At 46.6% G+C, this 70,235-nt stretch overlaps 5 protein-coding genes across 7 annotated transcripts in view; 1 reads left to right on the top strand and 4 right to left on the bottom strand.

The window, feature by feature from the left end:
* The window catches only part of LOC103822517 (interleukin-2 receptor subunit alpha-like), a 14,312-nt gene extending 3,689 nt beyond the window's left edge, over nt 1–10,623 (top strand). Inside the window, exons 2-7 of the mRNA XM_018922387.3 lie at nt 5,097–5,282; nt 5,492–5,605; nt 5,892–6,119; nt 7,842–7,895; nt 8,756–8,828; nt 10,102–10,623. Coding sequence (XP_018777932.2) covers nt 5,097–5,282; nt 5,492–5,605; nt 5,892–6,119; nt 7,842–7,895; nt 8,756–8,808 — 635 coding nt within the window. The 3' untranslated portion in view covers nt 8,809–8,828; nt 10,102–10,623. The remainder of the gene's footprint in view (nt 1–5,096; nt 5,283–5,491; nt 5,606–5,891; nt 6,120–7,841; nt 7,896–8,755; nt 8,829–10,101) is intronic.
* A 6,330-nt stretch (nt 10,624–16,953) lies between these two features.
* LOC103822478 (endonuclease domain-containing 1 protein-like) lies at nt 16,954–37,387 on the bottom strand. Its single transcript, XM_050987099.1, is given in 4 exon segments — nt 16,954–17,797; nt 17,799–18,205; nt 20,207–20,525; nt 37,277–37,387. Coding segments are annotated over 3 exon segments (825 nt in total). The 5' UTR covers nt 20,492–20,525; nt 37,277–37,387; the 3' UTR covers nt 16,954–17,664.
* LOC103822479 (uncharacterized) lies at nt 32,627–34,917 on the bottom strand. Its single transcript, XM_050987072.1, has one exon. It carries the CDS (start codon nt 34,689–34,691, stop codon nt 33,810–33,812), a length of 882 nt encoding a protein of 293 aa, XP_050843029.1. The 5' UTR covers nt 34,692–34,917; the 3' UTR covers nt 32,627–33,809.
* Nucleotides 37,388–40,981: 3,594 nt separating the features above from the next.
* Nucleotides 40,982–61,411, bottom strand: LOC103822480 (endonuclease domain-containing 1 protein-like). Of its 3 annotated transcripts, none has more exons than XM_018922391.3 (5): nt 61,239–61,411; nt 56,575–56,855; nt 47,112–47,253; nt 44,177–44,492; nt 40,982–43,046 (listed from the first exon to the last, which is right to left on the bottom strand). In XM_018922391.3, the coding sequence occupies exons 4-5, from the start codon at nt 44,456–44,458 to the stop codon at nt 42,501–42,503; spliced, it is 828 nt and encodes a 275-aa protein (XP_018777936.2). In that variant the 5' UTR covers nt 44,459–44,492; nt 47,112–47,253; nt 56,575–56,855; nt 61,239–61,411; the 3' UTR covers nt 40,982–42,500. The 3 variants fall into 3 exon arrangements, with proteins under 3 accessions (XP_018777936.2, XP_018777937.2, XP_030094377.2); XM_018922392.3 differs by having other exon boundaries at nt 47,112–47,228; XM_030238517.2 differs by lacking the exons at nt 56,575–56,855; nt 61,239–61,411 and adding an exon at nt 56,055–56,194.
* Nucleotides 48,521–56,812, bottom strand: LOC103822518 (endonuclease domain-containing 1 protein-like). The gene is made up of 2 exons (XM_050985413.1): nt 56,805–56,812; nt 48,521–50,093 (listed from the first exon to the last, which is right to left on the bottom strand). Exons 1-2 carry the CDS (start codon nt 56,810–56,812, stop codon nt 49,520–49,522), a joined length of 582 nt encoding a protein of 193 aa, XP_050841370.1. The 3' UTR covers nt 48,521–49,519.
* Nucleotides 61,412–70,235: the final 8,824 nt, after the last annotated feature.

Raw genomic sequence — 70,235 nt, 5'->3', positions numbered from 1 at the left:
TTATAAACACCCAGAATCAAAAACAAATGTTCCCCATTGTTTACTTAATGCAATTTCTATGCAGTACACTGTGCCCAGGCTAATTTTCCTTCTTCTTCCTTCTTTGCTAATGTTCCCTCTTCCAATTCCACATTTTGAGTTCAAGTCCCCAGCCCAGCCTCTCTGCTAGGGCAGGTGTAAGATCCATCAGTGCATCAGGTAAACCACTCTGATTGTCAATGTCAGCATGGAAGAATGTTCTTCCACCACAGCAGCTGATAAAAAGAAAGAAGCACCTTAAAGTTTTGCTTTGGAGAAGGTAAATTAGGTGTCTGCTGTGCTCTTGAGAGGTTTGCCCAGCTCCACTTCTCACAGAAGGAGCTAAGAAGGCACATTCCTGAGGATAAATTATGCTTAGCATGACAAAGCTTAATCCACTGTGCAACATGCTCTAGCTTTACTGTATATGGATATTTTTTGCATTAGATTCCAGTGCAATGCAAATATCTGGTCAGCAGGATTAAGCAAAGAGGTAAGAGAAGTGCATTTCTCCCAAACCCAGTTTTCTGTGGTCCTAGAGCTCCTGATAGTTCATATTCCACTTTACTTTACACTGTTTTTTGAACAGAGAAAGTGTGCTGGCACAGCAAACTCATCAGGGACTGTACTGCCAGATCCTTAGAACAGGACATTCTTGTTCTCCACTGCTAGGAATATTCAAACCCACCTCCATCCCCCCAAGGCTGGTCTCTCCTCCATTGCTGTTTGTATTAAAACTTGTGCCTGGTCATTTTATCTGCATTGTATTTCTGCCACTTACTGCAGACTCACTATTACTCAATTTTTTTTTTTAAATAATCTCTCAATAATCTAAGGAACAGTTAATTGTAATCTCACAGGCAAATTACAATAAAGTTGGGGTCTGTACCCCAACCCCACCTTTGGGATCTATTCCCATCTTACAAATACAATTAAGCAATAAATTACATTAATGGAAAAAAGAATCCTGCAGAGCTGAGGCTTGCTTTATAAAGGATCCTTTGAGGATAAGTTTTGAAGTAAGAAAAAGTTCATTACCCTTTCAGTCCTGTTGATGGTATCAATTCCTTCGCTTTGCCTGTATCAGTTTCATCTTCATGAGACTGCACCATTTAGAGAGCCCAGTTTCTCACAGCACATAAATCCCCAGGGCTGATTTAGCTTTTCAGGCACAGCTGGGGAAGTATCTTCATTTTTCACCTGGTTTGATTTGTTGTTGTCTCTGGGGAGAGGTGCTCTTCATCTCTGAACTGGGCAGGTGTGTGCAGTACCTGGTTTCTTCCACTGCTTCTGCCCAAAACTTCAGAGCATCCAGTTTCCTACCAATCCTATCCTACTGCCTTTGTAGTAAGGGGAAAATTGTCCTGTTTTTGCACCTTGCTGCTTTAAATTGAGATCAGAATAATGTCAGTGCTGGTGACACACAGCCACGTGACAGAGGAAATTCTGAGTGTAGGTTAGTGTGACGTGACTCACTGTCTGTGTTTTACCTAGCACTAAAAATACCTGTTACGAATTTTCCACACTCACTTCTTGTGGACTAAAGGTGTTGTTTTAAAGCCTCATCTCTCACTGCTCTGCCAGCTCAGACATGGAAGAGAAACAGGAGGGAGGGTTTCACAAAGACTGGTACTGCCAGCACACCCACCAAGAGCAGTTCTGTGGTTGGGTGAGTAACATAGATGAATGGGAAACGTGAGGGAAGAAATCTGAAAGAGCTGATGCTGATTTAGATGCTGGGTTTCTTTCCCTCCAGTATCTCCTGTGTGATATGTGACAGCTCATGTGGAAATCCTAGGTGCCCTGAGACATCTCAAATGGCAGCAGACACCCTAGCTCACACCTATCTGTTGGCTCAGATGACAAGGCTTGCAGATGTCAAAAAACTTTCCAAACTTAGTTTAGGGAACCCTCCAGCAGAACCAATAACTGCTTATTAACTTCTATGTTTCATGGCTGTCTATTGTCTCAATTCACAAGTCTCTTAATTCCAAGGTTTGTCTCCATCCACTCCATCATAATAATTGAAATCACCTCTAGAACTTCCACAAATGCTGTAGGCACCAAAAATCCATGAATATGGGGAGAATCAGAAATTCCCATCTGCCTTAGGAGAGCTAAGTGTTCTCATAATTCTGCAACTGACAGAAAGGCTAAATCCCTGTGAACACAATTACACCAGCCTATCTGTTTGGCCCATTTACTACATCTAAGTGCAGAGAAATGGAGTCCCAGGACACTTCTGGGGTGTGGGAAGTGAGGATAGTTGGTAGGGGCTGATGAATTTTGTGGATGAAGGAATGAGAGAACAGTGAACATCAGGACAGCAAGAGAAGTAAATAGTGGCAGACAACACCTTGTCATTGGGATGAAAAATTGGAATAAGTGCAAAGGGAAAATGAGGAGGCAAACAGAACAACAAGGCATCTCAAAGTATTGTGAGGGCAGTATTTCAAACCAGTAGTAGCAGGAGGGCAGCACTGGAACAGCTGTGGAGGGATGCAGAATCCAGGGAAAGCTGAGCTGTGCAGAACACCACAGACTGTGAGGCAGGTTATGCCCAGATGTGCTGGCCTTTTAAAAGATTAAGCCTTTTAAAAGATTGACATTTTCATATCATGCCAACTCAAACAAGTTGATTGGCTAATTACCAGCAAGGTGCAAAACAACAAAAAACCCCCCAAAATAAAGCTAATCTTCCCTAAAAATGAAAAAAGTCAGAAATCTGGTGAAGAAAAAAAATCTACCCTGCCATTTTCTACTCCCTGGATTTTTCCAATCCCTTGGCTATTTTCCCCACTCAGACAGCAAGGATGTTGATTTTAGGGGCAAACCATGTAGTTTCCTTGGGCACAAAGATGGAATGAAGTTTTAGGCACAATTCACTTGAGAGGTCAGTATGGTCCAGACCTCACTAGGTCTGCATCCTCTCTGCAGTTTTCCCAAACTATTCCAGGAGGTGCCACGACATGAAACAGAAGAAAGACATGGAGATGCTGGAACAGGTCCAGAGAAGGGCAGTGGAGCACAGGTGTGATGAGGAGAGGCTGAGGGATCTGGGAGAGCTCAGCCTGGAGAAAAGAAGGCTCAGGGAGGATCTTTTTACTCCCTAAAACTGCCTGGCAGGAGGGTGCATGGGTTACATGCCGAGTGCCTACTTTTTCTAGAAAGTGGAGTAAAAAACACATAAAGAGAAGCACTTCTGAAGATATATAAGATATTTAGAGACAATTAAGAGAGTCATGGTAAAGGATATTTTGCAATATCTGTATACATTCACAGCTCCTCCCAGTGTGAGGTACAACAATAAACCCAAAAGTTGACAACTTTGATCAAACACATTGGTGAGAAGTATGGGAGAAGCTAGTGTTTCAGAAGGTTATGATGGTTGCAAAGGAGAAGGTTCTTGAAAATGGGAGCAAAATATTTTATGTGACAATGAAGCAGTTAAAAGTCAAAGGGAAGCAGGCACAAGGTCACACCAAGACCTGGGAAATTCCTCTTCCAAAATTCGTTTTGGATCAGAGAAAGGAATATGGTTGTAAAGGTCAGAGAAGATACTGCAGTTATTTAGATGTGAGAAGACAAGAACTTGAGCAATGTGGATGAAATTAAAAGGCTGGATCCAAGGAAGATTGTGTATGATCCAGCTGCAATGTGGATGTTCACCTTCTCCCAGGTGCACCATTTCTGCACAATCCCTGTCTGATGTTTGCAAGTTCAGAAGAACCCAATATCTGATCATCAATTAAAAGAACGTTTGCCCTTTATGATGAGTCGGTTAAATGTTGTGGGTTTTCTTAAGAAGAGGCTAAGGACTTGTAGGTTGGAGTGCCTTATGCTGAGATTCAGATCTGCAATCTGCTTCAAAGAGGCTTTTGAAGTCTTGAGGGAAACAAGCTTTTAGCTTTCAGGGAAAGTGAGAGTACATGATCTCAACTTGCTGCTGATCTGATAACTCTTTAATTTTAATCACCCTGACAGTCTGTGGTAAACCATGTGGTTAACTATTTCGGGTGCAGTCGCTTCTCTCAAAGCCACAGTCTGATGTCGTTTACAAGGCAAAGCCTTTGATAACACAAAGGTACAAGGGGATTAAAACAACCCTTATGCAGATTAGCTGTTAAACTGCTCACATACCTTTCGTTCTTGCCTTCTTCAAACTTTGTGACTTACTAAACAGCAAGACAATGTAAAGTAAAAAGGGTAGAAAATATGAAAGTGAGGAAATGAAAGAAATGGGCATTGCAGGGCTGGGGCTGGGAGTCACAGGTTGAGTTGCTATTGGTCTTTCAAGGAGAAACCACTTTGGGAGTCAAGGGCAGACACCAAATGATGAACAGCTATCAGGGACTTGTGGGCCTTTGGCAGTCATACCTGCTGGTTGCTAAGGCTGCATTAATTATGGCTGCAGAAAGTGTGAGGATATGATGACTAAGAAATTTCAGTCCTGATAGCTGTTGCTGTTGTGCATAAGCATAAAGGACCACGGATCATGCACCCAAAGATCCAGAGTGCCAGGCCTGGTGCAACCAGACAATTTGATCTTTTAATTTCTCAGCCTTTAGGCCTTAAATAATCATTAAGTAGTGCCTTTATCAACCTCTGGGTCCCCAACTCAGCTTGAGCAGGCTTTTCAAGTGCACTGAAATGATCTAACTTAATTTTTCCAACTGATTGAGAAGTATATTTATATTTGATTTGCTGATGACACAACACTTCACGTCTTTGTTTTGGGATGAGTTATATTTAGGTTTGCAAACTTATTTCACAGTAAACTGCTCTTTGGTGTCCTCAGACAGAACTGAGAGTCTATGCCCATTCCCATTGTTTGCTTATAGACAATTGCAACTCTTAATTGCTTACTTTTGCCTATTGTGCCTCTCCCCATAGACTGAGGGCTGCACACTCTGGTGGTACAGCTTCATTAAGAAAGTGTTGATAATAATGATTCTTCATTAAGAAAATGTTTCATGTTGTCCATCTGCTGGACATGTCTGGTATTGAGAAACGGGGCAGTCCTTGATCCCTAAAGTAAAGTGCCAGGCTGTCCTGATTCTCAGGCTTTCTATTTGCAGGTGAATGCCCACTTCTTCCACCAACTGAATTTGCTGATGTTACTGCTGACATGTATCCACCACAGACCAAACTGTACTATGAGTGTGACCCTGGCTATGGCAGAAGAGCTAGTGCATACCTAGGAATTCAGTGTAAGATTGAACAGCAGGGTGCTGTTTGGAAATACCAACCATTTGAATGCTTTGGTGAGTGAGTGTTGTTTTTTTTCCTATACATAGAGGTGTTTCTCCTCCATGTGTAACTTGGCATAAAACATTAACAAAAGATCTTTTGTGCTTATTTTTCTAAGTTAGAACTTGAAACAGTTTTATCCAACCTCTAGAAGCTTGGGTGCTCTGGCCCTTTGTTCTGGTATTTGTCCTGCTGTAACTCAACAAATGTCACTTCTCCACAGATATGAAAAATTTGTCCTCAATGATGGAGTTAGAACTTACACAGAAGCCAGAAACAGAACAAATGAGCACTGCACCCCAGAAGCAAGAAGACCTTTCAGAGTCCAAACCAAAAGGTAAATAAGAGCTCATTCAGTATTTCTCCTGCTAATTTCCATGGAAGTAGTGTAAAAATGGTGAATAATATTTAATTATTTTGCAGGCAGAGGGAAAGAAACTATTTATGTAATATGTTAGCTAAATCAGGTGATACAATATAAGCAAATGAGTATTTGACATCCTAACCAAGAATTAGAAAGGCTTGCTATGTCCTGCCTGTCTATATTTTCTAAGATTTTCAAGAACAGAAGCAGCATGTAAAATCTGTCTGCTTTAACCATGTGCTGCCTTGTGCTCCCACAGATTTCTGTGGTCCTCCCAAGACTATTCCACATGCCTCCATAAGGCTGCCCCAAAAGCATTACGTGGGACAAGTCTTACATTTCAAATGCCAGACAGGTTATGATAAGAGACCCCCCACCTTTGGCAGCAGGACGTGCAAGGAAGGGAATGGCAAAACCTTCTGGACCCCCCTTGATATGAGATGCACCAATGACAGCAACCAGTGGCCACCACAGACCATTGGGCCAGGTAAGATGGTTGTGATTACACCACAGCAATGTGCTGACCTGCTCATGGGGGTTCAGACCCCCCAGCTGTCGTGGGGAGAGTGGAAGCTTCAAAAAACTTATTAAGGAAGCTCTGCCACTGAGGGGAAGAAAGAACTTCCTTGTGTGTTTAAACACCTTCACAGAAAGGGGTTGAAATGAAGGCAAATCCTTCCTTAGCCTCAGATTTTGTCAACAGTTTAAATTTAAGGAATCACTCTGTCCTGCAAGTTCTGTTGATGGTAAATCAGATGTATTTATATAAAAAGGAGTTGTTTATTAAGATAAATGAACAGGAGGTAACACAAAAGACTTTAATCAGAATTACTTCCTACCCAATATAAAATTAAAATAACTACTAGCAGATTATAGCATAATATAAAACTGTATCAAGATACCTATATTAAAACCAACAAAAGAAATATTATTGATTAGGAGTCAAATGTAACTTACCATTGAAATGATCATAATATACACAGACAGATTCCTTCACTCAATCCCTTGGGAAGAAACCATGAAATAGGTGTCCCTACTCACGGGAGAAACTCCACACATTTCCAGGAAAATGTACAGATTTCTGCTTTATGAAAGTTTGCTGTGGCTTTTATATCTGTAAAATGAATGGCTGTCAGTGAGAAATTCAGCCTATTTTGTCATTCCTGCCCTTGTGACCATACCAGACCACTGTACACATTATTTCAGCATCAGCCCAGCATCTTCTCCCCTATTTCATAGATCTATTCCCCTGTGGTGTCTGGTTCAGAGTGTTCCTGGTACAGAAGTCACAATATTGTGTCTGGTCTTTCCCATCATGACACCATTGAAAATTTCACTTGGTGATATCAAGATAAAATAATTTCTTGCTATGATAGATATAGCCCATCAACAAACCAGTCATAGAAAATAATACAGCCTATTGGAATTACATCTATTTAAAAATTACAAATATTTTAGAATTTTTAAATTGGGATTGTGAAAAATATGGGGCTGGATTACAAAAGACGCCCCTTTGGACTTAAATTTAATGAAACACTAATTTTAGTTTCCTGCAAAATGCTTCCAAACCTCAGGAAGGTCAGGTCCTTGCAAATAGAGCACCAAATGTTTATTCCCCTAAAGTGTTGCCTTTGTATTTATTATGATCTGATGTCTGTAATGAGGCTGGAACTTTCTCAGCTCTCCTTCAGCATTCAGCATAAAAAAATTATAAGGAAGCCACTATTACAGGACGTCTTGTTAAAAATCTTGCCCCATATAGGAGCAAGTTCAGAGCTTCCTTTTCAGGATAAGAGAGAAATTCAATTTATTTCTTGCACCAGGGAAAGGTTTAGCTTACATTTCTGGACAAAACCAGGTCCTGGTTGAAGCTATGTTTTCAAGCTTGAAAGTCATCCTTCCAGTCTTATATGAAGTAAAGATCTTAGATGGATCCCATTCTAGTTCACTTTATGCCCACCATTTACAGGTATGAGGTCAGCAGATATGTTGGTATCCAGGCTGGAAAGTTCTATTGATGGCCAAGAAACAAACATGGCAATTTTAAAGTGTTCTGTGCAGAGGGAGAACTGTCAGACTCCATCCTTGGAACTGCTTTGGTGCTGGAATGAGCTGATTCTTTGCCTGACTCTGTCCTCATCACAGCTCTGGTGCTCTTCATCAGAAGTGCAAATTGATACAAAAATCAATAATTTCTCTCTCTCCATAGGTTTGAGCCTTCTGTCCTCTTTCCCTTCCTCATCAGGGACACTGCCAGTGACAGGTATGCCATTTTATTAAACACTTCACCACCCAGAGCACTTAGCTGGTCTTTCAGTTTGTCATTCTATTCCAAAGAGATCCATTTCTGTTAGAAGAGCTACTAAATATGCTGCAAGACAAATCTATATCCATGTATTGTGTGAGCAGTTAGTAAAGACAGTATAAACAGATTGTCTAAGCACTTAAGCTTTTATAAAGAAGTTTTCAAATATTTGGAAGGAATGTAAAAGAAAACAGATCAACCAAAAGTCTGTTTTTTTAAATGGACCCATCTTCAGATTCTTCTCTGAGACTTTCTGTGAATCACTTCAACTGGAAAAAAAGCAGAAAAAAAAAGTAAATATTTAAATGCTGAGATTCTTTCACATTTTCAAAGGAATAAAAAAAGATGGGCAAATAGAACATTTCTTCACAGCTACACCGGTGCATTTAGATCAGTCTGAAGGGATTTTCTTCTTCCCCTTCCCCATCTTCTACTCAGCCATTAGCTGATGAAATAGAAATTATGTCCGACCGTGCACATGCTCAAGACTTTGCACAAGGGCTCTTGATTCCAGCTGGAGTCTGTTGAAAACCATAGTGCACATTATGGTGAGAAGGAATAATGGAGTGAGGTGAAGGAAGGGAAGGAGGAGTTTTGCAAACTCCTCCAGAGACCACAACATCAGCAGTCCCTGGTTATTTGACTGTGGTCAATCTCTAGTTGATTGGGTCCTGGGAGCAATGGGGAAACATGGAAGAATTCCTGCCTCTGGGCAGAGGGGCAAGATGAGACCCTATCCCTGATCTTGGCTGTTTCTCCCAGCTGGAGTAAATGTAATAATTAAGATAACTCCGGGTGCTAACCATACTGATTTTTAGGTTTTACAGCTATCTGGTTTGTTCTGCTTATCATTCCCATTGCCTTTGTGTGACTCACCAAGCAGCCAATAAGGTAAGTGGGACACAATGAGGAAAATGTGAAATCTGACCAAAAAATCCCTAGAGGTGGAAGAGTTATCAACTGGATCAGCCTCTCTGTATTGTACTGCTTAGGTTTCTGGACATCTTTGGTGTTAAATATGACCCTGGATTTTGGGATTGTCTGATTCAACTGTTAAATACTGGCACAAGAAAATGAGGAATCAGAGCTTTTGAAATAAAAAAATCTCAGAACAGAGATTTTGCCAGAGAGGTTGTGGACTCCTCATCCCTGGAAGTGTCCCAGGCCAGGCTGGATGGAGTTTGGAGCAACCTGGGATAGTGGAAGGTGTCCCTGCCCATGGCAGGGGGATGGAATGAGATGGGCTTTAAGATCCCTTCCAACCCAAATCATTCTGTGATTCTGTAATTCTAAAAAGCAGTCTTTGTCCCAACCATTGTGGAACTGAGAATGGCAGTTCATTTAATGGGTGAGATATTAACTTTGTGGGAAAATTAAGGTTACCCATGCAAATAGTTGTTTCAGATAGATTATGCAATCAGTTTTTTCTCTCTGGCCAAACTGTGGGAAGTGTGGGGGAGGATCTACTACCACAGCCACGTAATTTTGTTTCTTACATCCCCCTAATTTCACAGTTGTGTCATGACAACTTTGTACTTCAGATTTATTTCAGTCTGGCCTCCTCCCTGTTTCTGTTACTACACTGAGATACACCGAGGCTGTTCCTGTTCACAGGCTCCCCTTCCTAGTTAAGCCAAGATGCTCCTATTTAACATTTGGGAATTCTCCTCTTCTCCTCTCTCTTTGCTAATCCTCATCCTCATCCTGTTTCTCTTCATGTTCCTTACTAATCACTGCTGCTTCTTAGCTGAATGGGGATTTTTCTTGAAAAGTGGGAAGGGAGGACCTCATGAAACCACATTAGAAGTGGATTTTTGTCAATTCATGGCTGGATAAAGCCATCTAAAGCATAAACAATGCTTTGAAACATGCTTTAGTGAAGGTAGTCAACCACAGTGCAGATTGCCTGGGCCATTGTAGGATTTCTGAAAATGTGCTATGTGACAAAGTGTCAGGAATGATCTACATTTGTACTGGCTCTGAGGTGGAACAAAGGTGAAATAACCAATGCCAGATGAAATAGTAACTGACAAATGAAAGAGTAACTGAGACCCCAAATGGTGTCTTCTGCAAAAATACTCTGTTGTTTCTCATAGTAAATATAGAAGAAGCCATAGAAAACTTGCATTTTCCCATCTGTAGTAAAGTGTTTTTCATGTTGTAGGGAAGACTTCTCAGGGAATTGTGGCATTCAGATGCAAATTTGTGAAATTAATGACTTGCCACTGAAGAAACCAGATTGTACCAGCGACCCCAAGACCAGCAGTGGCAAATGAGGAGGAAGCCTGGACAAAAATCCAATGTGTGAAGGTGGCAGAAGATGTTACAGCTCAACTCTTATGGGGACAGCATGACTTTCCACCTACAGTGTGGGATTCACATTCTCTGAACCTGAGAGAAGCAGTGAGAGAAGCAGAGAAAAGAGTGATCAAAACAATTCTTATCACATTTGCTGCTCCTGTGTTGTGCCAAAGTAGAATGCAGTGTGGAGATTGCTTACCCAAAGTGATGGTGTTGTGTTTCCTTGGCCTGTCAGGGCCAGGTGTGTGTGCAGACTGTGGGTCAGCAGACAGTCACGAGATGCTGGGCAGTTGAGTTGAGTGCTTTGTGCAGATTCAGTTTAGATGTAGTGTAATATAATATAGAATAATATAGTATAATAAAGTAATTAATTAGCCTGTGATAAGATGGAGTTCTCCTCGTCATTCCTCCCAGACGTTGGGGCAAAAATACCACTGATACTACAGAGTGCTGGTAGGAGGACTGCACCCCATCACTGACTGCTGGGGAAAGAGCCCTGCCTGAAACTGCTTCCCAAACCCACTTCTCCTCCTCCTACCACACAGCAGATGTGTTTCTAATCTAACTGCAGCCCCTCCCAAGCCACCAGGAGTACATATGGACCATTCTCCCAAGCACACTGAATGGTGACACTGTCATTTCAGCCCACACACCATCCTCCCCACAAACAGAGCAGCTTTGCTGGACACCTGATGTCCCCCTGCCTCTTCCCCACCTCGATGGGTAAAGCACAGGCACACTTTTCTCCTCAAATTGTTCCCCTTGGAAATTAAACCCCTTCACCCCACTGCAGCTGAAAAATCTGACTGGATTCTTTTATGGTTTCCTATATAGATGCATTCCTCATCATCACTCCCCTCTTCCCAATTATTTTGGATTTGTGCCTTCCATGACAGTTCCTGTATCATTCCTCCAGCTCAGACAAGGATGATGCAGATCATGGCAGCCAATTAATTTGACAGCTCCTTTTGTAGCTGCAGAGAGTGAGAGAGCCCAGCACAAAGGCATCTTGAGGACAGGCTCAAGCACACATAATACTTGACATGTTCTTGTATTATTGGGAATTTGCAATATTCTGGATATTCTTCTGCCTCATTTTAGCCATGCTCAGCTGGGTAAGATGAGTTTCACCTAGATGAATGCACATATCTGTGCCTCAGGCAGGCAGTGGGGAGGAACAAGTCCCTTTGGAGAGCAGTTCTTCTCACCCTATTGCCTATATATATAATAATAATTACATATTATATATAATAATACATATATTATTATTCTGTAATATATGTATGTGAATATGTTTTTATTTATACACACACAGAGACATATAATTATTTATGTATATATACAGGTCAAATGACTCAGGATCTTGACCAGTTACTCTGCATTGACTTTAACAATGCCCAAATTGACCAGATTAACTACATATACTTATATGTCATATGACAAAAGCCAAATGGGATGGATCCCTTCCTTATAATTCAGAAGACATGAGGAGGTTTTGGTCTAGTTTTCTGTTTCAAGATAGAGTGTATGTGTCATTGCTTTACTGTTAGTATTCCTGTTGAGTTATTCACACTCTACAGACTTGATGTTTATATTTCCCATGGCGTTTTTTATTCCTGTTGGGATAGGATTTATTTGTACTATGTGTCTTATTGCATGAACCCTCAGTAAGCTCATAGATAATGTCAAGTATGCTGGGAATGTTGATCTGCTGGAAGGCAGGAAGGGTCTGCTGAAGGATCTGGATAGGCTGGATCAATGGTGGGAGGCCAGCGGAATGAGGTTCAACAAGACCAAGTGCTGTGTCCCACATTTCAGCCACAATAACCCCAGGCAGTGCTACAAGCTGGGGTAAAATGGCTGGAAAGTGTCCCAGTGGGAAAGGAACAGGGGTGGCTGGTGATAGCAGCTGTGCCCAGGTGATCAAGAAGACTGATGGCATCATGGCTTGTAAGAGCAATAGTGTGGCCAGTAGGACCAGGGCAATGATTGCACTGCTGTGCTTGGCACTGGGGAAGCCCCACCTTGAGTCCTGTGTCCAGTTCAGGGCCCCCCAGTTCAGTGAAGACATTGAGGTGTTGGTGAGTCCAGAGAAGGACAATGAAGCTAATGAAGGGCCTGGTGGGCAAGTCAATGAGGAGTGGCCAAGGGAGCTGAGATTGTTTATCCCAGAAAAAAACAGGCTCAGGAGAGACTTCCTTGCTCTCTGCAACTCTGGTGAGGGTCTGTCACTTCTCCCAGGGAACCAACGACAGGATGAGAGGACACAGCCTCAAGCTGCACCAGGGTAGGTACAAACTGGACCTCAGGAAGAACTTCTTCACTGAAAGAGTGGTTAAGCATTGCAATGGGCTGCCCATGGAGGGTGTGGAATCACCATCCCTGAAAGTGTTCAAGAAATTACTGAACATGGCACATGGTGCCACAAGGTGGTCAAAGATTGCAATCAGTCATTCTGGAGGTCTTTTCCAACCTAATTGATTCTGTGATTCTGTGACATGACCCTCCACTCTGAATGAGAAGGAGGGTTTGAAAAGTACAGGCAGCAAGAGTAAATAGGAAGCCATTTCCTCTTCCTCCTCCTTCCTCCTTTTCTTCTGAGAAGGTCCACAGGCTTGGATGGCAGTAAAGAAGACAAACCCTGAAGAGGTCCATGTTGGAAGTGAGGGGAGTAGCCATTCACACAGGCAGGGGGTATTAAGAGAGAAACTCTCCAGTTGACAGTGCTGTCTTCTAGATGACTTAGAAACATAAAAACACCAGCTGGTTTTAAAAGAGGGCTTTTAATTTATGTCAGATATGAAAGTACCTGCAAGTTTAATGTGTGCTCTGCAAACAGAGATGTGTTCTAAGACTAGTTCTCAGATTTCCATTTTATGAGTTTACCTGGCATATAATGCTTTCATACAGAAAATTCTGGCACCACCATTGTCACTGAGAAGTTTTTATCTACATTATATAGGAGTGCTCCTCTTGTGCCACATGAGCAGGAAAGTGTGTGTTACACACACTGGAGTTACATCACTGGAGTGATGTGTGTTACTGCACTTCATGGGGGAAAGATGGGCAGGTTTGGATTCTCTGCAGCCATATTACAGGGTGAGACAGCTGGGGGTGTTCAACCTGGAGAAGAAATGACTCCAGGGAGACCTTGGTGCCACATCCAGTGGTACTAAAGATCCTCCAGGAGAGCTGGAGAGGAAATTTGGACATAGGCATGAAGTGACAGGACAAGAGGGAGTGGCTTCCCACTGCCAGAGAGCAGGGTTAGATGGGATATTAGGGAATTATGGAAATTTATGGAAACTCTCCTACTGTGTAATTAGGTTGAATAGGTTTAATGGTTCTTGTGTACATGGAGTGTAACTTCACAGAATCCCATCCAGGTACACAACTGATAAGGAGTTCCTCAGAAATGAAAGGAGGTTTGATCTTATTACAACTTTCCTTATAGGAAAGTGTGGCCTTTGTATCCAGAGACTAAGATGGTTAAGCAAACATCTCATATTTACTTAGTGTCTCATGCTGACTTTGGATGTAAAAATAATGCATGAGAATAAACATTTGTGTTTTGATAAATTTAACTGTCCTCTCTTCTAAAAGCTCCCAGAAAGATAAAGCACTTAGATTACGGAAAGTACTCTTTTCTTTCCTTTTTCTAGATTAGCATTTAATTTAAGACAGGAAACTGCCAGCAGGACCTCCTGTGAGACTCAGAAATGACCTTCATGCCTTTGGTCATCAGTTCCCAGGACAAAGCCTCTCCCTGCAGGTGAGATGAAGAGCTGTGCATTTTCCCTGGAGGAGCAGCTGGAGATTGGCCTGGCAGTGCCACAAACAGAAACTGTTTCATGCAGAACCACACACAGTACATTTGCTGCCTACATGAGAGAGATCTGGGAGCTCCCATGTGTCTGACCCAGCAGATGGGGATGGCATCTCCTTTGCCCAGGGCATGGCAAAGCAGCAGGAAGCAGCTCCCAGGCTTCCTTCCCAATTAGCAGCCAAAGATAGTCCTGGGTGGACCAAAGGAGTTTTGCCCAGCAGAGGCCAAGTTATGCAAATGTCATCATTTTCTTGTTTCCTTCTCTTCCAGAACAGCACTTGACAAATGTTTCATTTAATGTAATCTGAACCCTTGGTAATAATGGTAAAGGGCTAAGCCAGCTGCATGATCCAACACTTTGCAGTGAAGTGCCTTGAGGTCACAGTGTCTCCTCACAGCTCCCAGCAAAAATCATTTTTCCATGCTGGCTAAAATCCCTGTGACACACTGGAGCCCAGAGCTCTCCCCAAAGATGGACAGACACAGAGCAAACTGCAAAATTACCCTGCCATGTCAGTGCAGCTGCATCTTCCAGGGAACACAGGGGATTCCCACCCCACCGTGGGCATGGAGCAGCTCTGGGCTCAGCAAAGGGCTCCATCCCTATTGCCCACTCACAGCAGGCTGAGCAGAAAACAGAGGCCATGTCAGATGAAAGGTTTCTGGCAGCATGGTTGTGGAGCTGGGGCAGCCCTCTGCTCAGCTCCAAGCTGGGTTCCTTGGAGAAGCACCTCTAATGCCTGTGGGAAGGCAGCAACCAGGCTGATCCTCTATTTTGTGCTTTCCAAGTATTTCACCTCCTGCTGAGGAAGGCAGGGAATTTCTGCCACAGTGGCAGAGTACTCTCTAATGCCTCTGCTGCAGTCTGACTATAGATATTTTTTAGGAACTCTTGGAAGGAAGATGTGTGGGATTTCCCAAACAGGGTTTGGATTGAGTTTGTCCAGGAGTTCTGCCAGTAATTGTGTTTGTCCAGAGGGATTTTGGACTGTCTGGGGAGGGGTTTTGGTATTCACAATGCTCCCATCCTGTTCAAAATAAAATATTTGATGTTAGTTCTCAAGGTTACTAGGATTGAGTATTTTCCCAAGAAATATATCAAGCAAATTCAGGGAAATGTAAACTCCTTTGTGATTGCTGCACTGGAGAAAGGGGATTTTGAAGTGACTCAGACGATTTCTTTCTCTGTTGGGCCTCCCAAGTGTTTCACAATCTTGCTGTGAATGGCTGGGCATTTCTGGGTAGTGCCATGAGGAAAGGTCCTGAAAAGAGCCTGGGAAGCTCATACAGGAGGGACTGATGGAGATGATCAAGCAGCCAGTGATTCCAGAGCCTGGAAAGCAGGGGCAGTGGGCAAGGCATGAGTAATGGTGAGGATGAGTGTGGTCTCAACCCCAGACAGTGTGCAGAGGTGGGTGAGCAAGACAGAGGGAGCCACAGCCTGAGGTACAGCAGAGGTGTCTGCAGAGGGGCCTCAGCATGAAATCACTCTGATGCTTTCATCCCATCAGGAGCTGTGTCAGCATTTGATCCCAGCAGAAAAAATCCATCCAGGCAGACCTAAAAGCAAAATCTTCTCCCAGGGGTCTGTGCAGCCCAGCTGGCACCAGGCAGGGCTCTTGCTGCTGTGCCCATGGCAGCTGGAGGCAACAGGAGCAGAACTCCATGGTGCTCCCATGCCATGCCCCGTGTCTGCCCTGGGATCTGGGGCCCTGGGCTCAGGTGTGCAGAGCCCCCAGAGCTGCCCCTGGGGAATGGGCCTGGCCTCTGGCTGCTGGCCCAGCTGGGGCTGCCTGTTGCCCAGGATCCTGCAGCACATCAGCCAGCCCCAGTGGGGCTCTCCAAAGCTCAGGGCAGCTGCAGGGGCCCAGGGTGCAGCTCTTTATGCAGCTGAGGCAGGCCTGCAGCTCTGCTGGCTGCGGTCACAGCTGCTGGGACACCAGCACACCTGGAGACACCTGCATGGGACTGCCTCACTCTGCACCTCCACCACAACCTCTGTCCTACTGCAGCTCCCGACCAGGTTCATCCTGACTGAGCAGTGAGATCCAGTAGGACAATGAACAACAGCTCCTGAGCTGAGATGTCCAGTTCCAAGCTGGCACCTCAGAAAGTGACACAGCTTGCATGAGCTGTTGGCACCCTGGCCCTCATTGTTCATGCCCATTGACAGGAGAATAACTGGTGTCTGATGCTGACACTTGTGAGGGTGTTATGGCATCCTCAGATTGCATTTGCACACCCAATGTCCTGCAAGGATGCCCTGGGCACTGTGACTTTACTGGTAGTTCTACAAATTTCAGTGAGAAGCAACTTGTGGTTTATAGAAGACATGACCCTGCAATCCAGCACTGCAGCAAATCACTTTTATTGTAAGCTCTTGCAAACTCCATGATGGGGCACACATTGATCTTTGACAACCATTGAATACAAAATTTCCCCACATCAGTTTCCCATCAATCTGCAGAAAAGCTTCAGCAGCAGAGCAGAGAATGAAGGTGTCCAAGGAGTGCATCCCAGGAATTCAGCACTGGCTGCTCAAAGCTCTCTATGGATCTGATGCCAAAGCCTGCCTGTCTGATCCAACAGCTGCTGCTCTCAAGGTGCAGTTCCAAAAGCAAGCAAACAAAAGCATGTGCCAGGATCACAGAATCACTGAATTGTTGTGTTTTGGAGGGACTTCTCAGGACCTTCTAGTCCAGACTCCAGGCTGCAGCAGGATCAGCTAGAGCAGGTTGTCCTTGTATTGTTGGGCTTTGGGTATCTACAGAGACGGAGATTTCCAGACAGGATCTCTGGGCAACCTGAGGCACCCTGATGCCACATCCTTGCTAAGGACATGAGGGACAAGTCAGCTGCACACTCTTGGGGACAGCTAAGGTGGAGAGCTCTCTCCTGAGATGGGCAGCAAAGCAAAGCAGCTGGAGGCTCTGCCCACATCTCTGTGCCTTTGAAGAGAGGAGGAGGTGCCCTGAGGGACAGAGCTGGAAACACAGCAGAGAAGGAAGGAAGCAGCACAGACTCTGCACAGGACATTTGTGCCCCTCTCCTCTGCTCTGCTCAGACCCCAGCTGCAGTGCTGCCTCCAGCTCTGGGGCCCACAGCACATGAAGGATACAAAGCTGTTGGAGTGGAGTCCAGTGGAGGCCATGAAGGTGCTCCGAGGGCTGGAGCGTGTCTGCTCTGGAGAGAGGGTGAGAGAGCTGGGGATGTTCAGCCTGGAGAAGACTGCTGAGAGTGCAGTAGCTCAAGGATCTCTAAGAGGGCTGGACAGAGTCTTTGGACCAGGGTATGGAGTAACAGGATAAGAGGGAATGGTTTCACACTGATGGAGGGCAGGGTTAGATGGGATATTCTAAAGACATAAATTACAGTGAGCAGGCTGTGGTATGAGTAAAATTTACCCAGAGCTGTTCTGACTGCTCCGTCCGTGGAAGGGTTCAAGGCCAGGCTTGGGAGGGCTTGGAACAAGCTGGTGGAGTGGAAGGTGTCCCTGCCCATGGCAGGCAGGTGAGAATGAGATGGTCTTTAAGGCTTTACGGTCCCATCAATAACAACCCATTCTGTGATTCTGTGACATGTGGGAAAAGCCACCAAGCCTTATTGCCGGGGACAGGCATTGTTGAACAGAGTAACTGTTCCACTGTAGAGCTCAGTCAACCTCTCCTCCAGCTCCCCGAGGCTGAGGTTCTCTACCTTGTTCTTGTCGTTCTCAGCAATAGCCCCCCAAGCCTTTGGGCTCTTCGTCACCCAGACAGCAGGCAGCTGACCAGATGTGGCTGGGTCTGTTCACCCTCCCTTGGGATACGTGGAGTTTCCCAGGCACAGCACCCGTGATCACGTAGGTGGTTTTACAGTCCTTGGTCATTTTGGGCATTGTTTTAGACTCATAGGTGTTCCACTGGCCCTTGTTGAGACTGCTGTCCAGGGGCACTATGTTGGTGAAGGTGAAGGTAGCTGTCTTGTTTTCTTTACTATCTTGATGGTCACAGGGACTCAAATGGCCATGGTTCAAACCCTTCAGTTGTGCGTAGTCGTCATAGACAGCCTGGCTCGCTTTGATTTGGTCTAAGGTGAACTTGTGTTGCTCTATGAGGACCGACTGTCTTTCCATCTCTTTAAGATTATTTTTACCTATGAGCTGGACAGGGAAAGAGAAAGAGGTGTTAGAATGGGGAATGGGAGCAATGGAGAAGATTTCCCGGGAGCAGAAGCCTCTGATGGTCAAGATCCCATTTTTGGTCATCTCAGTGCAGGAAAACGTATGAATCTGAGAGAAATCATATACATGCCCCTCCTGCATGCACGCAAGAGATTTCACAAGCAAGCAGCTCAGAATCTGACTGCTTTCAGTTTGACTTGTGACCTTTGTGTTCCAGCCTGCAGCCTGTGCTGGGAGCATGGATGCATGCATGAGAGAAGGAGCATTTCCCACTCCTAGGACTGATAGGCGACTTTGGTGAGACACCTTCCCTGCCAAATATGCTTCCCTTCCCTCCTGTCTCCACAGCCCAAATCTGTCCAGGGCTCTCCCGGGATCTCCTCATGCCAGGCTATGATTCGGAGATTGTATGTGTAAAATGAGTATTATGTGTTTTCCAGGACTGGTGTACCCCAGTCCTGGAACACCAGAGGTTGCCTCCTGTAACACCATACACATGGAGATTTGTCAGGAAATCACTCCTGGAGCTGAGGTTTCCCTGGGAGAGCTGCAGTTTCTTCAAGGATTTGCTCAGTAAGCAAAATGATCTCAGTGTAAATGGAATCTGTCACAGCAGTGTTGAGAATGTGTCTCAGAGCTAATGGGGGCCAGGGAGCATTTTCTGCAGCATCACTGAAAAGAAGTTACAAAAGCTTAGCCTCTGAGAGGGGCCTGTAACATCAAAAGAGTCCTGGGTAAACTGAATACTCCAAAAATGCCTCAGGAGAAAGTGTTTAAAATCAAAGATTTTTAGGTGTCCTGTGTCCAGGGTCTAGGAACATAAGGCCAGTGATGGGTTTGGAGCATGTTGGTCTAGTGGCTGGCCTATCTCATGCAAGGGGTTTGAGATGATATTTAAGATTCCTTCCAACATAAACCACTCTATGATTGTATGATCCTATAAAAATCCAGACAGTTTTATCCCTCCCTCATATGTAGGCTTCAGTGGTGCAAGGCCAGAATAGTGCCTCATGCTCATGAGAGTAACAAGTGCAAATGGTTATTTCTTTCACAACTTCAATACCTTGTTGTTCATCTTTAGGGAAGCATATTAGGCCTTCCCCTGGAACTGGAGAGAGGATCTTGCACATTTTCACCAAACACTCTCCTCCTACTCTGCTCATAGAAAGGGCTTGAATTTGCTGTTCTGCTGTGCTTTAATTGGCCAGGCCTGTCTTACTGAAGTTTCTCTGAAGGACATTGATGAGGGCTCCAGAGCTTTTGGAGTTCTGTCTAACTGCTGGATCCTTCTGGACCAAGCCTGAGCCAAAGGTGCTCAGGGGTCACTGTCCATGGATGGAGATCACAACCTTCTGAATGGACCAACACTGATGCTCCTCACTTTTTACTGCCTGAAATGTCACTCCAGAAATCCCTCCACTTAACCAGACTACCTCATCTCCAGTGCCTTTTCCTCAAAGCTTTGTTCCTGGGCTACTTCAACCCCTTCTGAGTTTCTCCTCACTTCTCTCACACCACTCACCAAAGCCTATTTGACTCTTCACTGGGAGCAGATTAGCTCTGCCAGGGATGCAGAACAGCTCAGGGCAAAGTGAGGATCAGATCCCAGCAGACTATTGGTCCCTCAAGTTTAGCCTCTCCTGGAGGCCTTTTCCCCATCACTTGGTCGCCAAGCACAGCAGGGCACAAGGAGGAGAAGCATTTGACTTTGTCATGTTGTGCAAAGAAATGTGATTTGCTGTTCCTATCAGGTGAAGGCAGAGAGCTGGGCACCTTTGGGATGTGATTCATCTCATGCTCCTGCTGATGTCTCAGATGCATGAGAGGAACCATGTGGTGCAGGGGTTTGAAGTAAAATGAGGAGAACTCTATCCAGTGTATCCACGTGCATTTGTGCACTGGGCTGGGACAAAATGGAAATGGTTATTTTAATATTGCTTTGAATGCAGACACATGATGTGCTGTGAGGAAGACACTCACCTGGGGCTCAACAAACCATGGGGCATCCGGTGTCTTGGCATTTCCAGGCTGGTATTTGTAAGCAGAGTACACTGGAATTCTCCTGTCTTTGTCGTACAGGGTGGCATAGTGATACGAGTGGCTGAAGTGCTGACAGATCCAGGCTGGGTTCTTTGGATTCAGGGCATCATTTGGAGGGGTCCCCTCATAGAAAAACTGTTTACAACTTCTGAAAGACTTCACCACCTCACTGTGTCCCAGCCAGAGGCAACTGGCCAACACCTGCAGCAGCAGCAGCCCCAGCATGGTGGCAGGATTTCAGTGAAGGGCTCTTGCTCCCCTGGAAGGCAAATGCAGAGGGACACTGAGCTTGGAGACAGCAGGTCATGGCCTGGAGCCTTTTTGTGCAGGGGGAAAGAGCTGGCAGAATAGGAGATTATGAGAGACCAGGAAAGGAGTAATTTCTGTCCTCCTGCATATGGAAAAACCACAAGGGCAATAAGGGTGAAAGCTAAAAGAGGGTTTAGGTGCCCAGAGAGACAGAAGTGGGAGAAGTCATCCTGTAGGAGGAAGGAGCCAAACCCACCAGGACTGCAATCAGCTTTCACAGCAAAGTGATCTTGCAAGTGAGGCACAGCCCTGAGACAAGGTCACCTTTTCCCAACTCCCTCCTGCTCCCAGCACCTTCCCACAGCAGACACCTGCAGCTGGGCACAGACTCTTCTTAGCCCCCTGCAATGCTCAGCTGGGCTTTAATCTCATGGGGCATTGGGCAGGCAAAGAACAGCAATGCTGCACTTCCTACAGCTCTCTGGCACCATCCAGGTTCACACAGACACTCAGCTCTTCCAGTCAGACCCAACACCGAACCCCAAATGATCCACCTGGGGTCCAGCCTCTCAGCTGACATTGGGCCATAGGTGTCCTGGTCTTGCCCTGGTTGCTTGGGGTTCCTGCTGATGCCCATCTTCAGCTTTGCTGATTGATTTCCCTGTACTGGCAAAGGCACCATTGCAGGAATTTCTTGGACAGCCACCTGACCTGTTTTGTCTTAGTGCTGCTGTAATTTTCAGCAGTCAGTAAGATCATTCCTTTTTGAGAAAACTGCTGAAAATCTCTCTGGGATGGTGGCAACCCCACAAGGGGCTTGGTCTCCTTTCAGAGGCAGCACAGGTTTGGGAGAGCAGGAATGCTTCCATTTGCATTGCCAGACACTCACTGGAGAGATTTAATATCATCAGCATTTGGAATAAGGCAGCTGGGACAGGCAGTTCAAAGGGTTCCTGGCAGACAAAGCTGCCACAGCCTCTAAAGCACAAAGCCCACCTTGGGCTGGCAAGGGGCTGAGCTCAGGACTGCAGAGGGCTTGACAAGTCACCCGGCACATTTGCCCTTATCTTGTTCTTCCCACTGCCCCTAATATCTCCCTTTCCACTGGATTCAGGATGTTGAGCTACACACAGTTCTGCTCTGACCCCAGATATCTGCTCCTTTTTCTCTTGTTCCTCCCTGGATCAGGAATGTGGTGACCAAGGAGCTCGAACCTGACAACTGCAACTACAAGTTGGGACTTTTTACAGTACTCTGCAGAGCATGCCCAAAGCTGCTGAAATCAAGCAGAGAAGAGTGTGAGAAGTCCTTCAGCATGACACACTCCATGAGATTAAAATACATCCAACTAAGGTAATATCTAAATTAGCAGATACATAGAAAACAGCCTACCTTGAGAAGGAGTGGCACAGGATTCTGCTTGCAGCCCCAAAGTGGCAGAGGAGTCTCAAATGCCTCTGCTGCAGTCTCAGACTCTCTGGGTTTATATACTCTCCAGGAACAGACAGTGTTAGATTTCCCAAGAAGGCTTTTGAGTAAATTTTCCCACGTGTTTAGACCACACCTGTTTAAGTCCAGAGTTTTTTTTCAAGGTCATTTGTGGAGTTTTAGTAGTCAATAATCTCCCCCTTTATAATTTTTCTTCAGTTTGATGTTAATTTTCAGATGATCTGGCTTGAGTTTCTTTCCCAAATCATTCCTGCTTTCATTGCCGTCCTGACTGATGGAAAATACTGAAGTCCTGTAAAATTCAGTGCCTGAATTAGCTCTGATTGCTCCTTGGAGCTCAGCAGCTCCAGCCTTGGCTTTGCCCATATATATTTACTTGACAAGTCAGGAAAGGCTTTGAATATTGGAGTCAATGGTAATGAAGGAGCAAGAGCTTCCCTTTCTGCAGAGTCTCAGAAAAGGCAGCTGAAGCATTCCTTCTGTCTTCTCCCTGGAGAAAGGAATGTTTGAATCCTCAGGAGTGCCACTGCAATAGATACCCATGAATAGTTTGTCCTTCATTTTAAACAAGGAATTCCACAGAAAATAGGAGTTTTCTATTTTTATTTGGCAAGTATGTGCATACCCAACCCTGAAATGGGTTGGCAGTTGTTTGTTATAGTTTCCCCAGAATTTCTCCCAAATTTGCTGATTTGCAGCATGACATGTTAGAAGCGGCTTAACAGGGTCTGGTGGCTTCCTTGATCATTTCATCAATCCCACCAGCTGCACCTGCTGCTGCTCCAGCACCTACACGTGCTTCTGCTCCCAACAGAACATCTCTGGTGACATTGCATGGACTGGCCTGACTCTGAGTACACTCAGATGTTCACAGTCTGCTCTTCTGCAGCCTCCCAGAACATCATTCCTATGGCCAGACTACAGATATTCTCTCGCCCAGTTGCCATGGCTGTGTGACAGCTCCATCCCAGCAGCCTGGGAAGGAGAAGGCTCTGGGGATACCTCAGAGCACCTGCCAGTACTTTAGGAGTCTACAGGAGAGCTGGAGACAGACATTGAATAAGGGCATGGAGCTGATAGGTGTGCTGGGTTCAGAGTTAATGTTTTTGACAGTGGCAGGAGTGGGGCTGTGTTTTGGAGTTCTGCTGAACACAGAGATGTTTCTGTTATTGTTGGGCAGAGCTTTCACAGACGCAAGGTCTTTTCTTCTTTTTGTACTGCCAGGCTGGCAAGGAGGCTGGGGGTACTTGGGGGGTTGGGAGGAGACACAGCCAGGACAGGTGAGCCCAAGAGACCAGAGAGATATTCCAGAGCATGTGACATCATGGTGAGGATATAATGTGAGGGGAAGGAGGAGGAAGGAGATGTCATTTGGAGTGGTGGGTTTTGTCTTCCCTGGTAGCTATTAGGTGGACCCAGACCTCCTGGAGGTGGCTGAACACTTTCTGTCCATGGGAAATGGTGAAGGAAATTCCTTGATGTGCTTTGCTTGTGTGCACAGCCTTTGTTTTCCCTGTTAAACTGTCTCTGTCTCCACCCAGAAGTTTTCCAGATTTTTCCCTTCCAGTTCTCTCCCTGATCCCGGTGGTCGGGGAGAGAGGGAGCAGCTGGGTGGGGCGTGGCTGCTGGCTGGGGTTAAACCACATCATTGGGACAAGGTGAAAGGGCTTGAAACAGAAGGAGTGTAGGTTTAGAGTGGATATTAGGAAGATATTTGTTACTGTGGGGTGGAGAAGCCCCAGCTATAGTAGCCCACATAAGCTGTGACTGCTCCGTCCCTGCAAGTGTCCATGGCCAGGCTGGCTGGGGCTTGGAGCAACCTGGAACAGTGGAAGGTGTCCCTGCCCATGGGAGGGCATGGAAGTAGCTGGTTGCTGAGGTCCTTTCTAAAGCAAAATATTCTGTCATTCAATGATCATTAATTTACTCAAAACTAAATTGGACTAATTTTCTTCTTTTTCCAAAGGTCCAGGAATAATAGCATGAAGAGTTGTTTGTTACAACCAGAAGTATCCAGAAGAAGTGTGTTAGATCCAAGCTGGTTTAAACTGGTTGAGTCCTGTGCTTCCTTTTGTCTCAGATAACCTGGGATTGATATCCTGAACAAAGTGGGATTCAGCCAGAATGTGGGAGAAGGCCAAGAAAAAGCAAATCTGGTGGAGGTGGAACAATTTCCTCCTTTCTAGTGAAGCCCAACGGACAGAACAAATCAGGGCCCAGCAGTGGTCAAATCATTAGAATGGGCCATAAACCGTCAAAGAACCCCACCGTGTCTCCCAAGTCAACAGTGCAGCAAGATCCACTGTAAAACCCATCCCTGAGGAAAGGTGGGGCAATCCCACATAATCCTGAAGTCATAGAACCCGTTGAACTGTTTGATGCAAAAGCCCCCTCCCCCAAAGGATTAGGAGTGACGACATCAAAGTTGGGAGTCTTATTCCTGCTTCTGTAGGGATATCTTGTATGAGCTTTTGGCACCCTGGCCCACTTTGTTCATGCCGTTCACAGGAGAATAACTGGCGTCTGATGCTGACACTTGTGTGGGTGTTATGGCATCCTCTGATTATATTTGCACACCCAATGTCATGCAACGATGCTCTGGGCACTGTGACTTTACTGGTGGTTCTAGAAACTTCTAGTGAGAAGCAACTTGTGGTTTATAGAAAACGTGACCCTGCAATCCAGCACTGCATGCAGCAAATCACTTTTATTGTAAGCTCTTGCAAACTCCATGATGGGGCACACATTGATCTTTGACAACCATTGAATACAAAATTTCCCCAAATCAGTTTCCCATCAATCTGCAGAAAAGCTTCAGCAGCAGAGCAGAAAATGAAGGTGTCCAAGGAGTGCATCCCAGGAATTCAGCTGTGGCTGCTCAAAGCTCTCTATGGATCTGATGCCAAAGCCTGCCTGTCTGATCCAACAGCTGCTGCTCTCAAGGTGCAGTTCCAAAAGCAAGCAAACAAAAGCATGTGCCAGGATCACAGAATCACTGAATTGTTGTGTGTTGGAGGGACTTCTCAGGATCTCCTAGTCCAGACTGCAGCCTCCAGCAGGAACAACTAGAGCTGGTTGTCCAGAATGTTCTCTGCAGCATCTTCACGTGTGTGGCACAGCACCTGGGCAGCAGCATTCCTGAACACCTCCTGACCTGACCCCAGGGCTTCTTGGCTGATATTCCTGTGCCAAAGTTCTGTTGCCCATCAGCAAAGGACATATTGCCCAGGTGCAGGAAGTGAGGACCTCACTGCAGGAAGTGTAACAGAAACCCACCCAGCTATACAACAGATAAGCAGTTCCTCAGAAATCAGAGCTGTAACTTTACAATGAACCCTTATAAAGATTGCCAAAAAGGAAAGTTTGTTTCCTGGATGGACCAAAGGATGTTTGCCCAGCTGCTCTCTCAAGCAGAGGCCAGAAGATGACACTCACTTGATTCTCCTGTTTCCTACTCTTTTGGGACATGGCAACATGTTTAGTCCACAGAAAGTGAACCCTTGATGTGACTGGAAAAGGGCTAAGCCAACTGCATGATCCAACACTTTGCAGTGAAGTGCCTTGAGGTCGCAGTGTCTCCTCACAGCTCCAAGCAAAAATCATTTTTCCATGCTGGCTAAAATCCCTGTGACACACTGGAGCCCAGAGCTCTCCCCAAAGATGGACAGACACAGAGGAAGATGAAAAATTACCCTGCCATGTCAGTGCAGCAACATCTTCCCAGGGAGCACATGGGATTCCCAGCCCACCGTGGGCATGGAGCAGCTCTGGGCTCAGCAAAGGGCTCCATCCCTATTGCCCACTCACAGCAGGCTGAGCAGAAACCAGAGTCCATCTCAGATGAAAGGTGTCTGGCAGCATGGTTGTGGAGCTGGGGCAGCCCTCTGCTCAGCTCCCAGCTGGGTTCCTGGGAGAAGCACAGAATTATTTCTGTTGGAAAAGGCCTATGGGATCATGGAGTCCAACCTGTGACCAATCACCACCTGGTCAAGTGGACCATGGCACTGAGTGCCACATCCAGTCTCCAGGAACTGGGATTCCTCCACATCCTCAGGCAGTCCATTCCAATGTTGAATCATCCTTTATGTGAAGAAATTCCTCCTGATGGGCCACCAGAATCTCCCTGGTGCAGATCGAGGCCTTGCCTTGTCATCCTCTCGCTGGTTGTCCAGCAGAAAATGCTGATCCCCACCTGGCTGCACCCCCTTTTCAGGGAGCTGGAGAGAGAAATCATCTGTCAGAGTCCCCATGTCTGGGCTAAAGAGCCCCAGCTGCCTCAGCTGCTCCTCGCAGGCCTTTCCCTGCAGGGCCTTCAGCAGCTCCATGGCCTTGCTCTGCACTGCCTGCACAGGTGGCCTCAGCCCGAGGATCCAGCCTGTCCAGATCCCTCTGCAGAGCCTTCCTGCCCTCCAGCAGGCTGAGCCTCCCACCAAACTTGGGATCATCCATGATCTTGCTGAGGGTTCCCTGGATCCCCTCATCCAGGAGATCAGCAAAGATCTTCAGTGGGACCTGGCCCCACACTGGTCCCTGGGGACAGCGCTTGTGGCCGGACGCCAGCTGCATGTGGCACTGCTCACCAAGGCTCTCTGGGCCTGGACATGCAGACAGCTCCTGAGCCAGCCAGGAGAGCACCTCTCCAAGGCCTGGGCTGACAGCTTTTCCAGGAGAATGCTGGGGGAGACTGTGCCAAAGGCTTTGTTGAAGTCCAGCTGGACACTTCCACAGCCTCCCCCCTCATCTGCTGGGCCTGTCATCTGGTCATCAAAGGAGATGATGTTTGCTATTGTGTTTTTATTTTCTTTGCTTTATTATCATGATTGGGATTGCCAACTCTCTTCTGTGGCATTCAACTATCAAGCTACAAAATGGTCCAGTATTTTTCTCAGCAAAGTCTTTTAATACCAAACTATCTAATGAAGAAATTACACTTCAATTATTTTTTACTTTTAATACAATAACTAATCACTCAAATTCCACAATGTGGTCTTTCCTAACAAATCACATAAAACAACACAAACCCCTATGAATATGAAGGTGAAGAACAACTAGCCAGCACCCTTAAATCTCTCTCTTGCTTTCTATATATTGCTATTTTCAAAAACCTTAAACCATAAGTGTTTCACACTTTGATATTACATACTTCTATTCAAACTACACCCCTGTAATTCCAGGGCTATCAGTGAATTTTGGACGCCTTCTGCAGGGCCTCAGGTCAAATGCAATGTGCCCTGGAGAGTCTCTGCCTTTCAATACAGAAAGTTAAAAATTCTCAGCATCCAGGGTTCCAAAAATTCACTAGGCAGGACCTGCCTTTCCTAAAGCCCTGCTGGCTGGGACTGATGCCTTGGTTCTCCTGGATGTGCCCGGTGATCACACTCAGGACAATCTGCTCCAAAACCCTTCTAGGAAGCGAAGTCAAGTGGACACACCTATAGTTCCCCAGATTCTCCATCCAGCTCTTCTTGTGGATGGCTGTCACAGTGACCAAACTGCAGGTATCTGAGACCTCCCCAGTGACCCAGCACTGATTAGAACTGATGGGGTTGGTGTGCTGGTTTTGCACAGAATGGTTTTTGGAAGTGGGGTGGCCCACAGAGGTGGCTTCTGTGAGAAGCTGCTAGAAGCTTCTACGATTGTGCAGCAGACCCAATTCTTGGTGGCTCTGACGATGGACATGCAGCTGGCCACAGCTGGGCCAGTTAGAGATGTTGGTAACACCTCTTCAATAACATCTTGAGAAGAAAATCAAAACAAAGTTGAGCCTGCCAAGTTTGAATTCCAGCCATAGATTAGGATGAGTTGAGAACATGTGAGGGAAACAACATGGAGACAGCAGGGTGAGTGGAGAAGGAGGGGAGGAGGTGCTCCAGGAGCTAGAGCCAAGATTTCTCTGTAGGCCATGGTGAAGCAGCTGTGCCCCTGCAGCCCTTGGGTATCCAGGGGAAATTCAGAGATCCACCCACAGCCCATGGGGAACCACAGGGGAATGCAGAGATCCACCAGCAGCCCGTGGCTGATGTGCTCTGTCTGGGGTAGGTGGATGCCTGAAGGAGGCTGTGATCCATTGGGAGACCTGGTGAAGACAGGGGACCCCTGCACCCCTGCTGGAGCAGTGTGTCCTTGGAGGACTGCACCCTGTGGAAGGATGACCCATGCCAGTGCAGTTTTTGGAGGATTGTGTGCTTGTGGGAGGGACTCATCTTGCAGCAGTTTTGGTTTGACTGCTGCTTGTGAGTGTGGAGCCACTCTGGAGAAGTTCATGAACTATTCTTGTGGGAGGGACCCCACGGTGAAGAAGGGGAAGGACACTTCTCCCTGAGAATCAGAAGAAAACCTTGGGTGATGAACAGACCAGCCCAGCCTCACTGTGTCCTGTGGTGCTGTTGCTGGGAAGGAGGGAAATGTTGGGGGAAGAAAGAGTGTTTTGAAGGACAATTTTACTTCTCATTACTCTCCTCTGATTCTGTTAATAATAAAGATGTTTCATACTTCTCACTTAAACATGTTTTGCCCCTGTGACTGTTTCCTCCCAGTCTTTATCTCAACTTATAATTCCTTTGTTAATTTTATTTCTTCACCTCTGTCCAGCTGTGGCAGGGGAGGCTGAGTGAGCAGCACTTGTGGGTGCCAGGTGTTAGACAAGTGTCAAACCATGAGAGTTGGTCAAGTAGCCAGTGGCTCCAGAGCCTGGAAATTGATGACAGTGGGCATGGCATGAGTAATGGTGAGGATGAGTTTGGTCTCAACCCCAGACAGTGTGCAGAGGTGGGTGAGCAAGTCAGAGGGAGCCACAGCCTGAGGTACAGCAGAGGTGTCTGCAGAGGGGCCTCAGCCTGAAATCACTCTGATGCTTTCATCCCATCAGGAGCTGTGTCAGCATTTGATCCCAGCAGAAAAATCCATCCAGGCAGAGGACCTGGCATGGCAGGAGCTGTGTCCAGCAAAGACAGTGAGAGTCATGTGCTCACTTTGTTCTGCTAAAAGCAAAATCTTCTCCCAGGGGTCTGTGCAGCCCAGCTGGCACAAGGCAGGGTTCTTGCTGCTGTGCCCATGGCAGCTGGAGGCAACAGGAGCAGAACTCCATGGTGCTCCCATGCCATGCCCTGTGTCTGCCCTGGGATCTGGGGCCCTGGGCTCAGGTGTGCAGAGCCCCCAGAGCTGCCCCTGGGGAATGGGCCTGGCCTCTGGCTGCTGGCCCAGCTGGGGCTGCCTGTTGCCCAGGATCCTGCAGCACATCAGCCAGCCCCAGTGGGGGTCTCCAAAGCTCAGGGCAGCTGCAGGGGCCCAGGGTGCAGCTCTTCATGCAGCTGAGACAGGCCTGCCGCTCTGCTGGCTGCGGTCACAGCTGCTGGGACACCAACACATCTGGAGACACCTGCATGGGGCTGCCTCACACTGCACCTCTACCACAACCTGTGTTTTTGTGCAGCTCCCAACCAGCTTGGTCCTGGCTGAGCAGTGAGATCCAGTAGGACAATGAACAACAGCTCCTGAGCTGAGATGTCCAGTCCCAAGCTGGCACTTCTGAAAGTGAAACAGCTTGTATGGCCCTCTTTGTTCATGCCCATTGACAGGAGAACAACTGGTGTCTGATGCTGACACTTGTGAGGGTGTTATGGCATCCTCTGATTGAATTTGCACACCCAATGTCATGCAACGATGCTCTGGGCACTGTGACTTTACTGGTGGTTCTACAAATCAGTGAGAAGCAACTTGTGGTTTATACAAATGTGACCCTGCAATCCAGCACTGCAGCAAATCACTTTTATTGTAAGCTCTTGCAAACTCCATGATGGGGCACACATTGATCTTTGACAACCATTGAATACAAAATTTCCCCAAATCAGTTTCCCATCAATCTGCAGAAAAGCTTCAGAAGCAGAGCAGAGAATGAAGGTGTCCAAGGAGTGCATCCCAGGAATTCAGCTGTGGCTGCTCAAAGCTCTCTATGGATCTGATGCCAAAGCCTGCCTGTCTGATCCAACAGCTGCTGCTCTCAAGGTGCAGTTCCAAAAGCAAGCAAACAAAAGCATGTGCCAGGATCACAGAATCCCTGAATTGTTGTGTTTTGGAGGGACTTCTCAGGATCTTCTAGTGTAGACTCCAGGCTGCAGCAGGATCAGGTAGAGCAGGCTGTCCAGACTGTTCTCTGCAGGATCTTCACGTGTGTGGCACAACACCTGGGCAGCAGCATTCCTGAACACCTCCTCACCTGACCCCAGGGGTTCTTGGCTGATATTTCTATGCCAAAGTTCTGTTGCCCATCAGCAAAGGACATATTGCCCAGGTGCAGGAAGTGAGGACCTCACTGCAGGAAGTGTAACAGAAACCCACCCAGCTATACAACAGATAAGCAGTTCCTCAGAAATCAGAGCTGTAACTTTACAATGTAACCTCATAAATGTTGCCACACAGGAAAGTTTGTTTCCTGGATGGACTAAAGGATGTTTGCCCAGCTGCTCTCTCAAGCAGAGGCCAGAAGATGACACTCACTTGATTCTCCTGTTTCCTACTCTTTTGGGACAGCACAACTTGTTCAGTCCACAGAACGTGAACCCTTGATGTGACTGGAAAAGGCTAAGCCAGCTGCATGATCCAACACTTTGCAGTGAAGTGCCTTGAGGTCGCAGTGTCTCCTCACAGCTCCAAGCAAAAATCATTTTTCCATGCTGGCTAAAATCCCTGTGACACACTGGAGCCCAGAGCTCTCCCCAAAGATGGACAGACACAGAGCAAACTGCAAAATTACCCTGCCATGTCAGTGCAGCTGCATCTTCCAGGGAACACAGGGGCTTCCCAGCCCACTGTGGGCATGGAGCAGCTCTGGGCTCAGCAAAGGGCTCCATCCCTATTGCCCACTCACAGCAGGCTGAGCAGAAAACAGAGGCCATGTCAGATGAAAGGTGTCTGGCAGCATGGTTGTGGAGCTGGGGCAGCCCTCTGCTCAGCTCCAAACTGAGTTCCTTGGAGAAGCACCTCTAATGCCTGTGGGAAGGCAGCAACCAGGCTGATCCTCTATTTTGTGCTTTCCAAGTATTTCACCTCCTGCTGAGGAAGGCAGGGAATTTCTGCCAAAGAGGCTGAGGACTCTCTAATGCCTCTGCTGCAGTCTGACTATAGCAATTTTTTAGGAACTCCAGGAAGGAAGATGTGTGGGATTTCCCAAACAGGGTTTGGAGTGAGTTTGTCCAGGAGTTCTGACAGTACTTGTGTTTGTCCAGAGGAATTTTGAACTTTCTGGGGAGGGGTTTTGGTAATCACAATGCTCCCACCCCCTTCTAAATAAATATTTCATGTTAGTTCTCAAGGTGACTAGGTTGGAGTTTTTTTCCCAAGAAATAAATCAAGCAAATGCAAGGAAATGTAAACTCCTTTGTGATTCCTGTACTGGAGAAACTGGATTTTGAACTGACTCAGATGATTTCTTTCCTTGTTGAGCTTCCCAAGTGTTTCACAATCTTGCTGTGCATGGCAGGGCATTTCTGGGTAGTGCCATGAGGAAAGGTCCTGAAAAGAGCCTGGGAAGTTCATACAGGAGGGACTGATGGAGATGATCAAGCAGCCAGTGGCTGCAGAGTCTGTAAAGCAGGGGCAGTGAGGCAAGGCATGAGTAATTGTGAGGATGAGTGTGGTCTCAAGCCCCAGGCAGTGTGCAGAGGTGGGTGAGCAAGACAGAGGGAGCCACAGCCTGAGGTACAACAGAGGTGTCTGCAGGGGTGCATCAGCCTGAAATCACTCTGATGCTTTCATCCCATCAGGAGCTGTGTCAGCATTTGATCCCAGCAGAAAAAATCCATCCAGGCAGAGGACCTGGCATGGCAGGAGCTGTGTCCAGCAAAGACAGTGAGAGTCATGTGCTCACTTTGTTCTGCTAAAAGCAAAATCTTCTCCCAGGGGTCTGTGCAGCCCAGCTGGCACAAGGCAGGGTTCTTGCTGCTGTGCCCATGGCAGCTGGAGGCAACAGGAGCAGAACTCCATGGTGCTCCCATGCCATGCCCCGTGTCTGCCCTGGGATCTGGTGCCCTGGGCTCAGGTGTGCAGAGCCCCCAGAGCTGCCCCTGGAGAATGGGCCTGGCCTCTGGCTGCTGGCCCAGCTGGGGCTGCCTGTTGCCCAGGATCCTGCAGCACATCAGCCAGCCCCAGTGGGGGTCTCCAAAGCTCAGGGCAGCTGCAGGGGCCCAGGGTGCAGCTCTTTATGCAGCTGAGGCAGGCCTGCAGCTCTGCTGGCTGCGGTCACAGCTGCTGGGACACCAGCACACCTGGAGACACCTGCATGGGACTGCCTCACTCCGCACCTCCACCACAACTTCTGTCCTACTGCAGACCCCAAACAGGTTGGTCCTGGCTGAGCAGTGAGATCCAGTAGGACAATGAACAACAGCTCCTGAGCTGAGATGTCCAGTCCCAAGCTGGCACCTCAGAAAGTGACACAGCTTGTATGAGCTATTAGCAACCCTTGCCCTCTTTGTTCATGCCCATTGACAGGAGAATAACTGGTGTCTGATGCTGACACTTGTGTGGGTGTTATGGCATCCTCTGATTGAATTTGCACACCCAATGTCATGCAACGATGCTCTGGGCACTGTGACTTTACTGGTGGTTCTACAAATCAGTGAGAAGCAACTTGTGGTTTATAGAAAACGTGACCCTGCAATCCAGCACTGCAGCAAATCACTTTTATTGTAAGCTCTTGCAAACTCCATGATGGGGCACACATTGATCTTTGACAAACATTGAATACAAAATTTCCCCAAATCAGTTTCCCATCAATCTGCAGAAAAGCTTCAGAAGCAGAGCAGAGAATGAAGGTGTCCAAGGAGTGCATCCCAGGAATTCAGCTGTGGCTGCTCAAAGCTCTCTATGGATCTGATGCCAAAGCCTGCCTGTCTGATCCAACAGCTGCTGCTCTCAAGGTGCAGTTCCAAAAGCAAGCAAACAAAAGCATGTGCCAGGATCACAGAATCCCTGAATTGTTGTATTTTGGAGGGACTTCTCAGGATCTTCTAGTGCAGACTCCAGGCTGCAGCAGGATCAGCTACATCTGGTTGTCTTTGTATTGTTGGGCTTTGGGTATATCCAGACATGGAGATCTCCAGACGGATCTCTGGGCAACCTGAGGCACCCTGATGCCACATCCTTGCTAAGGACATGAGGGACAAGTCAGCTGCATACTCTTGGGGACAGCTAAGGTGAAGAGGACTCGTTCCTGAGAGCTCTCTCCTGAGATGGGCAGCAAAGCAAAGCAGCTGGAGGCTCTGCCCACATCTTTGTGCCTTTGAAGAGAGGAGGAGGTGCCCTGAGGGACAGAGCTGGAAACACAGCAGAGAAGGAAGGAAGCAGCACAGACTCTGCACAGGACATTTGTGCCCCTCTCCTCTGCTCTGCTCAGACCCCAGCTGCAGTGCTGCCTCCAGCTCTGGGGCCCACAGCACAAGAAGGATACAAAGCTGTTGGAGTGGAGTCCAGTGGAGGCCATGAAAGTGCTCCGAGTGCTGGAGCGTGTCTGCTCTGGAGAGAGGGTGAGAGAGCTGGGGATGTTCAGCCTGGAGAAGACTGCTGAGAGTGCAGTAGCTCAAGGATCTCTAAGAGGGCTGGAGAGCGTCTTTGGACAAGGGTATGGAGTGATAGGAGAAGAGGAAATGGTTTCACACTGATGGAGGGCAGGGTTAGATGGGTTATTATAAAGAAGTAAATGACTGTGAGCAGGCTGTGGTACGAGTAAAAGTTACACAGAGCTGTTTTGACGGCTTTACTGTTCCATCAACACAAACCCATTCTGTGATTCTGTGATACTATGACATGTGGGAAAAGCCACTGAACCTTCTCTTTGAGGATGTGAGCCTCATTCCCGGGGACAGGCATTGTTGAACAGAGTAACCTTTCTCTTGTAGAGATTGGTCAACTTCTCCTCCAGCTTCCCCAGGCTGAGGTTCTCCACCTCATTCTTGTCATTTTCAGCAATTATCCCCCAAGTCTTCGAGGGTTTTTTGCCCTCCAGACAGCAGGCAGCTGACCAGATGTGGCTGGGTCTATTCACCCTCCCTTCTGCGACACTGTTTTTCCCAGGCACAGCACCTGTGATCACGTAGGTGGTCGTACAACCCTGGGTCTTCTGGGGCATTGTTATAGACTCGTAGATGTTCCACTGGCCCTGGTTGAGACTGCTGTCTTGGGGCACTATGTTCGTGAGGGTGAAGGTAGCTGTCTTGCTTTCCCTACTATTGTGATGGCCATTAGGGCTCAAATGGCCTCGATCCAAACCCTTCAGTTGTTTGTAGTCGTCAAGGACAGCCTGGCTCGCTGTGATTTGGTCTAAGGGAATCTTGGATTCCTGTTTGAGGAACAACTCTGTTTTCATCTCTTTAGGATTATTTTTACCTATGAGCTGGACAGGGAAAGAGAAGGAGGTGTTAGAATGGGGAATGGGAGTAATGGAGAAGATTTCCCGGGAGCAGAAGCCTCTGATGGTCAAGATCCCATTTTTGGTCATCTCAGTGCAGGAAAATATATGAATCTGAGAGAAATCATACACATGACCCTCCTGCATGCATGCAAGAGCAATTAAGAGCAAGCAGCTCAGAACCTGACTGCTCTCAGTTTGACTTGTGACCTTTGTGATCCAGCCTGCAGCCTGTGCCGGGACCATGGATGCATGCATGAGAGAAGGAGCATTTCCCACTCCTAGGATTGAAAAGTTACTTTTGTGATTCAGCTCCCCTGACATATCTGTGTCCCTTTCCTCCTGTCTCTACAGCCCAAATCTGTCCAGGGCTCTCCCTGGATCCCCCCACACCACGCAGTGATTCAGAGATTGTATGACTCTTTAATCCTTCTGTGTAGTTGCTACAGGTGTACCTCAGTCCTGGAACACCAGAGGTTGCCTCCTGTAACCCCATACAAAGGGAGATGTACCAGGAAATCAGTCCAAGAGCTGAGTTTCCCTGGGACAGCTACAGCTCATCTCTGAGTGGCTGGAGGGTGATGTGCTGTAAGTGAGACACTCACCTGTGGCTCAACAAACCACGAGTGAGGTCTCTTGGCATCTCCAGGCTGGTATTTATAGGCAGAGTACACTGGAATTCTCCTGTCTCTGTCGTACAGGGTGGCATAGTGATATGAGTTGCTGAAGCACTGACAGATCCAGGCTGGGTTATTTGGATTCAGGGCATCATTTGGAGGGGTCCCTGCATAGAAGAACTGAGGACAACTTGTAAAGGAGTTCACCACCTCACTGTGTCCCAGCCAGAGGCAGCTGGCCAACACCTGCAGCCACAGCAGCCCCAGCATGGTGGCAGGATTTCAGTGAAGGGCTCTTGCTCCCCTGGAAGGCAAATGCAGAGGGACACTGAGCTTGGAGAGAGCAGGTCATTTCTGTCCTCCTGCATATGGAAAAACCACAAGGGCAATAAGGGTGAAAGCTAAAAGAGGGTTTAGGTGCCCAGAGAGACAGAAGTGGGAGAAGTCATCCTGTAAAAGGAAGGAGCCAAACCCACCAGGACTGCAACCGGCTCTCACAGCAAAGTGATCTTGCAAGTGAGGCACAGCCCTGGGACAAGGCCACCATTTCCCAACTCCCTCCAGCTCCCAGCACCTTCCAACAGAAGACACCTGCAGCTGGGCACAGACTCTTCTTAGCCCCCTGCAATGCTCAGCTGGGCTTTAATCTCATGTGTGACTGGGCAGGCAAAGAACAGCAATGCTGCACTTCCTACAGGTCTCTGGCACCATCCAGGTTCACACAGACACTCAGCTCTTCCAGTCAGACCCAATACTGAACCCCAACTGATCCACCTGGGGTGCTGCCTCTCAGCTGACATTGGGCCATGGGTGTCCTGCTGCTCACCTTGCATTTCCACGTTATCCAACCTCAGACTCTAAACTTGCAGACACATGCAGAGAGCAAATGAAGGGGCCAAGCAGATGGGAGCAGTAGCAAGCATGAGGGATAAGACCTCTATCTTATCAGCACAGTGGCTGCTACAATGCAAGTCCTGAGGGGCAGCTCTTGCTCCTCAGGGGCAAGTTGCTAGGAATTCCTGCTGATGGCCATCTTCAACTTTGCTGATTGATTTCCCTGTACTGGCAAAGGCACCATTGCAGGAATTTCTTGGACAGCCACTTCTGCTGTTCTCTCTTTCTCAGTGCTGATGCGATTTTCAGCAGCCAGTAAGATTATTCCTTTATCAGAAAACTGCTGAAAAGCTCCCTGGGATGGTGGCAACCACACAAGGGGTTCTGTCTCCTTTCAGAGGCAGCACAGGTTTGGGAGAGCAGGAATGCTTCCATTTGCATTGCCAGACACTCAGTGGAGAGATTTAATATCATCAGCATTTGGAATAAGGCAGCTGGGACAGGCAGTTCAAAGGGTTCCTGGCAGACAAAGCTGCCACAGCCTCTAAAGCACAAAGGCCACCTTGGGCTGGCAAGGGGCTGAGCTCAGGACTGCTGAGGGCTTGACAAGTCACCCTGCACATTTGCCCTTGTCTTGTTCTTCTCACTGACCCTCATCTCTCCCTTTCCACTGGATTCAGGATGCTGTGCTGCACACAGCCCTGCTCTGACCCAAGATATCTGGTCCTTTTTCTCTTGTTCATCTCTGGATCAGAATGTGGTGACCAAGGAGCTCGAACCTGACAAGTGCAACTACAAGTTGGGACTTTTTACAGTACTCTGCAGAGCATGCCCAAAGCTGCCCCAAGTCAAGCAGAGAAGGGTCTGAAAAGTTCCTCTGCATGACCCACTCCATGAAATGAAAATATATCTAAGTAACGTAATATCTAACTGAACAGATACATAGAAAACAGCCTACCTTGAGAAGGAGTGGCACAGGATTCTGCTCACAGCCCTAAAGTGGCAGAGGAGTCTCAAATGCCTCTGCTGCAGTCTCAGACTCTCTGGATTTATATACTCTCCAGGGAGAGGCTGTTTTCAGATTTTCCAAGAGGCCTTTAGAGTAAATTTTCCCAGGACTTCCCATCTCACCTGTGTTTATCCAGACATTTTTTGCAAGGTCATGGTTGGAGTTTTAGTCATTAATAATGTCCCCCTTCCGTCTTATTCTACAGTTTGATGTTATTTTTCAGTGAGCTGGCTCGAGTTTCTTTCCCAAATCTTTCCTCCTGTCCTTGCCCTCCTGACTCACAGAAAATATCAAAGTGCTGCAAAGTTCAGTGCATGCATAAGCTCTGATTGCTCCTTGGAGCTCTGCAACTCCAGCCTAAGCTTTGTCCATATATATATATTTATTTCAAAAAGTCAGGAAAGACTCTGAATATTGGAGTCAATGGTGAGAAAGGAGCAAGAACTTACCTTGATGCAGAGTCTCAGAACAGACACGTGAACTGTTCCTTCTATCTTGTCCCTGGAGAAAGGAGTGTTTGAGTCCTCAGGAGTGACACTGCAATATATACCCAGGCATAAATTTCCCCTTGTTACAAACAAGGAATTACACAGAACAGAGAAGTTGTCTATTTTTATTCAGAGGGTATGTGCATACCCACCCTGAAGTGTGCTGACTGTTTTTGTCACAATTTCTCCAGAATTTCTCCCAAATTTGCTGACTTGACACATGGAATATCAGGATCAGTTAACTATACACCCAGTCACAAAGTTGCCCTTTTTTGTAAACAAGGAATTCCAAAGAAAAGAGAGGTTTTCTATTTTTATTTAGAGAGTTTGTTCACACCCACCTTGAAATTTCTTGACAGTTCTTTGTCAAAGTTTCTTCAGAATTTCTCCCATATTGGATGCCTTGCAGCATGGCATGTCAGGGTCAGTTACCAGGGTCTGGTGACTTCCTTGATCATTTATTTCATCAATCCCACCAGTTGCTGCTGCTCCAGCACCTACACGTGTTTCTGCTCTCAACAGAACATCTCTGGTGACATTGCATGGACTGGCCTGACTCTGAGTACACTCAGATGTTCACAGTCTGCTCTTCTGCAGCCTCCCAGAACATCATTCCTATGGCCAGACTACAGATATTCTCTCGCCCAGTTGCCATGGCTGTGTGACAGCTCCATCCCAGCAGCCTGGGAAGGAGAAGGCTCTGGGGATACCTCAGAGGACCTGCCAGTACTTTAGGAGTCTACAGGAGAGCTGGAGACAGACATTGAATAAGGGCATGGAGTTGATAGGTGTGCTGGGTTTAGAGTTAATTTTCTTGACAGTGCAAGGTGTGGAGCTGTGTTTTGGAGTTCTGTGGAATACAGAGTTGATAACACAGAGATGTTTCTGTTATTGCTGAGCAGGGTTTTCACAGGGTAAGGCCTTTTCTGCTTTTTGTACTGCCAGGCTGGCAAGGAGGCTGGGAGTATTTGGGAGGTTGGGAGGAGACACAGCCAGGACAGGTGAGCCCAAGAGACCAGAGGGATATTCCAGAGCATGTGACATCATGGTGAGGATATAATGTGAGGGGAAGGAGGAGGAAGGAGATGTCATTTGGAGTGGTGGGTTTTGTCTTCCCTGGTAGCTGTTAGGTGGGATGGGGCCCTGCTCCCCTGGAGATGGCTGAACACCTTTCTATCCATGGGAAATGGGGAAAGATATTCCTTCACATGCTTTGGTTGTGTTCACAGCTTTTGCTTTCCCTGTTAAACTGTCTCTATCTCCACCCAGGACTTTTTTCAGCTCTTCCCTTCCAGTTCTCTTCCTGATCCCAGTGGTCAGGGAGTGAGGGAGCGGCTGTGTGGGGCGTGGCTGCTGGCTGGGGTTTAACCACATCATTAGGACAGAATTCACAGAATTCACAGATTGACTTGGTTGGGAGAGACCTTCAAGATGATCGAGTCCAACCCATGCCCCAACATCTTAACTAAACCATGGCACTGAGTGCCACATCCAGTCTTTCTTTTAAACACCTCCAGGGATGGTGACTCTACCACCTCCTCAGGCAGACCATTCCAGAAATTCATCACTCTTTCAGTGAAAAACTTTTTCCTAGTATCCAACCTGTATTTCCCTTGGAGCAGCTGGAGACAATGTGAAATAGCTTGAAATGGCAGGAGTGTAGGTTAGAGAGGATATTAGGAAGATATTTGTTACTGTGGAGGTGGTGAAGCCCCTCCACAGCACAGGTTGCTCACAGAAGCTGAGACTGCCCCATCCCTGCAAGTGTCCATGGCCAGGCTGGCTGGGGCTTGGAGCAACCTGGGACAGTGGAAGGTGTCCCTGTCCATGGGAGGGCATGGAAGGAGCTGGTCATTAAGGTCCTTTCAAAACCAAAATATTCTGTCATTCAATGACCATCCATTCATTTGAAGCTAAACTGGATACATTTTCTTCTGCTTCAACAAGTCCAGGAATAACAGAATGATTAGTTTGTTGTTACAACCAGAAATATCCAGAAGTGTGTTAGACAAAAGTTGGTTTAAACGTGCTGGTTGAGTCCTGTGGTTTGTCTCTGTTAAGCTGGGACTGATGTCTTAAGTGAGGTTTAGCCACTTAAGACATGGTGGAAGTGGGGCAAACTCCTCCTTTCTGATGAGGCCCAACTGATAGAACAAAGCAGGGCCCAGCAGTGGTCATATCATTAGAAGGGGCCATAAACTACCAAAGACCCCCAAAGTGTCTCCAACTCCCCAGTGCTGCATGACCCAGTGTAAAACCCCTTCCCGGGGAAAAGTGGGGCAACCCCACTTAGTCCTGAATTCAGAGAACCCACTGAACTCTGATGCAAAGGCCCCCACCCCCAAAGGATCAAGAGTGAGGATGGCAAAGTTGCAGTCTCATTGCAGGAGCCATGGGGATATCTTGTACGACCTGTTGGCACCCTGACCCACTTCTTCATCCTCACTTGTTGGAGAAGTATGTGGACTGTTGTGCTGATGTTTGTGCAGGTTTTATGGCATCCTCTGGTTGTGTTTGGACACTGAACCTCCTGCAAGGATGGGCACTGTAACTGTACTACTGGTGAAAATTTCAGTGGCAAGCAACTTGTGCTTTATATATGAGATGAAGCTGCAATCCAGCACTGCAGCAAGTAAACTTTATTGTGAATGCCTGTGTTGGGACTGACCGAGGTGAAGGTCACAGCACTTACATTGCTGTGCTGGTAGCAGGACAGTGTTGATAAGACACCAGTGTTTTGGCTACTGCAAAGCAGCACTGTCCCTCTGACATTCCTCCCCCCATCACAGGGGATGGGAGTGGGCAAGATCCTGGCAGGGGACACAACTAGGCCAGCTGACCTAAATTAGCCAAAGGGATATTTCATACCCTATGACTTTAGCTCAGATATATAAGCTAAGGGAAAGAGGAGGAAGGAGGGGTGCACATGATTTTTCAATGCTGGCCTTCTAGAGGAATTGTGCCCTGCTTCCCAGCAAGTGTCTGAACATTGCTGTTGATGTGAAGTAGAGACTGGCTTTTGCTCTCTTTAGCTCTTGCACACCAGGCACACACGTTTCTGGAGTGTGTGTGTGTGGAGATTCCTCCCTGGAGTGAAGATGCCTCTCAAGGTCACTTCTCGAGGCTGAGCCAACGAGATTTGATCATGGCCACTGGTATGGGTGATCTCTATTTAATTGTTTTTGCTGGTTTTAATACAACTGCTTTAATTTTTTTTCTTCAATACTGCTTCATAGTGCACAATATTATACTAGTAGTTATAGCTTCCATACTGTGAACTAAATAATTCTGATTAACATATTTTTGCCTTATCATTATAACCTTAAACCATATACAATTATGTAAATATGTATGGTTTGCAATCCTCATACCTATACGACAAGTTGTATAAAGTTTCAATTACATCTATATAATCTTTTGGATGGAAACAATCGACAAAATCTGGGGATAAGACTGGATCCAGCTGAACCCACACAGCTCCCTCAGAAGGAGTTTACCAAGTCACAGGGTCCTTTCTGCATCTCATGACTAAACTCAAATAGAGAAGGTCTCTCTTTTAACCTTTACCTGTAATTCCCGAAACCACTTTCAATGAAAAGGGACCCCCCCCTACCCCACCCAAGACTCCGAAATGTTCATGGTCAAAAGGAGCAACAAAAAACAATGTCAACTTCCATAAGGTTTTATTAGTAAATTACACACTTGGCATGGAAATTGTTATGTTAGTCCCTAAACTACTCTATAAGCAAGTGGCAGTGGGTATCCTTTTATATGTAAGTTTCCCTGACCTGAAGACAGGTTTCTCACTTCCTAATGGAACATAGATATCATGTGAAGTCTGCTCTCTCAGACCTCCCTGGAAATTATTCCCAAGTCTTTGGGAGCCTTGAGTTGTCTTGCTCCCTTCTACACTCCATTTGTCCCCCTCTATTCTGTTCTGGTGAGACCTCACTGTAGGGCTGCCTCCAGCTCTAGGATCCACAACAGGTGATAAAGCTGTTGGAGTGGAGTCTAGAGGAGGCCACAAGGATGCTCCAAGAGCTGAAGTACTTCTAGAGAGAGGATGAAAGAGCTGAGGGTGAGGGAGCCTGGAGAAAAGACTCTTTCTTGGGAGAATTTGGACGCCTTCCAGTGTCTAAACGGTTTTAAGAGAGAGGGACTTTGGACAAGGGGATGGAGTGATGGGATGAGAGAGAATAACTTTAAACTGAAAGCAGATGGGGTTAGATTAGATGTTAAGAAGAAATTCTTTACTGTGAATGTGGTGAGGCCCTGGCATAAGTTGTCCAGAGAAGCTGTGTCTGCTCCTTCCCTGGAAGTGTTCAAAGCCAGGTTGGACAGTGACATGGGCTGACTGCTTGGAGATGACCATGGCTACCCCAAGCTCCTGGCCTGTGGCAAGAGTGGCTGCTCCCTGTCTGCCCCTTGGGTCACTCTGCGTGGCAGTAAAGCAGGGCTGCCTTGCTTTCTAGCAAAGCTGCTCTGTGTAGCTGCTGCTAGAATCCCAAGTCAAGGAGTCCAGCGTGAAGGAAAAGAGAGGGATCACTTGTGTAGGCTCTCAAGAGACTTTAATCTGACAGGATCCAGGAACAAGCGACAGAGCTCTACAGGGTAACAGCATCTTAATTATGGGGGAGGGAACATAGGGAGGATACAAACTTGGATCAATGGAGAGACACCTGGGAAGGGGCACAAGGCAAGGTATACATCATGACATCCAGTGGGAGATAACAGGGGAGGAGAGCAGGCCAAGCAGACCAATAGGTATTCCAGGGATCCAGGATGGACACAGAAGTTTCTGGAAACAAAGGTGGGGTTTCTGTGATGGACAAGGGAGGAGGGCAGGGTCTCCCTGAGTGGCAGGGAAGACTCTGGAATAAGGGGTAGGTCTTTAGGTAGATGTACAGGAGAATGGGTGGACATAGCTCAGGGACAAACCAATATGCATGGGGGACAACTATAACAAATAATTTTGAACTTATAACACCACAATTTCATAACAAAGAAGCTCACTACCATGGGACAGGGCTTGGAGCCACCAGGGATAGTGGAAGGTGTCCCTGCCCATGGCTCAGGAGCTGAGACTAGAGGGATGATCTTTGAAATTCCTTCAAACCAAAAACTTTCTGTGATTTTATGACATGTGGCAAAAGCTCCTGAGCCTGTTTTATCCAGGATGTGAGGCTTATTCTCGGGGACAGTCACTGTCAAACAGGGAAACCTGTCCCCTCCCATACAGCTCAGTTAACGTGTCCTCCAGCTCTCCCAGTGTGAGGAGCTGAACCTGGTTCTTGTCATTCTCAGCGATTACTGCCCAAGCCTTTATGTAGTTGTTGTCCACCACACAGCAGGCAGCTGACCAGAGGTGGCTGGGTTTATTAACCCTCCCCTTGGCAATGTAGTTGTTCCCAGGCACAGCACCCACGATGACATAGGTAGTTTGACAGCCCTGGGTCCTCCTGATCATCGTTTGCTGCTCGTAGTTGTTCCAGGCACCGCCGTTGAGTTTCTCATCCTGGGGCACTATGTTGGTGAGGGTAAAGGTGGCCATTCTGCTGCTGTAGTCATCGTGGTGGCCATTGGGGTTCAAATGGCCCCGGTTCAAACCCGTCAGGTTCTTGTAGTCATGAAGGATAGCCTGGCTCTGGCTGAGTTTCTCTAGGGTGACATTGTATCGATTTAAGAGTGTCCACTCTTTTTCCATAGTTTTGGGATAAGTTGCGCCAATCAGCTTGGCAGGAAATAAAGAGAAAAAGGTGTTAGTATTGGGGATGAGCATAATTGAACAGATTTCCTTAGAGCAGAAGTCTCTTCTGAGTGTCAAGATCCTGTTTTTTGTCTGGTCTGGATGTGGTACAATACCAGATTAGTTGCTTGAGTTTCTATAAGGAACTCAAAGTGCAGTCAAACTGCAAATTTATTTTTGTTTCAGAAATTCATTTAACATTTAGTGCATTATATTTAGCTTTCCTTTGTAATGCTGCATGTGGGTTTCTTCTGTGGTTCATTTACACCTAAATCAATCCTGCCACTCTGTCCTTAGCAATGACATGAATTTCCTCTTTTTATGCCCGTTATTTCCTTGGCCTGTTTTCCTAAAGTTCTGAAGTTTGACTGAAAGGCATCTGGCAGATCTCTGTTGGTTTTGGAGTTCTGTCAGTCTGCTGGATCCTTCTGGACCAAGCCTGAAGCCAAAGGTGCTCAGGGGTCACTGCCCAGGGATGGAGATCAAACCCTTCTGAATGGACCAACACTGATGCTCCTCACTTGCACTGCCTGAAATGTCACTCCAGAGATCCCTCCCCAGTTAACCTGACCCTGTCATCTACAGTGCCTTTTCCCTCGAGGCTTTCTCCCTGGGCCACCTCACCCCCTTCTGAGTTTCTCCTCACTTCTCTAACACCACTCACAAAGCTTGTTTGATCCTCACTGGGAGAAGTTCTGCCAGGGATGCAGAACAGCTCAGGGCAAAGTGGGGATCAGATGCCAGCAGGATTGTTGGTCCCTCGTGTTTAGCCTCTCCTGGAGGCCTTTTCCCCATCACTTGGTCACCCAGCACAGCAGGGCACAGGGAGGGGAAGCATTTGACTTTGTCATGTTGTGCAAAGAAATGTGATTTGCTGTTCCTGTCAGGTGAAGGCAAAGAGCTGGGCACCTTTGGGATGTGATTCATCTCATGCTCCTGCTGATGTCTCAGATGCATCAGAGGAATCATGTGGTGCAGGTGTTTGGAGTTCAATGACAGGAATCCTGTCCAGTGGGTACATTTGCATGTGTAGTGGGTTGGAGCAAAATAGAAATGGTTATTTTAATATTGCTTTTAATGACTGGAGAGTGATGTGCTGTAAGAGAGACACTCACCTGAGGCTCAACTAGCCAAGTTTTAGGTCTTTTGCCAGGTCCAGGCTGGTAGATGTAAGCAGAGTAGACAGGAATACGCATCTTCCTGTCGTACAGGGTGGCAAAGTAATACTGGTTCTTGTAGCACTGGCAGATCCAGGCTGGGTTCTGTGGCTCCAGGGCTTCATTCGGGGGGGTTTCTCGGAAGAAAAACTGAGGACATGAAGTTTCAAAGGACTTCACCACCTCACTGTGTCCCAGCCAGAGGCAGCTGGCCAACACCTGCAGCAACAGCCACAGCATTGTGGAAGGACTTCAGTGAAGGGCTCTTGCTCCCCTGGAAGGAAAATGTAGAGAAGGACACTATGAGAGACCAAGCAGGGGGTAACTTCTGTCCTCATGCATGTGGAAAAATCATCATTGCTATAGGGTTGTGCAGGGAGATGACTGGGGATAAAAGGATAGTGGTAGAGAAGGTACAGGAGAAAATACAGTTTCTCCTCCCAGGATGAAACCTGGCCTCCCACACAGGACTAAGAAGGACTAAATCTAAGGTGGGCCTAAACAGCAGGTGGAGTGGAGTGGAGATACCATGGCCAGGCTCTGTCAAAACCCTTGCGGAGGAGACACCTTGGTGGCTTTATCTAGCTGATAATCCGCGTGACAACTGAAAACCGTGGGAGACAAATGAAGATGTCCTGCTGCTGAATCAGCAACCATGCAAAATTCCTCTCCTTGGACTAACTCACCTCCCCATTCCAAGGTTACTGCAGGTACCTTACTGAGATATCCACCCCCAAGGCATGAAAACCCGTCACTGAGAAAGATGTATGACTACATGCAAACACCGCCTAAATGTAAAGAAATAGTATAAAAGTGAATTAAAAATGGAGAGAAGTGATGGAAGACTCCATTGTAATATCTGGGGTCAATTGATGGGCTGAACTGCCTTCTCTCCCTTAGAGATGCCTATTGGGTAAGAATCCTACTTTATGCATGATGAATGATTACCTCAAGCCAGCTTTTGTTGGGATTAAAATTTCTTAGTATATTGTTCTGAATTAATATCGCACTTTGAATATCTCTTTGCAGTCAGATTCTTTCACTGGCAAGCCTCAAATGTCAACCTGTCACAGTTTTATTAATAGTGTTATTCTGTAAACAGTTAAAGTGAGTCCTTCAGGGGCACTGGCAATTTCTGGCAATGGGTAAAAGTGTGGAGACCCAGGAGGGTTTCTCTGGTTGGTGTGTGACCCTGAACAAGTCAGTCAAACCCTCCAACCCAGAGAACTGCTCAGTGTAGGGCCCCTACCACAGGACACAAACTGACTGAGAAGAGTTTTGGCTTTCATGTGGCAGCAACAGACTGAACACACGCTGAAGGTTTGAGCAAATCTCCCTCTTTCACATGAGAGTATGAAATCTAAAATAGGTTTTAGGTGCCCAGAGGAGGCAGCGGTGGGGGCATAGTCTGTCTGAGGGGTGTTCCAAACTCACACAATGCCTAAACAGCTCTCAGGCCAAAGTTATCATGGAACTGAGATATGGCACTGAGACAAGGTCACCTTTTCCAACATATTTCAGTTGAGCTCAGAGCTCAGCTTTTGCACTGGCACTGGAGAAAAAAATCCTTCAATGAAACAGGGCCGGGAAGCCCCTACTTCCAAACATGATCCAGTAGAATCACAGAAGATGCTGAGTTGGAATGGACCCATCAGGACCATTGGGTCCAACTTCTGGCCCTGCCCAGGACAGCCCCAGAAATCCCACCATGTTCCTGACGGTATTGTACAAACACATTTTGTACTCAGGCAGGTGTGGTGATATGACCACTTCCCAGGGGAGCCTGTTTCAGGGCTCAACCACCCTCTTCCTGATAAAAACCTCTTCCTGATATCCAGCTTAAATCTTCCCTGACTCAGTTTCAGGCAATTCTCACTCCCTCCTGCTCTCAGCACCTTCCCACAGCAGACACCTGCTGGGCATGGACTCTGCTCAGCCCCCTGCCATGCTTAGCTGGGCTTTAATCTCATGGGGCACTGGGCAGGCAAAGAACAGCAATGCTGCACTTCCTACAGGTCTCTGGCACCATCCAGGTTCACACAGACACTCAGCTCTTCCAGTCAGACCCAATACTGAACCCCAACTGATCCACCTGGGGTCCAGCCTCTCAGCTGACATTGGGGTATTAAGCTATGTATACCCTTGGCTCTGATGCAAGACATCTGGTCCTTTTTCTCTTTAGCAACCCTGGATCAGTAAGCTGGAAACTAAGAACAGGAACAACAAATGGTGACTTTTTATAGTACTCTGCAGAACATGCCCAAAGCTGCCCCAAGTCAAGCAGAGAAGTTCCTGAAAAGTCCTTTTGTATGACCCCCTCCACAAGCTTAAATAAGTATTTAACCAACTTAATGTCTATCTTAATATCAGATATATGGAAACCAGCCTACCGTGGGAAAGAGTGGCACAGGATTCTGCTCGCAGCCCCAAAGTGGCAGAGGAGTCTCAAATGCCTCTGCTGCAGTCTCAAACTGGCTGTTTCTATATGATCTCCAGGTAGGCAAAGTTGTTAGATTTCCCACAGTGTTTAGAAGGAGTTCGTCCAGGAGTTCAGCCACCTGTGTTTGTCCAGAGGCCTCTTGGAAGGTCATGGGTGGAGTTTTAGTGCTCAATAAACTCACCCCTCCTTCTTATTGAACAGTTTGATTTTAATTTTCCAGTTGACTTGGCCTGAAATTCTTTCCCAAATCATTCCTTCTGTCCTTGACTTCCTTTACAGAAAGCATTAAAGAGTTGCAGAATTCAGTGCCTGCATAAGCTCTCCTTGCTCCTTGGAGAGCAGATGTTGGAACTCAGCAACTCCAACCTAGGCTTTGCCCATATATATTTATTCCAAAGCTCAGGAAAGTCCTGAAATATTGGAGTAAATGGTGAGAAAGGAGCAGGAGCTTACCTTGAAGCAGAGTCTCAGAACAGGCAGCTGAATAGTTCCTTTCTTCTTCTCCCTGAAGAAATACTTGGCTGGTCCCTCAGGAGTTCCAGTGCAATATATACCTGGCAATAAATCTGCCTGTTGTGATAAACAGGAAATTTCACTGAAAAGAAAAGTTTCTGTTATTATTCAGATTTCTCCCAGGTTCTTGCAGCATCACGTGTCAGGAGAAAATAACTGGGTCTGGTGACTTATCTGTTCATTTCCTCATCCCCCATGAATGAGGACCTACATGTGTTTCTGTTCCTGGCAGAACAACTCTTGTGGCATTAGACTGACTGGCCTGTCTCTGAGTATATCCAGATGTTCACAGTCTGCTCTTCTGCAGCCTCTCAGAACACAATTAGTAGGGTCAGGGTGCATATTTTCCCTTGCCTGATTGCAAAGGCTTTGTAAGAGCCCTTATTCATGCATAGCCTTCTGCTGAGAAGGCTCTGGGAGACCTTAGAGCTCCTTCAGTACCTGAGAGTGTTTCACATGGAGAGGAGCTTTTGAGAAGGGTTTGGAGTGACCAGACAACAGGGAGCAGCTTTAAACTGACAGAAGGCAGAACTAGATTAGATGTTAGGATTACATTTTAGTCTCGAAAAGAGCAGGCTCAGGGCACTCTACAATTGCCTGAAAGGAGGTTGTAATGAGGTTGAAATTGGTCTCTTCTACCATGACAGTAGTGAGAGGACTAGAGGAAAAGGCTTTAAGATGAGACAGGGGAAATTCATATTAGATGTTAGAAAAAATACTTTCAACTGTCATGTCAGACAATGGAAAAGGTTGCCCGGAGAGGTGCCAGAGTCACCATCCCTGGAGGTGTTTCAGAGGCATTTGGATTTGGCACTAGGTAATATGGATTGTGGTCTAAGGTTTACAGTGGTAGTGCTGAGAGAGGATGGTCTGACAGGATGACCTTGGGGGTCTATTCCAACCTTGAATTCTGTCATTCAGTAATTCTGTGAAACCGATTCCTTCTTCTTTTTGGCTTCCCAAGTATTTCACAAGCTTGCTGTGGAGCACAGGGCATTTCTAGGTACTGCCAGGGGTAAAGGTCCCCAGGACAGCACAAGGAGGTGATGGAGGTGGGATTCATGGGGTTGGTCAATCACCCATAGTTCCAAAGCCTGGAAAGCTGAAACAGCTTTCCAGGGATGAGCAGGGATGAGCAGGGATGAGCAGGGATGAGGATGAGTGTGGTCTCAAGCCCCAGCCAGTGTGCAGAGGTCGGTGAGCGAGTCAGAGGCAGCCCCTGAGGTACTGGGATGTCTTTCAGCCTGAAATAGTGCTGATGTCCTGGGAACTGTGACATTATTGGTAGCAGAAATTTCAGCAAGAAGGAACTTGTGGTTTATACATGAGATGACCCTGCAAACCAGCACTGCAGAAAATAATTTTTATTGTGAACTACTCAGGAACTAAATGATCTGTCCTGTGATGATTGTTTGATTATGACATGGAATACATTGAATACATTGAATATATTGAATACATTTCCCCAAATCAGTTCCCTGCAATTTTGCAGAAAAGCTTCAGAAGCAGGGCAGAGAATTAAGGTATCCAAACAGTGCATCACAGAAATTTATCTTTGGCTGCACAAAGCTTCCTTTATATTTAATGCCTCATCCTGCCTGTCTGATACCACAGGTGCTGCTCTCAAGGTACAGTTTCAAAAGCAAGCAAACAAAAGCATGTCTCAGGAGCACAGAATCAATGAATTGTTGAGTGTGGGAGGGACCACTCAAAATCTTCTAGCCCATAACCTTGGTCAAGGAGGATCTTCTAGAGAAGGTTGTCCAGAATCTTGTCCTTGCACCTGGAGTGCTGTGTCCAGGTCCGGGGCCCACAGCATAAGAAAGACAAAAAATACGCTGGAGTGGAGTCCAGTGGACGTCACAAAGATATTTCAAGGTCTGGAACATCTCAGTTCTGGAGACAGGCTGAGACAGCTGAGTGTGTTCAGCCTTGACAAGAAAAGGCTGTGGAGAGAACTTCGATCCCCTTCCACTACCTAGAAGTTCATCAAGAGATCTGGAGAGGAATTTTGAACAAGGGCATGGAGTGACAGGACGAGAGGGAATGATTTCACACTGACAAAGGGCAGGGTTACATGAAATGTTAGGGAGAAATTCTATTCTGAGGGGGTGGTGGTGCCCTGTCACAGGGTGAGTAGAGAAGCTGTGGCTGCCCCATCCCTGGAAGTGTTCAAGGCCAGGTTGGATGGGGCTTGGAGCAACCTGGTGTAGTGGAAGGTATCACTGCACAGGAAAAGCGATGGAACGAGATGATCTTTGAAGTCCCATAAATCACAAAGCAATCTGTGATTCTAATGACATGTGGGAAAAGCTCATGAGCCTTTTCCACCCAGGATATAAGGTTTGTTAGGGGGGACAGGCACTGTGGAACAGAGAAACCTGTCCCCTCCCATAGCGCTGGGTCAAGTTGGTCTCCAGTTGTGCCCGTGTGAGGTTCTGCACCTGGTTCTTGTTGTTTTCAGCAATAACTGCCCAAGTATTCCTGATAGTGTTGGTCTGGCAGCAGGCAGCTGACCAGATATGGCTGGGTATGTTAACCCTCTTGTTGGAGATGTAGGTGTTCCCAGGCACAGCACCCGTGATCACATAGGTCATTGTACAGCCCTGGGTATTCTGAGCCATCATTTGGTTCTCGTAGTCTTTCCACTGGCCCTTGTTGAGTGTGCTGTTCTGGGGCACTATGTTGGTGAGGGTGAATGTGGCCCACTTGCTGTTGTTGCCACTTTGGTGGCCACTGGGGCTCAAGTGACCACGGTCCAAACCCTGGAGCTTGTTGTAGTCTTGGTTGATAGCCTGACTCTGGCCGATTTGCTGTGGAGTGATCTGGTATCGATTACTGACGGATGTCTCTGTATCTATATCCCTGGAATAAGTTGGGTTGATCAGCTTGACAGCGTAAGAAGAGGAAAAGGTATCAGTACTGAGGATTCATGTAATAAAACAGATTTCCATGGAGCAGAAGCCTCTGATGGTCAAGATCCCATATTTTTGTCATCTCAGTGCAGGAAAATGTATGAATCTGAGAGAAATCATACACATGACCCTCCTGCATGAATGCAAGAGCTTTAAAGAGCAAGTAGCTCAGAATCTGACTGCTCTCAGTTTGACTTGTGACCTTTGTGATCCAGCCTGCAGCCTGTGCTGGGAGCATGGATGCATGCATGACACAAGGAGCATTTCCCACTCCTAGGATTGAAAGGTGACTTTGGTGAGATACCTTCCCTGCCAAATCTGCTTCCCTTTCCTCCTGTCTCCACAGCCCAAATCTGCCCAGGGCTCTCCCGGGATCCCCTCACACCACACTGTGATTCTGTGATTTTATTGTGGTTGCTACAGGTGTACCCCAGTCATAGAACACCAGATATTGCCTCCTGTAATCCCATACACAGGGAGATGTGTCAGGAAATCAGTCCTGGAGCTGAGGTTTCCCTGGGAGGGCTGCAGCTTGTTCAAGGATGAATGGTTTTGCTCAGTAAGCAAAAAGATTTCAATGTGAATGGAATCTGTTGCAGAAGTGCTGAGAATGTGTCTCAGAGCTGATCTGGACCAGGGAGTATTTTCTGCAGCATCATTGATATGAAATTTAAAAACATCAGCTTCTGAGAGGAGCCTGTAATCCCAAAAGACTCCTCTGAAAACTAAATACTCCAAAAATGCCTCTGGAGAATGTTACCAAAATCAAAGGTTTTTCAGGTATCCTGTGTCCAGGGTCTAGGAACATAAGGCCAGTGATGGGTTTGGAGCATGGTGGTCTGGTGGCAAGTGGCCTGTCCCATGCAGGAGGTTTGGATTGAGATGGTACTTAAGGTTCCTTTCAACACAAACCACTCTATGATTCTATGATTCTACAAAGAGACCGAAGTTTTTATCCCTCCCTAATGTGGAGACAGCAGTGGTGCAAGACGAAATTAGTTGCTTGTGTTATTGTGAGTAACAAGTGCAAATGGTAATTTTTTCATAACTTCAATACCTTGTTGTTTATCATTAGGGAAGCATATTTAGCCTTCCTCTGGAACTGGACATTAGGATCCTGCACATTTTCACCAAACACCCTCCTCCTACTCTGCTCATAGAAAGGTCCTGAACTTCTTGTTCTTCTTTTCCTTAATTGGCCAGGCCTTTCTTACTGAAGTTTGTCTGAAGGACATTGGTGAGGGCTCTAGAGCTTGTGCAGTTCTGTCTGTCTGCTGGATCCTTCTGGACCAAGCCTGAGCCAAAGGTGCTCAGGGGTCTCTGTCCATGGATGGAGATCACACCCTTCTGAATGGACCAACAATGTGGCTCCTCACTTTGCACTGCCTGAAATGTCACTCCAGAAATCCCACCCCAGTTAAACTGACCCTCTCATCTCCAGTACCTTTTGCCTCGAGGTTTTGTCCCTGGGCCACATTAGCCCCTTCTGGGTTTCTCCTCACTTCTCTCACACCACTCACCAAAGCCTATTTGACTCTTCACTGGGAGCAGATTAGCTCTGCCAGGGATGCAGAACAGCTCAGGGCAAAGTAGGGATCAGATCCCAGCAGACTATTTGTCCCTCAAGTTTAGCCTCTCCTGGAGGCCTTTTCCCCTTCACTTGGTCACCCAGCACAGCAGGGCACAGGGAGGGGAAGCATTTGACTTTGTCATGTCATGCAAAGTAATCTGATTTGCTGTTCCTGTCAGGTGAAGGCAGAGAGCTGGGCACCTTTGGGATGTGATTCATCTCATGCTCCTGCTGATGTCTCAGATGCATCAGAGGAACCATGTGGTGCAAGGGTTTGGAGTTCAATAACAGGAATCCTGTTCAGTGTGTCCATTTGCATGTGTGTATGGAAGTGGGAGGAAAGAGAAAAGTTGGGTTGAATGCTGCTGCTCATCTCTGAGTAGCTGGAGGGTAATGTGCTGTAAGAGAGACACCCACATGGGGCTCAACAAACCATGATTTAGATCTGTTTCCAGGTCCAGGGTGGTAGATGTAAGCAGAGTACACTGGAATTCTCCTGTCTCTGTCGTACAGGGTGGCATAGTGATATGAGTTCCTGAAGTGCTGACAGATCCAGGCTGGGTTATTTGGATTCAGGGCATCATTTGGAGGGGTCCCTGCATAGAAGAACTGAGGACAACTTGTAAAGGAGTTCACCACCTCACTGTGTCCCAGCCAGAGGCAGCTGGCCAACACCTGCAGCCACAGCAGCCCCAGCATGGTGGCAGGATTTCAGTGAAGGGCTCTTGCTCCCCTGGAAGGCAAATGCAGAGGGAAACTCAGCTAGGAGAGCTGAAAATGGGCTGTGCAGGTGGGGCACAGCTGGCAGAGGAGCTGTCTATTCCCACTGCTCATTCAATGACAACTAAACTGGATTCATTTTCCTCCACTTACAAAACTCCAGGAATAGAGTAATAACATGTTTGTTGTTTTAACCAGATATGGTTATGAAGTAATGAATCTCTGAAAGAACTCCTGAGGTCTACGAGCTCATGGTTTTGCATTTCACTTTTTTTTAATAAAAATCTCTGCTCCAGTGCCTATTTACTGGATCTTCTCTGTCTTTCAAGTTAGTGTAGGCACTGCCTACATATTGCCCTGAGCTGTGTACTATTTGGAAGAGAGATGTTTAGTGAGCTCTGCTGCCCAATGATCCTGTGGTCTGTTCCATAAGAAAAACCTCCATTTCTTCTACTTGTAAAAAATTATGTTGGATCCTCCAGTCTTCTTACAGTTGTGAGATCAGAGATTCCTACATGAAGTACTTTTGGTAAGTTTTCCATATCATGGTAGAAAAACCCAAGAAACCCAAAAAAACCCAACAGCACCTTTTTAGTGAAATTGTTTTAAAGTCCAGACCTGGCTTCTCCCAGTGGATGTTCTCCTGATTTCTCCCTCAGTTTTCTTTGTATCAGATGGTAAATGCAGCAGTCCAACCTCATGGTAAAGCAGGGGAAGCTGGGAAGTAGGTGAGCAAACGCAGGGAAATGGAAACAGCTCTTATGACTGCAATAGTGGAAAGAGGGGGTTTTGAACCAGAGGGCAGTACTGTTTCTACTTTAATGACTGGACGTGGCACTCAGTGCCATGGTCTGGGTGACAAGGTGGTGACTAATCAAAGGTATGACTTGATGATCTTGGGCATCTTTTCCAACCTAAATGATGCTGTGATTCTACTGAAAAAAAATGTAGATGTCATCAAAATGAGATGTCATCAAAACCTTCTCCTGAGTTTTCAGTCCCTGTGGAAAAAGGAAGTGAATGGCTGAAGAGATACTAAGTACATGGAGGGCTGCAGGTCTTCAGGGAAAAGTAAATCACAGAACCAAATGCACATGAGAAAACAAAATTCAAGAAACAGGAATGTTGCTTGGATGGGTGGATTGAGGAGATTTGTGCTCTTCTGCCTGTTCTCCCATGGCCACAGGCAGGATCTGTGAGTGAGGACAGAGAGGGAGTGTGGACACCTGAAGGCCAGCACTCTTTACATCAGCCAGGATGGTGATACATGCAGGTGTCACCTTACATGCCAGGTATGTTCATAGAATCACAGAAAGAGTCATGGAATGGTTTGGATTGTGAGGGATCTTAGGCATCATCCATTTCCAAACCCCCTGTTTTGACACCTTCCACTAGACCAGGTTGCTCAAAATCCAATCCATCCTGGCCTAGAACACTTCCAGGGATGGGGCATTCACATGTTCACCTTTGCCAGATGTACAAATGAGAATGAGCTTCAAGTGATGGGTAAAACACTGACCCAATCAGACCAAAGATTCACAGAAAAGACAACAGCTGCTACTTCTGTTCTTCCCCTGTGTCCCAGAAGTGCCCCTAAAGCACCTCTGCTCTGCAGCTCTCCCTCAAGGAACATTTTCTATGTGAAAAAAAGACCCCTTGTCCAGAGCTATATGAAAAGTATCAATTTTATGGAGAAAAGTACAAGGAAAAGGTAAGGATATAAAAGCTTGACTATGTTACTAAATCCCTCCCCAAGGACAGCAGAGGTACATTATCCATTTTAAACTATTTTCCTCAAGCCTTTCTATGCAACACTCCAAATGCTGGCTCATGGCAATCCTTGAATTTTGGAGATAAATTATTCAATCCATTTTTTTCCTCACAAGGATCAACAGCTGTTTTAATATTGTACAGTTCAGCTGAAAAATTTGGTGTAGGATTTGGATATCTTTGGTTACATTAACTCCACCAGACCAAGTGCCATGGTCCCTGTGCATGCAGAGCAGGTAACACTGAGGTGACAGAAGGGTCACCTTCTTGCCACCAATGAATCACCACCCTGCTACTAACACTCACAGCTGAGAGCTGTCAGGCTCCCTGTGGTTACACTCTTTCAGTTTCTTTTGGCTTTGGAGACCAAATACCAGTATATTATTTTCACTTTCAGATCCTCACGTGGCAAAACTTCTGAACTGCATAGTTCAGAGAACAACCACCACCACCATTGTTCAGAACAACCACCACTGGAGGCTACAAGGCAGGTTTTGAGCCAGATAAGGGAGAAGGATGATAAGAAGCAGCCCCTGTGGAGGTAGGATGGTGTTTTTATCATGGCAGTTGTACTCCCTTAAACAAATGGCTCAGCTGTAGAATTCCCACACCTTGCCCTTGGGGAAGGTCACATTCACACCTGAGGGTTTTCATCCCTTCCCATGGGCCATAACAGCCTTAACTTCCCTGATGTGAGAGGCAGCTGAGAAGAGGTCATAAACCATCAAAGAGCCCCTGAAATGTCCCCAGACTCATTCCTAATGCCTTCTACCAAAGGACTGAAACCTCCCCCCCAGGTGAGGTCGCTGGGTATTCCCACCCAGGATGAACATATTTTAACTCACTGGACTTTTTGTTTGGGGGCTTTTCCCCCCACACCCAATGGATCAAGACTGTGACCATCACTTCAACCAACAGACATCAAAATAGCAATAAAATAACAATAAAATATAAATAATTTAATAAAAATAATTTAATATAAAATAAATAACAATAAAATCTTGTTCCTGGATCCATGGGAGGTGAGGTCTTTCTACTCTTATCCTTTCTTTCTTTCTTTCCTTTATATATTTCCTTAAGTGATTTTTAATGGATATGTAAATCTATATATGGATATGGATATATATGGATATATATGGATATATATATAGATATATATGGATATATATGGATATATATGGATATATATGGAGATATATATATATATATATATATATATCTATATATATATATATATATATATATATATGGATATATATTATGGAGATATATATACAGGTATACTATATGGATATAGTATGGATTTTTATAAAGATAATACTACTGACCAAAATGACTACTGACCTTCTTTTCCATTGCAACCAAATTGTTCTAAAACAAACCCATATATGTATATATTCTTAAAAAACACTGGTCATTCAGTGTTGTTTCATTCTACTCCACCCCAAAGGATCTATTAACAAGAACCTGGATTACCCTTTTCTTCTGGTCTCTCACATTCTGCAGTTGTTCCTCAGGTAAAGTGGAAGTCCCACCATATTAATGCTACTCTGGAGCCTGAATTCTGAAATTGTGGAATTTTATTTCCACCATGCAGTGATAACTACATACTTCCTCATAAGCTATAGCAGCAATCATAACTGCATTTCAATTTCAGTCACATTTTGGTCTGTATAGAAATGAATCCATGCTGTAGTTTCATACAGATACATTCTTAGGAGGATAAAATACCTTTACTTATTAATACAACCTGCTTATAAAGCCTGCTTTGATTTTTCTTTTCCTGGAAAATGTTTGTATATTAGGATTTCACCATGTATGTGGACTCCCAAATGCTGTTGAGATTTGGCTGCTTTGAAGTTGCTCTCAGATATGCTACCAAGGTGGTCTGAGGGAGGGAGCACTCACCTTTAGAAAGGGATTCACACCTTGTGAAAGGGATTCAGACGTGTTGAGTCTGGCCAAAGGGAGACTGAAGGGCAGCCCAACAGCTGCCTGCAGCTACTCAAAAGTCGAGAACACCAAAGCTGAGCTCTTTGTGGCAGAGCCAGGCACTGTAACAAAGGGCAGCACCCACAGACTTGCTTGGGAGGTTGCACAGCAGGATAAAAATTGCCTCTAGGCACCTACTACAGCCCTGGAACAGGTTGTTGGGAAATGACAAGTGACGAATTGCAGAGGTGACTCAAGGCTCAGCCGGATGAAAACACAGCTGAATTAGAGTCCTGTGGCTGATGTTGCCAAACAGCATTTCTTTGATCCTGTGGTAGAGATATATCCCATCTTCTTCCCATCCCACCCCACCCTGGCCTGCCGCACTCAAATATTGCCTGGAAAATTATGTTGACACAGGCCAAATCCTCTGGTCCTGAAAGTTGCACTTTTAAGTCTTTCTATAGCCCAAAGTCATAAAAAACACACCACTTACCTCATAGAGCCAGGAGGAGGACACACTTCCAGAATCCTGGTTCAGACTCTTCTGGGGAAAAGACAGCAGCTAGATGAGACCCCGGCCACTCATCTCTTTCCTTAAGGAGAGGCTGATCTTTTTCAACAGTGTCTGCACCAATGTGGTTCCTCTGCTAGCCATCCCCACACTCCAATGAATGCAAGCTTTGCTACTGCACATTAGTTATGCCGAGGGTAATTAGCAGTTACGTCGACATGGTTTCCAGTTTGACTGCTGGCTGACTCCACGTGGAAATGAGGCTGTTGATTGCAAGAGGAAATATGTCAGACCAAGCTTCAGAGGAAGAGCCTTGTTGCTCATGAGGAAGAGCAGCCCTTGTGCTCAGGGGCTGTGCCTTTGGTCATCTCTGCTGGGCTTGGCATCCCCTGGAGCCCGTGGATGTGGCATGGAAGGGAGGGTCAGCTATGTGCAGTGGGCAATGCTGATCAACCTTCACCTCTGAATGTGTCACTCAGAGCTCTCTGCCTCCAGCCAGAAAAGATGTGATATTGCTGTGTTGTAGGAGGTGACAGACTCGAATCCTGACTTAATCAAGAACATGTCCTCATTATAATGAGTTCACAAGAAACTGACCCTTGAGGACAGACTAACACAAACAAACAGCTGTAGGAAGTCGCTCCTGGCTCACCCCATCTAAATGACTTGTAGTCCCAGGAGCTCTGGTTTTGGTTAAGCAGGATTCACCCTGTTTAAGGGCTGGTTCTCAGCACCACCTGTAGAGTAGATACAGGAGGAATATCTACATTTCCAGCTCACATCTGGAAGATGAAGGGAATTACACTCTAAAAGGGTTTCTTCCTCTCTGATGACCATGAGGCTTCACAGAGGGATAAGTTCTGACTTACACCTCCAACATTACGTTAGCTGAGTCCCACTTTATGTTGCTATCTCTGAATCCATGATTACGCTTATTTAGCCAAAGCATAACAGAAAAATACAAAAACCATCCATTTCCAAAGCCCTTTTCTTCTGGACAGACCTCCAGAGCAAACAGCCTCTCCTCATTCATTTTCTTGATGTGTCAATCCGGCAGGAATTTCAGGGGAGTTTTGTAACCTGTGTGGGAGGATGTTTTCTTGAGAGCACAACAAACAAATAACTAGCATAGGAAGGAACAGGAGGGAAGGATGCACTTCATGCAATTCAGTCTGAGAGTTCTCAGACCAAGATGTTTTACGTGATTGTGGAAGACAACAGAGGGTAAGGAACAGAGATTACTTTTCTTACTTCCTGGAAGGGTTAGCTGTGTGTTTTAAGCCTTACTCAAGCCCAAAAGAGCAGATACAAGATCACCTGGTTTAAAAATGAGCTCATGCTAAACTGGCCATGAACTAAATGCAAATTTGGGTTCTTGAGAAGTGAAGTCAAAAGTTTTTTGTGCAGGTGACTTGCTCTGAGTCAGACCTCCTGCTGGAATAAGAACCAGCTCATGGATGCAATGAAGCATGCTCCTCTTCCATCTCAAACAGGTGACCAGTGATGCTTCCTTTGCATCTGAAGGGACCAGTGATGCTTCCTTTGTGACTTGGTTTTCTGCTGCAGATACCATTTCATGGGACATGGCCATTGCCAATGGGATGTGTGAGAAAATCCTGAGTCTGAATGCTATGGATGCCCGATTCGATGTTCCTTTTCACTCAGAAAGATCCAGAGAACAAGATTATGGTAAAAATTTGCCTCTGTCCATAACAAGCATCTGTTGAAATTTTAGATGGGTATTTCCAGCACTAGGTCAACAAGATATGAGTCACAAAATATGGTAAGCAAACTCAGAATTTCCTTTGTTTTGTGGGATTCTGCACTGATGTGGTTCTGAAAGTGTTGTACATGGGCAGCATCTAATTTCCCAAGTAGGAGGGAGAGGAACGGGAACATGGAGGGTGGATGGGTTTGCAGGGGTAACTTGGAACAGGATGAGAAAACCAGCCATAAGAATGGGCAAATGCTTCAGTGATGAGCCAAGATTTTCCTCAAACCAAACCAGACAGGAACCTATCAGGGAAAAGCAGAAATCTGCATGTAGCCAGCTCAGACCTCACCTCAGCCAGCTCTTGGACAAATAAGGCACTTCCCTAGAACACAACCTTCCCACCAGGGGCTGACTGCCAGGACTCAGCTCTCAGTGAGGGATATTTTCTGGGGCAGAGAAGGCAGCTGATGAGGTTAGGGAAGTGCTGGGCAGCAGTACCCACAGCCCAGCTATGGGTCTAAGGAGAAGTTGTTTCATTCTTGAGAAACAAAAGCATCTGCTGTCACAAGTGAGAAAATCAGCCCAGCAAAACTGGTTTACAGGAGATGAATTTGAAATACAGACTGGCTGATAAGAGGCAGATCCCATAACAATGACATTTTGAAGGGCTTTTGAGGTGTTTGTGCTGGTTTAACCTCTGGGGTTAGACCACACCTGGTTGCCCTCATTGGAGCTCTTGGTTGCCTTAGTAGAAAAAATCAGATTCACCAGTTCTGCTACAGGCTGTTGTGCCTGGATAATGCAAGAGCAAATGTTACCATCATAATTTGGGTGTGGGGAAGCCTAAACCAGAAATCCATCAACCTCTAGGTGGAGGTACTGAATGCAAAGAGATGGATTTGATCCAACTGTCCTGTGGGAAACCTTGTAGACAACATGAAGCTCAGGATGGAGCCAATCTTGAGCAGTCTGATCTAGCATTGATGGTAGATCTGCTGCAAGGATCTTAATGATCTTAGAGGTCTTTTCCAGCCTAAATGATTATGTGGTCCTAAAAAAATACCTTTCTGGTTACAGAGGTTGGTGCAGAGGTTTCACCTCTGAGAATGGTGGGGAGAAGGAGTCAGTGTGAGCCAAGTCCAGCCTCAAATGTCAAAAGGCAAATCTTTATGCAGCCATTGGTTTTGTGAAAAAAAAAAAAAAAAGTGCAGTTATTCAAAATAATACCAAAATGCAGGTCAACATGGGCAAAGCTGGAGCAATAAGAAGATTGAAAATACCAGCTTTAGCACTCAATTTCTATGTGCTGGTTCTTGTTTTTCAGTCAGCTGCAGATCAAAATCACAGAAATCAGCACAAAATGCAATGGTTGATACTTTTATGGGTTTTTTAACAACTGTTTCTTATAAATACAGAGCTGTTATCATCAGCCCCAACAGGGTATCCTGGGAGTCTGTACTACAGGAAACACAGTGCTGAGAACATCACCCTTTCTTTGCATACCACTCTCACACTTGTTCCTGAGTATTATAATCATAGAATTACATAAGGGTTTGGATTTAAAGGGAACTTCAAGATCATCTCATTCCAATCCCCTTCCATGGGCAGGGATACCTTTGACAAGATGAGATTTCTCCAAGCCCCATCCATCCTGGCCTTGGACACTTCCAGGGATCCAGGGGCAGCCACAGCTTCTCTGGGTAACCTGTGCCATGACCTCAGAACCCTCACAGGGAAAATTTTCTTCCCAATATCCCAGTTAAGCCTGCCCTCTGGCAGTGGGAAGCCATTCTCCCTTGTCTTGTGCCTCCAGGCCCTTGTCCAGCACCCCCTTCCAGCTCTCTTGGAGCCCCTTTAGGCACTGGAAGGAACTCTGAGGTCTTCCTGGAGCCTTCACTTCTCCATACTGAACACTCCCAACTCTCAGACTGTCTCCAGAGCAGAGGTGTTCCAGCCCTCCATCCATGCCCTGTGGATGCATTATTTGGAGTGCACGATGAGATTAGTGGCACAAACTTGCCATTAAAGTCCATGCAATTATTTAATATCAGCCTTCCAAAGCATAGTTTTTCTTCAGGATTAAAACAGGGAACCCCCGTCTTTATTGTAACCTAGGGCAACTGCTCAGCCAGCTTATTCCAGTACAGAGCTCTGCTCTCCTAAAGATCACAGGTGCCATGCAGCTACTTGGGCATTATCTTTTAGTGCTTTTACCATGAAGTCTTCTGCTAATTTGAGACTCTTTCTCTCTGTGTTATATTGTCTATTGAACTTTGGGTTTTACTCTTGGAAATCACTCAAATGTTCAGAAAACAGAGGAACAGACATAAAGGTATTATTTACTCTCAAACTACTCCTTCATTCTCCAAATTATTTTCATTTAGCATCTATTCAGGCAGTTCATCTTTAAAAGGCTGCATGTTTTTTATCCTCAGTCATCCAAACAAAGTTACCTGTAGAAACAACCAGTCCCAAAGACAAGCAAAGAACATTTACTAAGGGCAGGTAAAAAGGCCCAACTTTTATTGGTTTGTCTGCCAGAGACTGACTTTGCTGTAGAAGACAAATTTCAGTGTGTTACAAACACTGCAATTAATATTTTTCAATTTCAATTTTGCAATTAGTTGTAATAAAGTTAGATGATTTTACTGTTAAGCTTTGAGAAAAAATAATATGCCAGTATGGAGAATTTCTTTGTCTCCTTTCTGCCTGGTGATGTTCAAGGGCAAAACACACAAGGTACAAAAACTCCAGACATTTTTTTTGCCTAACTATGTTCTTTGAAGAAACCTCATCATGAAAGTCCCGTCTTCCCAACCCCAAAGCTGACAGGCTTTCAGGAACTGACACCAGCAATAAAACACAAGGCAATCAAGTTTTACTTTCAAAAAGCCCCAGCTATTTTTACTAGATATATTTCACTCCATCCTACCCAGAGCGCTGCAAAGATGTCACACGGAGAAGGAACAGAGCCAGGCCGCCACATCATGTTCTGCACTGTGCTGAGATGAGGAAGAGGCTGGGAAAGAGGCTTTCCTGGAGCCAGGGATGTTTTTTGGCCATTTATTTTTAAGGAGAAGCAGAAGAGTGTCAACAACCCTGGCACAGGAAGGAGGTTGCCTGTGCTAGACCGTGCTCAGCGACTTTGCGCAGGAAGTGGCGCAACTCCTCCCCGAACACAGCGGCTGCTGAGACCACAGCACCCTGGTTTTGGCTGGGGAGTGACACTGTTAGGAAAATGAATCTACAAACACCAGAGGTTTATGTCCAAAAAGGAGACAGAGGAGTCCTTTCTGGCTTTATTCGAGTAAGGGAGAGGCCATGGGGTGATCCCCTGGGATCTCTCAAATTTTTGGAGGACACAGCCTTCCTTTTATCCCAGTTTCCTGGCTGCATTTCCCTTCTCTCCTTCTCCATTGGCTGAGGTACTTGAGAGGTTCAGACTTCTTGATACCCTTGATACCGAAGATTTCCCCAAAATTTCTCTCTAAAGTATAACCCTCCCTTTTAATTTTTAATTCTTATGGAATTTAGGGGTTTTTTCTTCCATATTGTTTCTTTCATCTCTCAATGTCTAATTTTATCAGCAAACCTAAAGTTTATTTGTAAAAGCAAATATCTTCTTCTATGCATCAATCAGTGGAATCCTTCCCATTGTTTCTTTTATCTTCCAGAGCTAGTTTTATCTACCAGCAGACCCACAGCTTGTTTGTAAAGACAAATCCACTATTCCTCTCAACATGAGCCCCATGAAGCAGCTGTATGGGATCCTTGCCTTGAAGCAGAAAACCTCTTTATCTTTGCTTTGAGCCACTCTCCAGCCAGCAAGACTTTGGCTGGCAAAGCACGATGGTGTGCACTCAACTTGTGAACACAAGCAAAATTCTTTGTGAGAAATGTCAGGCTTGGTCTTCCTTTGGCTTGTCTCTGCTATTATGAACAACACCCTGCCAGCTGCAGGGTGGGAGCCAGGGTTTCCTGAGCTCTGACCTCAGCTTTCATGGGTGCTTGCCAAAGGACCATTGCAAACTCCTAAATCCTCTGCCTCAGCTTCCCTACCTTGATATGACCAACATGAAACACTTGGGAGCTTGTGAGTGTCCCAAATGGCACAGCAGATTGCCCTGGAAAGGGCACTTGGTTCACCACCAACCTCCAGAAAGATTCAATCCAGAATACACCAATCCTGGCAGCTGCCCATCCCTTCAACTCACAAAAAACTCTTTATTGTAGACTCCACCACATGCCTGGGCAGCACACCCTTACCTGCATTACCTAACTGCATTGGCTGCCCTTACTGCTGGATTATTATTTTATTCCTATTGTAAATCCTAAACATGTTAGTTACTGACATTGCTGAAAGGTTGATTTAACATTCTGTCCATCAGCCCATCAAGGAGGAGGAGGTCAGCATTATTATAAACTTATTTAGGTTGGAAAAGCCTTCTAAGATCACCAAGTCCAAATGCTAACCCAGCACTGCCAAGGCCACCACTAAACCTCATCCCCAAATGCCACATTTACACATCTTTCAAGTCCTTCCAGGGATGGTGACTCCACCACTGCCCTGGACAGCCTGACCAACACTTGACAACCCTTTCAGTGAATAAATTTTTTGCTAATATCCAATATAAACCTCCCCAGCTGGCACAATTTGAGGCCATTTCCTGTACTACAATTGGTGATTCAGTCTACAAATTCACCCTTTATTTCAGGTACTAAAATCTGCTCTTTCCATTAGTCAATAGTTCTATGACTAACCATAATTTTTCTTCTTTAAAGATGTTTTGGAAGAGTTTTGAAATTCAGATTTGCAAATGCTTATAGCTGAACACACATATGCCTGTCCTCTTGACTTGTTCCTAACATAAAATAAATTATAAGAACTCAAGGTCAGAGTTCTCTAAAGTGAAGGAAAGAAGCATCACTACAGGTCATATGAATCTCAAGCTCTTGACTGACCTCAGCTTCAGGGTGGCATAAAGCAGGAACCAGGTCAGAGATGAGCCTCCTTATGTTGAGCTTACTGGGACTAAATGAGGAAGGCCAAACACAGCTCACACCTGATCTGGGGCAATGGAAAATCCCTTTTTATGTGCTTTGACCATCATCATATGACCAGGAGTGGTCTGAATGTGCTGGTCAGTGCACAGGGTGGTTATGGATGGGGTCATCTACAAAGCAGAGAGTACCCAGGAGCAGGAGATGCCTTCACCTTGCCTGTCACAGGGACTCCTCTGCAATGTTTAAAAACAGCTGCTAGAAATTGAATTGAGGAATTTGAGCAGGGTGAGAAAATGCTTTCACATGAAGAAAGAGGGGAAGTCATGCTTGTTTTTAGAAATAAAGGGTTGGAAGGAAAAGATGGACCCCAGAACCTGGGAGGATGAACTTCATTTAATTCCAGAACAACTGCTGAGGCCACCTTTCTGCAAGCACCTATAAAGTAGCAAGAGAGAGAGGGTTTGTAAAGACCAAATTTTCTCAGACCAGTCAGATTTCTTCTTGTGAGCTGGTAGCAGACCTTGTGGGTAAGGGAGAGACAGATGATTTCAAATTGCTTCTTTTTATAAAGACTTTGGATCATGTCTCCCATGGCAGTGTTTGAGAGACCAGAGGCTGACACAGGGATGGAATACCTGCGGGTCTCGGAATCTCTGTGGTCAGAGTGATCCCAAGATGTGTCACAAAGTCTCTTTTCCCAGCCCAGCAGTCGAAGAAGGAGTCAGAACTCTTCTATTCTCATTCTCAAGGTTTTTATTGTTTCTTATCTATAAATTTTTTTCTCCTGGCCTGCTGAGGTCTGTCCAGCAGGTCAGACAGAGGCACTCTGACCACCTCAGAGGCAGTGTCATCTTTTATACTAAAAGCTATGTGTACATTATTTACCATAACTTCCCAATACCTATCACCTGTGTTACTGAGTTTCTACTCTAAACCAATCTAAAAGTGCCAGCATCACCCAGAAGATGGAGGCCAGGAAGAAGAAGGAAAAAGGACAAGGCACACCCAAATTCCTCCATCTTGGGACCCTGAGCCCCCATTCTAAAAACCTCAAAAATCTGTTTTTCACCCCATGACAAACTAGCTATTATTCTACCTAAACTTTCTTGACTTGTAATTCTTCACATAAAGGTTGGTAATTGTTTTTTCCAAGGGCTAAATCAAAGGCACAGGGGTCTTGGGCTCTGTATCAAGGTCTCTGAGCCCCCCAGGCAGAGGCTCAAGCCCTCCAGGGCAGCCAGAGGATTTTCCTCTGAAACCTGAACTCCTGTTGGTGGTCAATGGCAACTCAACTCCCCAGAGCAAATACTGGCCAAGGATGGGAAGTGGAGGGAAGTTTTCTTTCCCGTGTTTTTTGTGCTGCAAGGAGCTCTGGCCATGAAAGGGAAGCTTGGTGACTGGGAGCATGTGGGGTCACCAGCACGGATGCAAAAAGGAAAAGCAGAAGTTGAGAAGGTCAGATTTCTTACACTTGAGTTCAGAAGAACCAGAATGTTCCCTTCTAAAAAGATGCCTGGGTGCAGCCAGGGGCCAGGAGCAGGATGGTACCTCAGTCAAGGGTTCTCCAGCAGCTCACTGGGCATTATTCCCAGTTACTTCCTACAAGACAGAGCCCTGCTTGGTGTGGGGTGAGATCAGGAGATGGCTTTGCCAGGCTGCTTCAAATTCCTAATCCCTCTTGGGAGCAATCTCAGTGTGACCCTGTCCCTTTGGGAGGATGCCACCAAAGGGAGAGAGCAGCAGTTTTATGTGGGTACTGTGGGGTGGATAAAGCCTTGTGGGACCAGAAAAAAAGCCATAATTCCTGGAGATGGGAGATGAACTGGCAGGCAAGCATTAGCCCTGCAGCCTCTTGGCATGCTGAGTGATGTTTTCCATCATTCCATGCTGTCAGGTTTCTCCTGCAGCAGTGCCAGTGATGGACAAATCCATGCAACACCTGCAACAACTCCCCAGCCAGGCCCACTGGCCAGCCCCAAAGAGACATCTCCCCTCCAAACAGCTTTTTGGCCAGAAATTCACTTCCTTTCAAGAGACCTGACAGAGAAGAAGGCTGAATGCCTGCCCTCAAGTTTTGCCCCAGTGTGCTCAGCACTGCATCCTCTGGACTCCAGAGTGACGTTGAGAGGTACCAGGGGATGACTGGGGTCCTGAGTCAGGGCAGGATCTGGGGCTGGTTGTCCATGATCACCCATGTCTATATCATGAGTCTATAGGTTTTTGTCTGGCTTCACAGTATGTGCTTAAATATAATCGACTGTAACTGCAGCTACTGATACAAATCAGCATTTGTGCATGGAAGAGCTTCAACTGCAGCTCTTCACCTGGAAAATCACCCATTGGACTAATTTTCCTTGCACTTTCCCCCATGTGAAAATGATGTTGGAGCAGACTTGCTGTCCCTACTTTGCACTGTGTCCATCAGCAGAGTCCTGGCTGAATCTTCACATTTTTTTACAGAATCACAGATCTTTAATGATGGAAGGGAAGTCTTGAGATCACCCTCCCTGCCTGCCTACAGCAGGCTACACAGAGAACATCCAGGTGGGGCTGGAATATCTCTAGAGAGGGAGACTCCACACCCTCCCTGGGCAGCCTTTTCCCAGTGCAACCCTCACTGTAAAGGAGTTCTTCCTCATGTTGAGATGGAACTTTTGTTTTAGTGTATGGCCATTGCTCCTTGTCCTGTCACTGGGCACCACTGAGAAGAGGCTAGCACCATCCCCTTGACACCCACCTTTATATTTTTAGGTATTGGTGACATCTTAGACTTGCAAAGTCCTCCTGATCCACTCTGGGTAACAGGAGACAAGGACAGGAGAACCTAGCTGTCCTGATAAGGAGCAGAAGATAAAAAAAAAAAAACCATTACTGAATCCAGCTCTTACAGCTGCATGTCAAACTTCACATGTTCAGTAGAGCTGAATATGTGAATGCAGCTACTTAATTCTGCTGTTAATGGCAGCCCAAGAAACCTTGGTAAAAAGAGGAAAACAGCCAACAAAAGAAGCTACTGCATCAGATGAGTGGCAAACCCAACAAGTCCATGTCAGGAGTGAATCTGTGCCCTTGAAACTCACAGAATGGTTCTGTACCTGGGGTAATGTCATAAAGGACCAGCTCCACAGGCACCATAAAAATGGAGAAAACGTCCCAGAGCACAGCTTGTGGGAGCAGAGGATGTGTTATCACCCAGATGATGAGGTCTGTCTCTAGGCTGAACTCAATCCAATGGAAAAGCTGTCCCTACCAACTCTGCTGGCCTGTCCCATGGTCCATGGCTTCAGAAGGAACAGGTGACTAGTGACACAGCCATTGTACAAGCTGGTCTTTCTGGCTTTTAGGGTCAATTACAGGTTGATTTAACCTTTACTGGGAGGTCCAGCTACAAGGGAACACAAAGCCATCAGTGGTGCTGGAAAGTACCCATAGTCATGGCATTCCATGGCATTTATTTCCACTGTGTGGGACTTCGAGTTTTGGTAGGAACCTTAAGCATTGATTTGCTCTTTCTAGGCCTTGATTTAGACTTCAAGTGTTTGGTTTGGCTGGTGACTGGGGCCACTTAAGCAGGCTGAAGCAGCCCTTGCCACGTGCCCATCTGTCCAGGAGTTTGTCAGCTCACAGGTCACCACAGAACCAGTTTTCAACCAGCTCCTTCTCAAACAGCAAATCTGAAAGAAAGAAATAATCATTAAAAAAAAAAAAAAAAAAGAAAGAAGAAAAAGGAGCAGCTGCACTTGTTTTTGCTGCAGGAAGTTCTCTGGTGGGGAGAAAACTTTCTTTTAAAAACAAGGCATTCGTTAGCACTTCTTGTTCTTCACAATTGCCTTCAGGTCATCACAATATCGCAGCTTTTTTGCACCCATCACCCAGCCTGCTGTTGCTCCAGTGGACGGTGATCCCCCCAGGAGTTCCAGTGTCCTCCACTCCTTGGGAACAAAACAAAAAATTCAACACTGTTTTTACCTTGCAGTCATTTTTTTTTGCCTCTGTCCTCCCAAGTGAGCCATTTTGTGTGTCTCCTTCCTCACCCAAATCACTCCTGCTGGCAGTAATTTTTAGCTGTTGAGCTCAAGATCTAATATCAACTAATATTTTATCTCCTGTTTCCAAACCAGCACTTTATAGCAGACAAACAAACCTATTTCCTCATTGCAATGATTTTTTATGTACCATACGCCATCTCTGCAGGAGAGATGGCATTGAGAAAAATAGCAAGTTAACCTGTATTGTATGAAGTTGGCAGAGAGACACAGCCCTGTGCTGGCCAAAGCAGCAAGTCCTGGCATTTCCACGCTCCATGACCTGCACAGGGAGAACCACAATGACTGAGGCTTGTACTGACACGGGCAGAAGTCTGTCAGCAAGAGTTGTTATTGAACTAAGCTCTGGCAGCTGCTGGTGAATAGGTCGACTTTGCATCAAAAATCTCTCAGGAGCAGTAGAAAACAGAAGAAATTTACAGGATGCATTTGCTTCCAAATATGCCAGGAAATTATCCTGATCTGCAGCTGACAAATGCTTGGGGGAAGGTTTCCCCAGAGATGTGGATGGGTTGAAGGTGGGTTGTGGCCAAGGCCATGTTAGAGCTCAGGGTGTAAGTGGATCCAAGCCCAGCATGCAAGGAGAGGAGGGGAATCCTCCAAATCTCCAGGGGCGAAGGGGGAAATGACTATTTTGACTGCTCATCTTCATAAATGAGAAAATCTCCAGGTCCCAGAGCAGCTGGTTTGGAGATCAGCCTTGTCTGTAGGTGGTGTGGCTTCCATGAGTGGGTGCTGCACATTCCCCAGGGTCCACAGACCGGCAGAACCACCAACACAACTTGGTCACCTGCCATGATCATCCTTACATGGTTATCTCTTCATGGTCATCCCAATGATCATCCCTTCATGGTCATCCCTCCAGGGTCATCCTTACCTCATCATCCCTCCATGGTCATCCCCCCATGGTCATCCCTCCATGGTCATCTCCCCATGGTCAGCTCTCCAGGGTCATCCTTACCTCATCATCCCCCGATGGTCACCCCTCTAAGGGCAATCTGGGGCCCTGTCCCCTTCCTGCCACCTCGTGCCTCCTCCACCTTTGCCCCCAGACCCCCTTAAACCATCCCAGGAGGATGACAGCTCCAAGCAGGGTGGTGGCAGGGGGATGCCCTGCTCGATGAGCTGTCCCCAGTGTCCCCAGGAGCACTGCCACCTTCTCGGCAGAGCAAACGGTGCTCAAAGTCCCCAGCCAGCCCTGCTGGCCCCGACCCTGCATTATGGGGTGCCCCCGAACCCCATTTCAGCCCCCACTGTCAGCTCTCCAGCAGTGACAGGCACTGCAGAGGGGGGACACGGCACCCAAGTGTGTCCCTGGAGAGCCCAGCATCACTTCATCACTTCAGCCGCTCCTTTCCCTGTCGCTTTCACCTGCCGCCCCTCGCTGGCAGCCTGCCCAGCCCAAGGGGACGAAGATGTCCTCTTTCTCCAGCTCAAAGCTGCTCTGGGTGTCTCTGCACACTGTCCCCTGGCTGCCACAGCAGCTGCGGCGATGCCAGCAGCGCCAGCCCAGCCCCGTGCTCATGGTTCTGCTTCCCTCTAGTGACAGCACGGCCGCACATCAGCAGGACCCCTGCTTTTCCCTGGAGCCCCTGGAGACGGGACCCTCGGGATTGAAGCCCTCACTGCAAACCCCAAGGATGGAGGGTGGGAACATCTCCATCCCCACTGAATCGTGTAGAGCTTGACATGAAAGATTCGATGTCCATGTGAATAATCTTAATTTCTCTGTCCACGCTCTCTGGCTGCAGCTGTCCATGGACATTCCCTTCCCCAGCACAGTGCTGGGATGTTTGAGACCCTTGGGATAGATACTGGGAAAAGCTGATTTGGAGAGCAGCTGCACTGGGAGGGGGCAGTTGGTGGGAGACATGACCCCTTCCCACTCACACACAAGCCCAGCTCCAAAGTTTTTCCAGTATTCATGCCCACCATCCTTTTCCTAAAACAGCCTCATGGAGCAGCAATGAGGGGATGGAGAGGGCAGAAGACTGAGGATGGACTCCAGTCTTGTGTCTGGGGCACTCAGCTTGGAAAAAAAGCTGCCCCAAATTCCTTCTTTTCTGATAAAACACCCAAAACTCATTTACAAATCATGGTTCCTTGCTCTACGCAGGGTCTCTCCTATGGTGGTCAAAAGCAGCCATGTCCTAATAAAAAAAAATCCATGCCTTCTGCAAGATGCAATCTCTGTGATGTCTCACCACAGATTTTTTAATTCCAAAGCTTCTGTACATGAAGCATTTTCTTCAAGAAACCTGTTTCTCTCCACAATTTTTCTAGGCTCTCCTCATCACTGTTTAACAGCTAGACTGCTCCTTGAGGAGCTTTGAATGTACTTTCTATTAAAATTTATCCACCCTCAAAGGTTGTTCCTTTGACATGATCCCAATGTCTCTTGTCTGTGATGCTCCAAATGCCTCATCCCATGCCCAAAAATGTTTTGGAGCTTAGGGGGCTTTACATCCTGGTCCCTGGGACCTAGCACCCATCCCATGGCAGTGCCTAACATCCCCTCCTCTGCCCAGCTCAACATTTGCATCCCAGTTCCCCAAGCCTGAGACTCCCTGTCCTCCCATCACCTGGGGACTGGCACTCAGCTCTGGAGGAGCATCTCCAGGTCCCCCATGTCCCCATGGCAGCCCTGCAGCCCCTCTGCTGGGTGGACACATCAAGAGATCATCACTCCAGGTGCCTCTGGCAGCCAGACCACCACGCCTTGCTCACTCTGATTTATCCACTCCCTGATTGACTCCCTGACTTCTGGTCAGCCAGTTTTGCACGTTTATTCACCAGGGGAAAACTTCTCTTTCCCTCATAATTCTTTGTTTCTGTGCTTTCTGCTTCATCACTGCCTTGTTTCGGGAAAAGGGGCTTTT

This window comes from Serinus canaria, chromosome 1A, assembly GCF_022539315.1.
Source record: "Serinus canaria isolate serCan28SL12 chromosome 1A, serCan2020, whole genome shotgun sequence".
Classification (NCBI taxonomy): Eukaryota; Metazoa; Chordata; class Aves; order Passeriformes; family Fringillidae; genus Serinus; species Serinus canaria.
This window is presented reverse-complemented; position numbering and strand designations above follow the sequence as displayed.

Bases quoted from the DNA above. Each gene is read 5' to 3' on its own strand.
- LOC103822480 (XM_018922391.3), bottom strand. From the start codon at position 44,458: ATGCTGTGGCTGTTGCTGCAGGTGTTGGCCAGCTGCCTCTGGCTGGGA. The intron at 43,047-44,176 runs GTGAGTGTCTCT...TTTCCTGCCAAG, and splicing joins CTTGGCTAGTTGAGCCTCAG to CTGATTGGCGCAACTTATCC.
- LOC103822479 (XM_050987072.1), bottom strand. From the start codon at position 34,691: ATGTCAGGGGAGCTGAATCACAAAAGTAACTTTTCAATCCTAGGAGTG.